Genomic DNA, 72,089 nt, shown 5'->3' with positions numbered 1-72,089 from the left:
ACACCTACCTTAAATGTAAATACGCCATCATACGTTCCCCGACACACTCAGCCAGCTAGCACACCAAATCCAATAGAGACTCTAGCACAGTATTTGGTACGACGAGACCTTGTTAACTCAGGTCTGTACCAGTTTGACGATAAACCAGAAAATTATTGCGCATGGTACTCATCATTCATCAGCGCAACCAGTGAAGCTAGCCTGACAGCAATACAAGAGTTGGATCTCATAACCAGATGGCTCGGAAAGGAATCTGGAGAACAGGTGAAACGCATAAGGTCAGTACATGTTAACAACCCCAGTCTCGCTTTAAGCAAAGCATGGGAGAGACTACGTGAGTGCTATGCAGCCCCCGAAATCATAGAGAAGTCCTTATTCCAGAGACTAGACGGCTTCCCCAGGATTTCATCCAAAGACCCCATAAAGCTACGCCAACTTGGGGACCTGCTTCAGGAGATCCAAGGAGCGAAGGAAGATGGATATCTCACCGGCCTTACTTATCTAGATACTTCCCGCGGAATTGGACCAATCGTGGAAAAGCTTCCATACCAGCTACAGGAGAAATGGTTGACATCGGGTACGCGGTACAAAGAGCAAAACGACGGCCGCTTCCCCCCCTTTCACTATTTCTGCAACTTTGTGAGCCAAGAAGCCAGAAGGCGAAACGACCCAAGCTTCATATACCAAAGCTGTTCCACCACCCAGACAAAACAAGACAGATACAACGGGAAGAGCGGCAACAAACCCATCCACGTGAACAAGACGGATGTCTCATCTCAAGTTGACCCCAACAAGAACTGTCCATTGCATGGCAATAGACCTCACCCTCTCAAGAAGTGCAAAACCTTCAGGAACAAATCCCTCGATGATCGAAAGGCTTTTCTCAAGGAGAAAGGAATATGCTTCAAATGCTGCTCTACAACTTCCCATCTTGCCAAAGACTGCGAGAGCGACGTAAAATGCTCGGAGTGCGACAGCACTAGACACGATGCGGCCATGCACCCCGGCCCATCGCCTCAAACAAACAACAAGGCTCCTCCACCGTCACAAGAGAACGGTGGGGAGGAAGAAGTGGATGAAGCTGAGGTCAGCGACACTGAAGTCAGCGACATAGAGGTCAACACAAGCTGCACAGAAATATGCGGTCCAGGACAGTGTGTTCATGCTCAAAGATTTGCTTAGCAAGGATCTATCCCAAAGGATCAAAGGATAAAGCTATAAAAGCTTATGTAATGATGGACGACCAGAGCAACCGCTCTTTAGCCAGACCAGAGCTCTTCAAACTTTTCGGCATGGAGAGTGAAACCTTCCCATTCCGTCTCAGAACATGCTCTGGCATCATAGAAACATCAGGAAAGAAGGCAGAAGGACTTCAGATGGAGTCACTGGATGGAAAAGTCCACATCTCTCTCCCAACACTCACTGAGTGTCCTGACATTCCAAACAATCGGAGTGAGATTCCGACCCCAAACGCAGTTCAGCACCAGCCTCATCTCCGTCATCTTACTCAACAAATTCCAGAACCGGACCCCAAAGCGGAGATACTCATCTTACTCGGCAGAGATGTTCTTCGTGTTCACAAGGTCAGGCAGCAAGTGAACGGACCACATGACTCTCCCTTTGCCCAACGTCTAGACTTAGGGTGGGTGGTAATCGGAGAGGTCTGCCTAGGGAGCACGCATAAACCTACAGTCAATGCATACAAGACACATGTGCTCGACAGCGGACGGCCTTCAATCTTCGAGCCCTGCCCAAGCTTCATGCACATTAAGGACACACATCAAGGCTTCAATAAGCCTGACAAAACTCCTGAGAGGATGCTGGGACAGAGAGTGTTCAACCGAACTGAGCACGACAACAAGCCTGCTCCTTCAGTGGAAGACACCATCTTCTTAGAAATCATGGACAGACACGTCTTCAGAGACAACGAGAACAGTTGGGTCGCCCCACTGCCGTTCAGAGAACCACGCCAGCCTCTGCCAAACAACAAAGAGCAAGTTGTCAAGCGGTTCTCATCCCTGCAACGGACCCTGAAGAAAAGGCCTGAAATGCAGGATCAATATGTGAAATTCATGGGGAAAATATTTGCCAATGGACACGCCGAGGTAGCACCGCCTTTGAAACCAGATCAAGAGTGCTGGTATCTTCCTACATTTGGCGTCTACCACCCACAGAAACCCAATCAAATCAGGGTGGTCTTCTATTCCAGTGCCCAGTACTTTGGTGTTTCCCTTAACAATGTGCTCCTCAATGGGCCTGACCTCAATAATACCCTCCTCGGGGTCCTGCTACGTTTCCGGAAAGAGAAGGTCGCAATCCTGGCAGACATCCAGCAGATGTTCCATTGCTTCCCGGTGAATGAAGATCATCGCAACTACCTGCGTTTTTTGTGGTACAAGGACAACGATATCAACAAGGAACTTATTGAGTATCGGATGAAGGTCCACGTTTTTGGCAACGGGCCTTCCCCTGCTATAGCCATCTACGGTCTGCGACGTGCCATCAGAGAAGGTGCTCGCAAGTATGGAGCTGACACCGTCAAATTTGTGGAGAACCACTTCTACGTGGACGATGGACTGATATCCTTACCTACTGAGGCTGAGGCTATCAACCTTCTACAGCGAACTCAGTCCTCACTCGCTGAATCAAACCTTCGAACCGGAAGACAGTCATGGAGTCATTCTCACCAGAAGCTCAGCTCACTGTGCTCAGGTGATCAAAGATTTGGATCTCAGTGGAGAAAACTCACCTACACAACGGAGCCTAGGGCTGCTCTGGGAGATCTCATCTGACACATTCACCTTCTCTGCATCAACTATGGACAAACCTTTCACCCGACGTGGAGTGCTCTCTGCTGTCAACAGTGTCTTCGACCCCCTGGGCCTGCTGGCTCCCGTCACGATCCAGGGAAGAGCCATCCTCAGAGAACTCACTTCTGAACAAGCAGACTGGGACTTAGATGTGAATGAGACAATTTTGTGGAACTTTTAGTTTTGCACGTATGTTGCATCTATTTAATATGGGATTAGGCTCAGATAGGGGTTTCACGCCGCCAAAGAACCGTTACGGTTCACGTTCGCGAACCAAGTGTGGAACCGGCCGGCGTGTTCAGACCGAAAATAAATTGGTTTGGAGCCTGAAAAGTTTGTTCGCAGCGGGAACCAGAAAATAGTGGTTCTCAAGTGGGAACCAAAACGTAGAACAGTGACGTCATCAGTGGGTGTGTCATATTCTAGACTAGCAAGAAAGAAGGAGACAAAATGTAATCTAATCTAAATCTAATCATTAGTGATTAAAACATTTATCAAAAGTTTCATCATTCTCTTTCTTCCTCACATGCTCAGCAAACACACGCATACGCACAAACGTGAACTTCGTAAGCCATTTCTATTCTAGTATCAGTAAGAGAAAGTGTTTAGAAAGTGTCTTTTTTTTCATAGAAAATAGTGTTTATTTCAGATACTGTAGTGGAAGATATTATCCTCATTTCCAGTGAAGTAGCAGCCATCTTGTTGTGACATTTTTGTTTATCCCGCCCCTTCGTCACCCAGCGTTGATGGTTCCGGTTACATTGGTATGAACGCGGGCTGGTTCGCCAGACAGCACCATGGTTCGGAGAATCCAGAATGCTAACGCGTACCGGAACAGTTCCTTGGCGGTGTGAAAGCCCTAAGAGAGAGTCAGGTTGGGATACAAGTCATGTGACTCACAAGAGTGGAGAGAACAGAAGAGAAGTGACTTAATGCTTTCAAGTATTACACAATCAATTGTTTCAGTAGCTGATTTTGTCTTACTTGAACAGGCGCTTACCAAATTGAGATGCTTCGTAAGTATGAGTAAGAGCCTGGAGTGTATGACTCTTGATGTTGAAACTTGAAGCGTAATTGGCATTCATAGAGAAGAGGGCACTTTCCTGGTGTTTTTCTTTAAAGTAAAGTGGACAATGCAATCATAATGGAGATAAAATACAAATAATAATCAAGAGACATTGTGGATGAAAAAATAACCTACTTTTAACCTACTTCACCAATCCTGTACAGATCCTATGAGTGTTTTTCTATTGTCAACCATTATAAATATGTATCTTAGTAACGTATTACGCAAACAGTATGTGTCAACATTCGATTATGCGTACTGTAGGTGGCTGTAGGTGTGAATAGAAAGAAGACTCAAGCGCGCTGAGTTTGCAAAACTCCACCATAAAAGTAACCAGAATCAAATAGTCAACAGACCTTTGTCAGGCTTCTATTTGAATTCTTATCACATCCAGCTTTTCTTCTATTACTTACACAGATACAGTTAAACCCCAGTCAATGCACTAACAATACAATGCTGAACACTCATGTGGGAAGGTGAATGCTGTCTGTGAGATTCACCACAAAGTGACAAGGTTTTTAATGCCCAGAGGATCAGAATTAATAAAACATTCTGAGTAAACCTGAACCAGAAACCTTCATAGCATCCATTGTTGCAGGCGAGAGGTTGCCTCCGCAGCAGGAGTCATGTTCAGCTCTCTCTGTTATAATGCCACATACTTGTCCTTCCTCCTAACTCTCCACAGAAATCAGCTTACCCAGAACGCCAAACACTATCTCTGAGGGATATACAAGTATTATTTTGTAAGCCAGAGAATGGTCTACAGTAATCTTCACTTACAGATTTAAGCATAAGCTGGCATCTTTGTATCTTTCCTTTTTCTCAATTTGTAAGATACAGTTTTACTTTGATATGCTTGAGTCCGTTTAACGTTGCTGTTTGTGTGTGTGTGTGTGTGTGTGTGTGTGTGTGTGTGTGTGTGTGTGTTTGTGTGTGTGTGTGTGGGGGGGGGGGGTATTAGGGTGTGTGTGTGTGTGTGTGTGTGTGTGTGTGTGTGTTTGTGTTTATTGGCTAATTTTCTAAAAGCAGTGCCAGACATACAAAGATGACGTCATAGCCAATTGAAGGTTCAATTTGACTTAATTGTGTGGTGACCTGGACATATACCCATACCAATTAGCTGATGAGTTTTTCCATGCTGTGGGTTAGTATTATAGAGTTGTAATCAGCATGATCACTTTGAGGCTTTTGAGAAGAGGGTCTAGTGAGCTATTTGGGAGTCTTTGCTGCGGTACTTTTGATTAATTACACTACAATAATTAAATGGCTTTGATGAAGGAGAGGCAAACACCAAACATCTGACTAGATTTGCAATTAGCACACATTACAATTAAGGATACAATTCTGCATCCCGAAATATCTTCATGAATTTTACATAGATTTTGCTAATTTGGACATTAGAAAATGATAATTCCAACACTTCTATGATTTTTCTCTCAAGTCTTTCCACTGTAACATACATTTTGGGGTTTCTTGGAGCTGAATGGTGAACCAAGGTTTTTGGCACTGAGAATGTTGACCCTCAGACTGTCACCATGTGTCCCAAACCTCCAAACCATGAGCCCATGAGGCTCTTTTGTTTTCCTCCTCAAGAATTATCCCATTCATTCTGCTCCCAGATGCCTCGCCTGTAGAGATGGAAAGAGAGAGAGAGAGAGAGAGAGAGAGAGAGAGAGAGAGAGAGAGAGAGAGAGAGAGAGAGAGAGGAGGAGGGGGGGGAGGGGTGTGTATGTGTGTGAGAGAGAGTGCGTGTCTGTGAGTGAGTGAACGCCAGTGAAACAACAAACAGGCCTGCTCCCCACAGGCCATACCCATCATTATCTACAGGAGAGATTAGGTGTTTGTAATGGAGTTGACCAGCTTTATTCAAATTTAGTGAGTTGCGCGCTACAAAGCCAGTGATAACGGATTGCAGCTTTCCTCCGTGTGGTGTTGGACACTGAAGCAAGCTGTCCCTGAGCAGTACTAGATCAGTCACTCTTTGAGGGTAGGCTTAGTGGGGAGCAACCAAGTCTCCTCAGTACAGTGTTGTGGTGTTTGTCAGCAAGTGAAAGAGTCATTAAAGTGTTACCATGGAAAAGCTCCAGTGCCACATTCCTTTAATGAGGGTGTATGTTGTTGCACGCTCCTTTATAGCTCGGGAAAAGCATCGGCTCGGCTCGGCATGACCACGTGATCAGAGATTTCTGGCAGGCTGGCATAGTTTGTCCTTGGAATTACAATATAGAATTTAGAAAGATGTAGACTGTGGCCCCTTGCATGTGTTATTACGTGAGTCAATGCTAACGAAGTTGCTCCTCGCTGCGCTATGTTACTTCAACTGTGAAGCGTCAGAACAGCTACACAACATAGTTGCAGTAGGATCTAATTCATGTTTAGCAACACGCACACGGAAGGATGAAGCAATGTCGTACACCCACTGATACCACCTGAGTTGTGATATTCCTTTAAGACGGCAATTATCAGAAGATTAACAAGTTCAAGCTGCTACGAGTGAATGCTGTGAGAATGGATTTCGGTTCCAAGAGTTCTTGGCCCCGTGCCATCTCTGAAGGTGACAGAAATCTTGCCGATCTTGCACGACAGGAATGGGGGGGATGGACAAAACAGGCGGGGAGAGTAGGGAGGAGCCTGTAGATCTGAAAGTCAATGCTGTTTAGGGCTTCCACCACCACACTGCCCTTACTGGCCTAGTCTAACAGATCAGCTTTACTCAGCAGATTCCTCTCCCTGTGGGAAACGGAAAAGGAGGAGAGGAGAGGAGGGAGAGAGAGGCGGGGGGGGGGGGGGGGGGGAATACTTTAACATAGCTTGGTCAAAGCCCACACTGTCCTGGCGCTAATTATTGATCAGATGATTAAGGCAGATGAAGAGATGTTTTCTCTCTGTGCACGGAGAGAGAGAGAGAGAGCTGCCCATGAGAGATCAATACTCTCAATCACACTGGAGAGCGCCTCTGTCAGTCACGCTGAGTGAGGTGATTAGAATTGAGTCTTAAGACAATGAAGAACTTGGTGGGGCTTCCACCGGCGCTCGCAGCCTCCTCGCGGGGAGACTAATGGACTCAGATCCACTAAGTGGGCTGCCCCAACGCACCGCCAGAGAGAGATCGGGCCCTGCCGCCCTGCTGTGTGCTACCTACCTCTCACCTGCACACGCACACGCACATGCACGCACGCACACACACACACACACACACACACACACACACACACACACACACACACACACACACACACACACACACACCTAGAGACACAGACCAGAAGCAGCAGAGCTGTAACCTTTCATTATACAACACAGAGAGATTAATAACCATCAGCAGGGATTCCCATTGGAAACTCACAGCCCTTTCAGGTAGTGTTTTCTCTAGTATAAGGAGTTTGGGAAAAGAAAGCTATATGTTAGAGGGAGGTTGAATGGGCAGTGTCACAGCAGGGTGGACTGAAAGGTGTTCTCTCCTTTCTTTCCCTGCATTCATTTCAGAATCCCTATAATAATAAGCAGTGAAGCAGATGTGTTAAATGTTTTCAAACTCGCATTGTGGCAGCTATGTCAGGGTTACAGAGGTTTATGCTTTTGAATCTGGTAGAATAGTTTCTGCTTTTGTCTACCTCTCAAAATGTGCCTTTTAAAAATATTGAATATGTTAATTAAAATGTTGGATTCCTGAGAAAAAAAAAACTACTAATACCATTTATGTTGGTGAGATTGACAGAGAGATTACAGAAGCCTCTGTTGCTGTCTCTTTGTGTGGTGCCTGCCTGTCAGAGAGAGAGAGAGAGAGAGGGGGGGGTAGTGTGTCCTTGTCAAATGCAGAAAGTACTCTTTCCCAAAACTCCCATTGTGAGCACACAGATTTTTAAAGCAGACACTACAAAACACGACTAGCGTACAATGAGTGAGTCCCCTAAGCCCAAACTAAAGGCATCCAGGACCTCGGCCAAGCGATTATGCAGGATAAAGCTCTCCCACAAGTGTGGAGAAGGAAGGGATCTGATGGTTTCCTTCCCTCAACCCTTCCTGTAACATGCTGCTATGTCTTTAACAGGCAGCATGCATCAACGTCGGTCCATGCAGCCTTCTGTGGCTGACACCAGCCTTTCAGGGAGCGAGTGACTTGTTAGTACTCTAAGCAACAACGGGAACAGATGTGTCCCTGACAGGGGATGGATGGTCAGGGTCCATCTGGTCAGTGCAGCCCTGGACAGGAATGATGAATACAGCTTCATCAGTGAATGGCTGTCATCAATCGCACACCGTGGCTATCGGCAGTGACAGCCACACGCCAGCCCCAGGCCCCAGGTGTGGTGAGTGGGAGAGAGGGGGGGCTGGCTCCAGGATGCAGGTCAATCAGCCCAAGCCAAAGCCAATATTATATCTCCCAATGTATATAACCTGTACGTATTACTGCAGCACAGATGAAGTCCATGCTAAGCCAGACTGGGGAGAATCAGCTGGGCTTTGATTTAGACACAGACTTTGGGGCGTAGATTTATTTGCGTACCAGGGCTGTTACTGTGCCGTCGCTCTGAGGGCGAGTGTCAGGTGTCTAGACAAGTCATGGCTCTACATTGTCTTCTCTGGCAGTCCCAAATGAAATGCGCCGCATCCTTGCCTGCCTCGGTGCATAGACGTGCAGAGGGATTGGAACACTGACCTTGCTGCGGACCATTTTGAATATGTTATGGGTCCGTGTTCCCTTGAACTGTCACAACTTCAAATCGAGCACTTGTAATGCTTTTATACAGTGTGTGGGTGATGACAGATACTACAGCTCTGCGGCTGCATTTAGAGAGGGCATTTCATCTGGTTTTTAATGTGCCTTTGAAGCGTACATTGGAGTATCTTTTTTAAAAACAGTGTATCTCAAGAATCGTCTCCAATTTACTTGTTGTCGTCGAGTAAACAATTGGAGCGAAGCCTGCTAGTCCTAATGACCAGGCAAGCCAGGGGAGGGTGTGTTCTAGGACCTTGATGTCGATGAAACGAGGACACTTGAGTCCGTAAAGAGGTGGTTCAATAAACGCACACATTTCTAAATGGCAATTGCAGAAGCAATGGTAAAAGCAAATGACAAGCAGAGACCCTGAACCAAACACACCAGAGCACCATGTATCTCCAATATGACTGAGGAACAACGTCACAGAACTGTTTCTAGACCTTTCTAAAATGGGCTACCACATACAAGTTATGTGTTGATTTTAGGGCTGTACAGATTAATTGATTAATCAAACAGATTTAACTAATGCTTTAGAAAAGCAAGTCAAGTAAAGAAAGTAAAGCTTTGAAAAAATTATCTGATTTCTATATATCAGACCAACGTCAAGAAATTAAATCTAGAATGAGTGACATGTGACAGGTGTAGTGTAAAAGTGATGCACCAAGGACGCTTGATTCAAGCAGTCTTTTGTTGTCATCTATGGGATTGGGAATAGCAATTCACATCTTTGATTTGGAAGCCATAATTTGTGACAGGGTCTGGTAAAAAAAAGTCCCCAAGTAGGGCAAGGTCATATTTTTTTTTTTTTACAGATTATGAAAATGCAGATTGTAAACTTTCAAACGATACATGAAAATAGTTGAAGAAGATATGCTTATTTGAATGTTGGTACACCTCTAACCAAATACCGGAGAAAATCACTCTGAATCAAGACAGATCAAATCAAAACATCATGTTGGTAGCTAGCTAGCAGCTAAGAAAGAACATCACTATGAATATCTCACTGCATGTTTAGCACATCACAACATGCTGATAGAACTGATATCAACATGCTAAAAACACAAGCCATGTATCACTAACACAGTAGCACCCAGTATCAACAAGCCATGTCTCACTAACCCAGTAGCCATGAAGCAAGACGATACAGTGAATCCAATTAACACATTCTAAGTATTTAGTGAACCTAAAACTGTTGTTTGTTATAATGAGTGGGCTCTTCAACACTTACATTTTTGTAATATGAAGAAGAAAAAAAAAACGGACATTGGTCATTTGTGCGACTTTAAAATTGCTGGGATGCGGACCTTTTCACCAGAATGTGTAACATTTTATTGCTACAGTAAATTGTAACCATATTAGTACCTTATTACTCTCCCATTGATTGTTTAGGCACCACTTTGTCCTCTTGTTTAGGAATGTTGCAAGATGAATAATAATGTGAAATTAATTAATCATTATATTAATCAACTAACAGGAACATTTTAATCAACAAAAATCTAGGTTCATTTTGATCTTTATAAGAAAAGCTACCTGACAATAAAAAAAAAACGTTATGTCACTTCTGTCAAGCTGTGTGCAAACCCTTCCTGAACGTTACACTGAATGGATGGTTCTATCAATTACAGATTCATCCTCATCTTTAAACAGCTGTTGCTGATGTCACCAAGGCTTCAGTGTCAGCTATAAATAGCCCGGCCATATATAGTAAGCTGTCAAGGAGAGGGCCTAAAAACAAGTTCCCATATGACCTATTAGAGAGCTGGATATTAAAGTCTAATACATATTTATTGGCACGGTTCACCTCCAGTCCTGCTGACAGCAAACCTGAGCTTTAAATGGCAGTTTCAAGTCCGCAAGAATGTTAAGCCTCACTTGAGGCTGGGATATTCAATAACACCATACACTCTATATACTTCTACATGTAGAGAGTGTAGAGTATTGTAGCCTCACAACCATAAGATGCTGTAGTCATTTGTTCTGACAGGAGTTGATTTTAATGACGTAATGCAAATTTCTGTGCAAATTTTTTTCTCTTATCTTATCTACTCCCTCTCTCAGCTCGTTCTGAGCATTTGTATCTCACTCATAACTGATCTTGTCCACTTGATTGTAATCATAACAACTGAAGAGCTGGATAGGAATGTAAAAAAAGAGAACAATCCTGAACTAAAACAAGGATAATGATGTTTGCTTCAATTTTGAAAGTGGATTGGCGTTGGTCCAGAAAAGGAAACAATTCTCTCATGATAATAAATTAAAAACAAACACATTTGAGCCGTGTAGAAATCATTCAAGAGTATCTGCTTCCAAAATTCTTATTCTTATAATGTATTAGGAGTATTGGTATATGGAATTATTAGTCTATATAAGTATTTATGTGTGTGCTACCACATTAGAACGTATAGTATGTATAATGTATTATGTACATGGGCTTCATTGAAAGTGTTATCCTAATTTTTTCTATCAATGCATTAAACATGCTTTATAATGCATATATTTTATTTTATTTAAAAAGCTAACTAAAGGAAAGAGGTGAACACAGTGACAAATGAAGGCTCTTGTAATATATACTCATTGTTTTGTCATATTATGACTCAAAATGAGGATATAGGAGTAAAAATCGATCTTCAAATGTCACTTTTTTCACCTTTTGTTCAGCTCAGACATTCTCTCTTAAAGAAAAGAAAGGTAGTGCCAAGAGGAGAAAGGAGCTGGTTTTGTACATTTTTGCTGCCCTGTCGTTTTCTCAGCGGGATGTCTCTTGGGAAAAATCAGGAGGAGGAAGGGAAACCATAGGGGGAGGGTCTGGCAGAAAACACACACAGCCACACACATCTACAAAACACCTCGAGATGCAGGGTGTCTAATGCTGCTTACATGTGATTAAGCTCTGGCTTCTAAAGAGACTGTGTTGACTGCAGTGTTTGATGACCCTGGTGGTAGGCGTGTGTCCCTGAGCGTGTACAGTGCCAGCCCAGCACTCCTCAGGCTCCTCAGATGCCCAAGGCAGGCTCGGGCGGGCGGGTGTGAGTGCCTTGAGAAGAAACAGCACCCGTGTTCAGCACTCCGCTCTGCTTTGTGAAGCCTCCCCAAAACTGACAGTAATCCGTTTTTTTCTTCTGTAGACTGACAAGAGCAGGGAATGGAGGTGTCACACTGCAGACAGTGGTGGGGGGGCAGTGAGTCTCCGTGCTACGGCAATGCTGCTGCCTGCACCAGTCAGAGCACTGCAAATTGGAAATCCAGAGGAGATCATCTGTGAAGAGCAAGTCCACTGGTTGAGAAATAAGCACACTGAGAGAGAGAGAGAGAGAGAGAGAGAGAGAGAGAGAGAGAGAGAGAGACAGAGAGAGAGAGAGAGAGAGAGAGAGAGAGACAGAGAGAGACAGAGAGAGACAGAGAGAGAGGGAGAGAGAGAGAGACAAACAGGCTAGCAGTAAAACAAGATAGAGAATTCCAATAAATCTACCTGCAAAATGTACCAGTGCAGTTTTGAGGTCAGACACAATACTACTATACAGTATATAAGAAAGGAGGTCTCTCTGTAAACAGATTCCCACAGAGACACATATTTGTCAGGGAATGTGCAATGTGCACTGTGGAACAGGTAATGTGTTGTGTCATGTTTAAATACATGTAACCTCCAGCCTGTTGTCAGTAACGTGTGGTTCCCATCCAGAGAGCCTTCAAACAGAAACCCTCAATCCATGTGACATCTGCTTAGATGTTGAGTTTGACCAGAATCCCTGTGTATTTATTGGAACATATGGGGCAAATTGCATTACCTCAAGGAATTTGACCAGGTCAGATTGTCAGGGAACAAAGATAAACAACTAGTATAAAGTTCAAAAACAGCTTACCTCCTCTTCCACTGCAGTGTATTCACATTTAACCTAAATAGGAACCTACTTAAGTAGCTTTTGATCAGATCTATTATTTCCTCTGACTGTACTGTACAGTATGTTGAGTCAATATACATCAATGCTTAAAATTCTATTCTATTCAATTCTACTATTCAAACATATCAGGGTTTGTAGCACTGCATAAAGGGTCACTTGCACTTTTGCAAAATAGAGATTTGACTGCATCATGAGAAATCATACAAAATAGCTATATTTTATCCAACAAGTGGTTTGGCACACCAGTGGCTGCAGGAACAGCCATGCCTCTACCCCTGTGATCTAGGTTGAAAAAATCTCTCCAGTTGGAGAGACGCAGTGAAGTCATTTGGATGCCATCCTTATCTAATGGTGTGGTGATGGCAGAAGCCCTTCACCCTGCATTAAAGTACACATGATCCTGAGAGGGAGTGGCCCGGGAGAGAGCCACAAACTAACAATGGCAGCTCCAGTTTTTTATATTTATAGCGCCCAGCAGGTGTCAGCCGCTGCGGTCTCGCTGCCCCCTCCGACACCCTGTGGATGCCTTGCTCTGTGCTATGAAAGAGGGGCGCGGGGGAGGGGGGCAGCTGCCGACTGGGATTAGGTACCTGAATCCAATCTTGAGGAGCAGTGGGCTCCAGTGGCGTTAAAGTGTTTTCTGGAGAATTTCTCATGTTCCCTGCTAGCTGATTACTTCCAGATTTTAGTTCTGCCTCAGCGGAGATGAGCTGCACACAGTTTTGTCGGCTGTGGTTAAGATGTAGTTTGACACACTGGGCGCCCTGAGATGAGCTGTATAATCACATTTGGAGAGCAGAGAACCATACGCTAATCATCAATCCAATAATGCACATTAACATTAAATGTTCCAAAAAAGAGAAATTGCATGGGTTAGGGTTGAGACAAATCGGTTGTTACAGAAAAGCTGGAATTGTAGGGGTCTTTTGGAAGGCCAATTAATTTGGTTTGCAAATTTAATTAGATTTCTAGGGAGAAAAACATATTGTCTTTCATAGGGTAAAGCTTGACTCCCTGTAGTTAGTTCATGTAGTATATGTCATGATTCTAGTTGCGTAGTAATATATACAATTTGATAAGTGATGTAGGCATAAACATAACATCAGATTTTTAAAAATATATATAATTCTACATTACACAATACATTAACTATAAAACTAAGTTTCCGTAGGACTACACAGTTGTTTCTGATGAGTGTGTAACTTTTCTACGTGTGCATCGATATAACCCAATCTCTTATCTCTGTTTCAGCCATCTAAAACCAAAGGCAGTCCCTTTTCACCTCTCTTTGTGTTCTTTATTTTACCAATGTCAGCACTGCTCTTTCTACTCTCTCTACTCCCCCTCATTAACCTTGCTCATTCTTCCACTTCATAGCCTTCCTAATACACCCCCTCCTACACTTAGAAGATTCCAAATCCCCCTGAATGACTAAAGAGCTTGTGGAAGACAGTTAAGCTACACACAAGCTTTGCGCTGGACTCCAGTAACAAACTCTTTCCAAAATGTTTCTTGGGCCAACGCATGTTATAGGACAACCCTAACCCTAAGTTATTTTCTAAACACAGTATATACTCTATTTTCTATTATTATCCTATTTCCATTTTTCTAATAATAAAAACTGCTCGACTTAATCACTATGTCATTACATGGCAAACTAGTGGTAGAGTAATTACAGGGTTAGTACACATGTAAAGATAAACTTGAACAATGGAAAGTGTCACAGATCTATCAATTTATCATCCTCTGCAATTTATCCCCAAATATAACTTTTTTTTCTGATTCCATCATGAGTTATAAATCTGTGTCTGACACATAATAGCTCACGGGTTGCAATGTAACCCATGCAACAAGATAATACTGTTTTGTAACAATTAGCTGCTATCAGATCAACATTGTAACATCATAGTTTAACAAGATACTTCATCATAATCATAGGAATCAAGTTAGACAGTTATTTCCATTTATTATAAGCAGTCTCTATCTCCTCTTTACACATTCTTTTATATTCAATCTTCATTTGTATCCATAGGCACATCCCTTTTTGTTGGTGTGCAGTAGAGTACATTCTGACAAGTTCTCCATAAGGATTTCCAGCATCGACAAAAATGTGTTTTAGTCTCTGGATGTCAATCTGTGTGCGTGATTAACTCATCAGTGTGTTACTATAGTAACTCTATATAGCTACACTTGGGTGCTGTCATTATAATTAACCTCTTCCAGATTGTCTTTTCTCATTTAATCTAGCTTAGTCTATGTAACTATCATGGAAAAAACCTCTCACCTCACGGCTCTGTGATTTTTTTAGATCAATGAATTCGCATGATTAATGGATTCACTTGTCCTGAGTTGATAAGAGATCGGCTGGTACTTGAGATACCATAATTTTGACAGAACTCCTAGATCTCTATGAAACAGATGAAAGCATTGTGCTGAAGACATGTTTCCCACAGCAAACAGGCAAACAGGGGAATGACAGTATCATGATTCTCAACACAGCTTGATAATCTATTGTAAATTGTACAATGGTGTTGGAACACAAGGTTATGTCTGATTGAATTTACCATAAGTCATAATTGTTGATCGTCATAATTGGATGTTTATTAATTTACACTGTGCTCTTAAACAAGTACAAGATTTAACGTTACTAAGGAAAATGTCATATTGCAATACATCACAATTAGTGTGACACAGGAATATATATGGATTCACTTGATTTTCTTTGCATGGTCATACAGTAAAATGTATCCTTGTGAGCAGGTGCAGGTGGGTTGTATCTGTTCACTGTGCATGTACGCCACATAAACCAGACTCCCCCTGCCTGAGACCAATAATGTTCAGACACTATTCGGTCTAAATAAACTCAACCTGACAGGACGCCACTGCAGGTACATTTACTCTCTCGACGCCCTCAAGAAAGTCTCTGCAACACATGTCTGACTGATGTCAATATCAGTTCATAAAAGTTCTCTGTCTCATTCCCCTTTTATATCAAACTATCAAAAGTTGCTTTGAGTGGGCAATAAGTACACTTAATCTAATTCACTTCTTAAGTATAGATTTGAGTGACAGAGTGGAAAAAAAGAACATGACAAAGGTACCATATTACTATGGTCGCGTTCGTAAATATGCTCTGGAAATCTGATCTGGTTTCAGAGTGCTCTGGTTTCGACGTCACAGAGCTCTCCGAAACCAGTTAATTTTACGAACGCGGCCTGTGTCAGAGATTGGAATCCCCGGGATCAAGACAGTCAGCCATTGCCATGGTTAAAGCCAGAGTGAAGAGTCAGAGCTCTTTGATGTCACAGTTGAATGTAAAATGATGGCACTTTCACGACGTGCCGAAACCTCAATGTATTCGCTAATGATGACAGAGGAGGCCAATATGGCACATAGATTCAGGGGAATTCGACAAAACGCTCATTAATAGGTCTAATAATTAAAATATTGATTAATTAGTCCAACATTGATTTACAGTCACACTTCATCAAGTCGAGAGGCTCTAATTACTGTGCCATTATGCCACAGGCTGACCTGCTCATTTTAGTCGCTTGTAATGAAAAAGAACATTTCTTTAACTGCCTTTTAAATTTTTGACCTGTAAAATTTTAATAGGGAGTACAGTGGGTGTCGGATGTGGATTGGCAGTAAAGTCATGGGTGGCTAATGTCTGTGAATCTGGTTAAGTGGCTGTACACCGAGAGCTGCAACGCCTCTCTGGAGGGATTGGTCAGGGCTGCTCTGTTTTAACGACAGGCTCAAACTGATCCAACAGAAGCCAAGCTTAAGAGTCAAGCACTACCACAGCATAAATTACGCAATATTTGAAAATATGCATACCCAAAATCCCCCAAAATGTGATTGAGATCTAAGGGATTATACAATTATCACTATACTTTGATACAAGTACTTTTTTGTGGGGGGTATTCAGCGGTTAGTTAATGAAAAAGGTGTTGAACAGGAATTGAATCCTATTTTCCACTCCATAGAGTCAGAAAACGGTGCTTCAGACACTTGTGAGTGTAGTCAGGAATCCCAATTTGCCTGCTGAAATTGGAAATGTGGGGACATTGAGGTGTGATGCCAATAAAGTCAGCTGGTTCCAGCAAGGCTGTGGCTGTGGCTGACCAGCAAGAGGATGGGCTGTTAGACACTACAGTTCACTGATAAGCTACAAACTAACGTTGGTCATGATGATGAAACCACCCTCCTGTCCTTGGCCAAACCATGACCAACACACATATCCAACAGGAGGAAAATTGAAGTTTCTGGTTGTTAATGTTTTCCCCATGTCATAGTTGTTGTTGGTTGTTTTAGCTCAGCATCATAATATTATTCTATTATATCACAAATAATGTGTCACTTGTTTTCTAACTCTTTCGAAAGGTAATAACACTTACAGAACACTTAGATAACAAAAACGATTTAACACTGTAACTAGGGTTACTACAGTATGGGTATATGAGAAACTTGATGTAAAGACATACAGCCTTATCTTTAGAGCATGCGATTAAGAGATAAGTTGTAGTGTTGCCACGACATGTACTGTATCTTTTTGCGGAGACATGGTTATAATCGTTTTATGAACACACAATGATGCTCGATGTAGGCGTGACAGAAATTTACTGAAATAATGTCAAACCTGAAAGCAGAATTTAGAAACTAATTGCAATATATCCATTAATGAGGGGCTGGAGGAACATAGCTGCTGTCTTTCACATTTTAATGAGATATATAACCAGTATCACACCTCTGTGATTCTGCTGCATCAGAACCTACATCCACCCCACCTTTGTTTGCACTCGCTATTTGCATTTCAAAGAGAGCCCATGGGAACCTGCTTTGCATATTTACATCTGATTAACAACTTTAAATGAACATGTCAAAATCTGTAAAATGTTCATCACTGGCGGTGAGAAGACCACACTGATTCAACACAGAGCTTGATGATAGAAAAACGCCAAACAAAGCCTTTGATTAATGTTACATGGCATGAAACTACGTACACAGAGAAATGTTGAATTAAGCTATTTGCATGTCCCACTTCTTTGAGATTGAAATATGCAACTTTTGAAGATTACAGTGACTAAATAGATAAAGAGGCAACATACTAATTAATTAATATATTTTACAACACAAAGTCTACAGTATGAGAAAACAGCATGACAGAAATGAACATTGAGCAGCCTTAGTGGAATGACACCAAGGATGACTTGTGTTTTGCTGTGTATTCCTCCACAAAGATCGGATCAAATTGTAGGACTATCCCTTCGTGGTCCCATCATTATGTATTTTTCACACAATCTCTCTCTAGAATAAAAAGGAGGAGGGGAAGAATGGCCTACCTATACCCCATCGTTAAATATACCCACTATTCAGGCATACAGAGTAGAGGAAAACACCAAAAGTTCAAAATGTTACGGTAAAGCTCAGGCATGATGAGGAAAAACACACTCCATAAATTTCTGATGCAAACTTTGTTCCATTGAGCATGGTGCAAGGTATGAAATATGAACTAACTATGTGATTATTAATTGGGCCCATTTTAATTTGAGGATTCTGGGCTGCATATTGTTGGCAGCTCTCCACGGGGTCTGGCTGTGCAGGAGCGTGTCGGGGGGGGTACCAGCCTGGATGCCTCAGCCATTTAGAGAGCAGCTTGCCACTCGCACATCGGCATACCAATGAGCGGGGTTAAAAAGGCACGGCTCCTCTCGGAGACGGCTCTCCTTCTCCAGCTCGGCTCCAGAGGGTCTCCACGGACTAATTTCCAAAACCACCTCTTAATGTGGGCTTGTGTCAATCACCCGAACAGACAGCTTCATCCCCTGATATGGAATAGTCATACATTAGAACCAAGCCGAGCAACTGGCTCTACAATAGCGCCTGAGCATTCACATATAGAAAAGGAATAAAAGGTTCTTTAATGCCAGTTGGGTCTGAAATCATACTTTATTCATTTTTGTTCACATTCACATTACAATGACAAAGAGTGGAATCAAAATGTGTCATAGAGTCATAACGATAAAGGCAAAAGATGGATTCTCTTTTTCATTAAAGCTTTTGAAAACCAAACAAAGAATTAAGTGCAAAAAGTGAGAATTTCCCGAGACCTTGGAAGTTTATTTTTCTTTTTCATAAATGACCAGCGTGTAAATGTTTATCTTTTCATGCTGCACATTTACTTTAAAACTTCATCTTATGGCATGGTGCAGTATGAATATGAACTTCAAAAGAATCTCTGGCAGATAAAAAATATTATTCTGTGGGACTTCATTTTACCCTGAAAGCTGTCTGTTGTAGTCATTACATTCTAGACTTTATCATCCACTTTCTCAAAGCCTGAGGGTTTAAGAGAAGACTAGACCAGAGGGACAGACACGGTACTATCTTACAGACACACATATATATTATGTTACACTATTTCTCGTAATGTTAGCCCATATAAGGAATAACAATATTGGGTTGTTACTTTATTAAAGCCATCCATAAATTACCAAATGATTAGGACAATGCTAAATAGAAATGTGATTCTCTGTCTCAAATCTCAAAGATAGAAATCTCATTAGTTTCTGTCAGACATATGTCTCTAGATACCAAACATGGTTACCTTTTTAAATTATTGTATTCCCGTTTTGGTTTTGGAAGGACTTCGAAAGGCTTTAAATTAGTTGGAAAGGGATGAAAGACGAATTCTCATCAGTGTGTGTATAGGAAAATGCAATAATAGACATGGAAATGTCCATTGAAAAACACTTTATACAGATTATGAAAAGAATGTTTCAAGGACACAGACATGTAGAATTCAGTTGACTTTTTTACCATTCACTTGAGAATGAATGAAAATGGCATTTGTTTGCAGAAAAATGCAGCATGTAAAAGTACACTGTTCTTGTGTGTGAACTATTGAATACACAAATGTAAATTCAATTAACATCATGTTCAATAGCAGGTCAACATTTCCCTTTCTGGAGGCACCACTTTGAACTCACTTAACCATAGCTTTAACGAAAACCCAAACAGTCACGTACATAAATAAACCGTAGGTTAAATTCGAAATGCTTAATATTGCTTGACAGGTTTTATATTGTTCAATTGGAAGCTTCCCTGAAGATTAAAGGGTAATAGGAAAGAGGTAACAACCTGTTTGAACGTTGAAGTGTAGAGATGTGAGAGGGGTTAATACGATATGGAATTTGACTGGTGAACTATAGAACTCTTTGGAGTGTCAGCACTAAGTGTAACTATTGATTACAATACGATAATGCTGAGTGTGTTCTGGTCCCCACAGTCCAATCTGCCGATCAGCACATTCTGAATGAAGAAACGGGACACAACAAATGTGGCCACTCATTGGCAGAGATACATGGGAAATCTCAATGACTTTGTGTAGAGAGATGCAGTACATTCACAGTCCATCTCTGTATAATTTTTCACAGGATTTCCCCAATGCTAATAGTGGGAAACCAGGAGAGTACACACAGTAAGTGCACCCCACTTAACGCCTCAAACACAACTTATCCGTTCTTCTAGTGAATCAAAAGTCCTTTCACGCTGTATCTTTTCTTAACATTGAACGGCCCAGAAACCATCCCACATACTGAGTTTTGCTTTTCGTGTTACGATCCAAGATGACATACGACACTAGAAATGATGAGAAAGCTGTGGGGAGGCTTCCAGTAGATTGATTCTCCCATAGCCTCATTCTTTTCTAGTTAGTCTTTTATTGACTACAAAGGTAGTGGAGGCGAAGCAGAGAGAAGGAAAGAAAAGCGGCCTGCCCTGTTTAATCCTGAGGGCATTGGACGAAGGTGATCACTTCTTAAGAACGCAAAGGCCTACAAGGAAATCAGTGCCGCGTATGAGACCCTTAAGCTGATTTAAACAAGAGATGGCTCCAGTCGAGCCTCAGGGCTGTTCAGGGGAATAAGGCCATCCCGTCCTGCAGAATAACTCTGGAAAGCTTTAAAAAAAAAAACAGGCAATGGTCTGGTGAAAAGGTCCGCATTTCGGCAATTCTCAAGCACAATTGTCCCGCAAAAGCTTCTTTAAAAGAAAGAAAAGTGTTTGTGTTTGTAGCATGTTGATGTTCTACCAGAATGTTGTGATGTGCTAAACATGCAGTTAGATATTCATAATGATGCTCCTTCTTAGCTGCTAGCTACTAGCAGCTGTTTTGTGTGTGTTTTGATTCAGATCGATTCATGACATGTATGACACATCATTTGAAATCTTATAATCTCCACTTTCATAATCTGGAAAAAAAACTTAAAATTACCTTGCCCTACTTGAGGACTTCACCAGACCCTGTCATATATGGTCAGACAAGAAGCTGTTAGTCTGGATGCTAACCTGGAGTAGAAATGTCATTGTGGATTACATTACTCTCATAAATGTTTTAGCTGCCACTGCAAATAGTATAATATACACGCTTATGAGTAGGCTACCTAACACCCCAAACAGATAGCACTACTAGCTAAATAAACCCCTGAACCAATACAGCTGTAGAGTTTTTTTTTAACAAGCTATAAAGCTGATATTACATAGTTTCATCTGATTTCTTTTCATTAATCACTGGTATTGTCAACATTACTTTAGCTATCAGTTTTTTGCTAGCATGAGCAATCAGGATAGCTACGGTATTCATTGTTTTTTTTAAATATGTGAGCATAAATGATACAATTACAAACTAACCAAACAATATTTTATATAATATAAGTTGGAAACCATGTATATATTACTTTATATACAGCACCAACTACATAGGTATTTCAAAGGATCCATTATCTGCTACTTGGACTTCAGTAGTCTGTAGAAAAGTTTGCTTTTGACAGAGCGGCCCTTTATTATGTCACCGCAAAACATCCAGTTTTCTTTCTGCGTCATATCTAAACATAATTATGTATTTCAATGCAAAACTTGGTTGTTGTTTGATATCAGTGATTAACCTTCTGCCTTTGTCAACTTTTAATTCAAATACAGTATCTCCCGTTGGTCATGTCACGCACCTCCGATTACATCAAAGCAGTCTGATAGGAGGGGAGGAAATCCTATAAACTCTGGCTATACAGCTAATACTCTATTCCACTTCCAGGCGGATCAAGTCGATATTTATTCAACACCAAACAAAAATGTGTTTCCAATTGTAATGTAGTCATCAAGCCAGAACTGTAGAACTAGAAGTAAGAACAGGAAAACCTATATCTGTGGAGAAGGGGAAATAGGCTTATTTCTCTGGATGTCAAATGTACAATTACCAGCTTTAAAGGGATTACATAACAGTTTTCAGTATCAACACAGCATACTCCTTGTATTTTGTATGTCAACACACAATATTACTCTGGATAATCAATATGAGTTAAATCGTCTGTTTTCTTTATGTTTGCTGTAAGCTAGCTATCTTTAACAGACTTTCAATTATGATTCCAGTATCGCAGCTATACAATATATTGAGCTTATAGCTTGTGTCTACGAGTGTTGTTCAGTGTCTACATTGTTCAGTTTGTAAGAGCCCTACAAGAAGATACAACATCCCTAATAAGATATTTGTGTCTTTTTCTTATCTCTAGTTGTAGGGAAAGTAATGGTTATTTGATCAGCTGTGTTACATATCTCCGTCACAGTGAAACATACATATTTATTCCTTTATAGAGTTATGTTAATAACTGATATGTTAACTTGAATGGATGTCATATCCCATTTCCACTAACTTTGATAATAGTCAGAAGAACAAGATATCAAGAGAAAACTAAACCTTCTTTCAAAAGGTATACAATTACAAGTAAAACATTCCAATTGAGTCCAATACCACCTATTTTTGGCAAGGCTGGTGTTGAACCATTTTGGACCGAAGAGACTAGGGATACCATTGTGCATTTCCAAGTCCAAGAGAGTGACTGTAAAATTAATGAAGGGGGAACTCTGACTTTTAGTCAATGTAAAAATGTCATTAATGTTATTATTCAGTCATCGGGATGGTCCTGAATTTATATCACTGAAGCTTCACGCTTAGAATTTTTATGTCTAGTACTCTCAACATCAGGGGATCAGCCGAGTTGTCCACCAGGGAGGAGACATCGTGAGATGGGTATGATGATGTGATGTCTGTGTAGAGGAGAGGTCCTGGCTACACTTTTGTGTGGTGACTCGTTTGTGAATCATTTGCACCATTCATTATCTTCATTCACAAGTTATTACGCTTATTTTATGTACAGTTAAGCTTCTGTAAAATAATCACACATGCGGTTGTGTTAAAAAAGAGAGAAGGAAAGAGAAACAGAGAGTACTCTTCAGAGGCCCCTGAATCTCTTCAGAGTTTCTGTATTACATTTGAGTCTCAGTTATTACTGGGTTTTCCCCCTCAATTTCTCTTTGAGTGCTGGGACTTGATGAAGAATCTTTAAACAAATCAACAAAGCAAAAAGCCGCTGAAGAGTCATGAATCAATTCTCCACAGAGTTTAGGACACTGGTGACGGATGAAGTGCATGCTTGCACTTGGGGAGTAAATGGTTTTCTGTCAATTGTGTTGAAATGCGATCCTTGTCTCAAGTACTGCTTCACATCTCAGAGGAGTGGCCTATTCCGTGGAATTGATATCAATGTTTTGTAATTTCATTTCCAATAACAGGGCTCTTCAGTCGGTGGAAAACCATGTGCTCTTGATAAAGTGTTTCGTAGGACTACTTAAGGGAGGAGGCAAGCCCTACACTGTACATTTGTGGAAAGTCTGAAACAAGGTCATTAAACATATACTAGTTTGGTTGTGAAAATAGGGAAAATAAGTAATTTAAGTACAGTACAAACTTAGTTAGAGCTTGCATAAGGGCACTTGGTTTCACAATCTGATTGCCAGGTTACTATGGCAGGTTAATGTGTAATTCTGAAAGCAAGTCACTGAAGCACCGACACCTTGGGCCACACTGGCTACCTTTACCTCAGCAGTGCATGTGTGTCGCGGAGCTGACGCGGAGCTGATGCGGCTCAACCCTAACTTTCTACATTGAGTTGGCCTTTCCGAAAAGTTAAGCGGTTGTAAGAGCCAGAGAAAAAGAGAGAGAGAGATAGATCACTGGAAAAATACTGCTCTTCACCCGATGTTCTTTTAACTTATTAACATAATAGCCAATTATAATTATAGGCTATGTGGGGTCTCTGCTATGACTACCATAGTCAGTATAGTATAATATGTAGTATAGTTTGATAGTGCCTATACAGCTTTTAATTTGAAACAGATAGTGGAAGTGTTGAGTTAATTTAAAAATATATATATTTACAGATATCGACAAACTATAGTGTATGTTGCTGGTATGTCAATATGACTATTAACAGAGCCTTTTCATGCGCTCATCACACGGAAAAAATAGGCGAGACTCCAAATCTCTAGATGACGTGCCGCTGCAGCTGTGTATTTATCACACTATAGTTTCAATGTCTATATCTGTAAATATGTCAGAGTGTCTTGTGTGGCTGCTCTAACCTGTTAACATGGGCACCGAAAATGAAAAACAAGAGGTTCTGCGACACACACGCAGTGCTCACGCAGGATGTGTCCCCCAGACATGCAATTTAGATAAACAAACACGCACACACACGCACACACACGCACACACACACTCACACACACAAACACACACACACACACACACACACACACACACACACACACTCACACACACACATGCACTCACACATGCACACATGCACACACACTTTACTAGGAATATGAGCAAATGCACTTTAATATTATTGTCCTTCTATCTGGAGGTACTTCTCAGAGTGTGATAGTTGTCAAAGCAACAGTCTATTGACCCTGAGGGTTCTTCATTCTCGCACTAACACACTGTTGTCTTTAATCTTCTGGATCAAAGTTTGATCAATAAAAATCATCTTAGCATCGGATGTGGAAGAGGTGAAGCGGATTTGGTTTAGCACTAATTGGGACAGACAATATATGTATCCTAGAGAGTAAGCCCTTTTAAATCTTAATCAGTTTGTTGATAAATGTTGGTTTGTATACAGTACACTCACGGTAGCAATTGTATACCTTGTAATGTGTATTTTGAGGAATATCTACAGTACAATGTAATGCAGTAATGATTCTGTACAAATAGTGTATACGCCTATAAGCATAGTGTATATGTTAATACTTAACAATAGCTGTAGACCTTTGATAAACAAACTGTTGTCAGAACAACAGTACCACAGTACAAGCTACTATGACCACATTCTAGACATCAGTTATGTAAGCTGCCCTCTAATTGCACTTACAATAGATATGGTCGAGTGCATACTTTCATTCCGCTATCTCTAATATGTCATCAGTAATGGATAAAGAATAAAGCAATATTAACTAGCCCACTTCCAATGTCTACTGGTGAATGATCTTCGAATTGAATGATTCCACTTCAAGCCAAAGGTTGCCTGTGTGGAAATAGTCCATGTACCAGTGTCTTCATGAAAGTACATTTTGATGAAGTCAAACTATGTGTGAGGCACTTTAACAAAACTCTTTATCCGCACCACAGTGTGTTATGTGTAGTACCTACAGCATAACCTTTTGGCTTGGTGGCTATGGATTATTCCCCTGGCTGAATTCACATCAGCGGGCCTGAAGCTTAGAGATCGAGTCAGTTCAACGACCATAAAGAAAGTAATAGTGATGAATATCATTTAGCATGTTGTGTTTGACAGAATTAGAATTGAGGTTAGATTAGATTAGATTAGATTAAACTATTGTCATGATATAAATAAAACATGACAATGATAGTGATAGGTAAGTGTGCAATATACAGTATGTGCAGAGGTAGTATTGTAAACATCAGTTTAGTTTAGAGGTATATTCAGTTATGAGCTATGTACAGTTAAGGTTAAACCTCACCTTGATGTTATGATCATACAACATTCTACCTGAACTTGAAATTACTGTACTACAGTGTACTTTGAACAATTATCAACATTATATACATACAGACAAATATAAACATTATATACATACAGACAATTATAAACATTATATACATACAGACATCACATTGTTTACAAATATTAATAATAAAATAAAAAATTAAAATAAATACAACAATCAGCGAACAAGATAAATCGTCTACTGTTCGTTCGTAGAGTTAATTGTATTAAGTGCTCTTTTATTGTTTTCTTAAAAGTGCCTCTAGAGTTTTAATAACATGCTTAGGTAGAGAGTTCCATCCTGTAATGGCTCTGTAAGCTTTGAGATTTGTCCTAGGTCTAGGTGTTAAGAGATATCCTGAACTGGCCTGTCTGGTCAGATAGTTATTTTCCCTTCTGATGTACACTACTTGTTCAGAAAAATACTGTGGTTTCTTGTCTTTTATGACATCTGTTTTCACAGGAAGCCATGAGAGATTTCTGTGCATTTCCAAAACATTTGTGCGCATTGAACAATGGAGAGCTAATCTAGCAGCTTTGTTTTGAGTGAGTTTTCTTAGATATTTCTTAGCTGCAGATGACCAAATGACTGGACAGTACTCAAGGTGTAACATAACTAAAGCTTGGATCACTTGGTTCAGAGTGTTTGACCTAGAGCATTTACGGCAATGCTCTTACCCATTTTAGTTGCGATATTATCAATATGTTCAGTCCATGTACGTTTAACATCCAACACAATGCCAAGTAGCTTGGTCTTTCTTGTTCTACTGGCTTTCCACCAAGTGATAAGCTCAATTGAGGATTACTAACTAGCATATTATGTCCCAAACAACATACATTTTGTTTTAGAAATATTCAGCACTCATTTGTTCTTACTAATCCACCCAGCCACTGTTCTGAGCTCAGTGCTCAGTACATCAGTTAGCTCTTGATATGTTAATGCTGCACTGTACATAGGCGCATCATCAGCATATATAACCACTCTTGTAAATATAGAATATAGGAGAGGTCCTAAGCAACTGCCCTGAGGAACCCCACATTGTAACTCTTTGCTATTAGAAAAGCTACCTTTGAAGAACACTCTCTGCCTTCTCCTGAACAGGTAACTCTCCAATTGAACATCTTTGTGTAATTACAGAAGGAAATATCTGTCACTCCTCACAAATTAATGGTATTGGTCTCACAATGTAAAAAGATCAATCGGTATGTCACACTTTTGCTTTGTACAGACACACACACACCCACACCCACACACACACACCCCCCCCACACACACACACACACACACACACACACACACACACACACACACACACACACACACACACACACACCCACACACACACACACACACACACACACACACACACACACACACACACACACACACACACACACACACACACACACTACAACAAACCAATTCAACTGCACTGCACCTATCTTTTGTTGTGAGGAATGTGACTGCAATTACTGCCATGTGAGTTTACAGTAGCACCTCTGCAAGACAGCGTGAACTAATCTGTGAGGAACTGTGTTCAATACTGTTATGGGCCAAGACACGTTCCATTCCTCCTAAAACGCAGTGGATACCGCGGTCATGGCCATTCTTCCCATTCCCCCATTAGCAGATCAATGTTTGTATATCTGTATCACACCATGTTTAGAGCGCGCATTGTGGCTAACATTGAGGGCCCACTCCTAGCTGTATCAAAAGATTGTTGATATGTGGTTCAAAGTGGAATCTTTTGAGAAGAGGATAGAAGATAATACAAGCCCCGTGGTAGAAATGAAAGGAATTTACAAAGCCAAATATACCAATCTCTCAAATGAATGACCAGAGAAAAGTGATCCTTAATGGGAATGGGTGTTAACATTGCTACACCTGCGCCATCACTTTTGTGCCTGTGTACAGCAGAGCATCTGGAATGATGCGTTGGACTCAGATTCAATTAACTTGTCTTATAATAAGGGGCAACATGAGTGAGCTAGCTATACAAGACTAAGGTCCAAAAGTATGATTGATGTTAGCCTCTATTCAACCCCGGCATGAAAGGAAACACCTACTGTAAGTAAACAAATAGCATTCCCTCTATGTTGTCTAAAAGTCCCAGACACTTTCTCAAGGAATGAACCACATATTTTCTGGTATCACAGAATATATGTCCAAAGACAACTATGATGAAGTAACTGTCTAGAGGATCAGAGCTGAGATGGGCATGTATTGTGCTTGCCTGATGAATTGAACAAGTCAGTGAGCTATGCCATAAATCTCCAGGATGAAGGACATACCTTAGCTTGCATTGCAGGGCCTGCTGCCTGATGGAGGAGAAAATGCAAGAGGAAATGTTTAAAGAGAGTAAGGCAGAAGGAGCTACTTTACAGTTAAAGTAAAATACAGTGTACTGAACAGTATGGTGTTGTTCAATGTCAACACCAGAGCCTACAACATGCTTATTCTTTTATTTTCTGCACGAACATTAAAACAAAGACTTTCTTTGATGATATTTGGCATAGCCGGACATGTGTTAGGCTACTTGTAACTGCTTGGACAGTAAATAAGTTGCAGGGGGTTTTGGTGACGAATGGGTTTTTATCTGTATGTTGTTGAATGACACAGTGTCAGATGCTGTCTGGAGCCTTTCATGTTTCACTTCACTGCACATTTCACAATCCTTCCCCTTCCCTAGGCAGCGGCAGAATACATTAGTCCTGTTGTTCTGCCACTTGTCATGTTTTGAAGACGTAGAAGTGCTGTAAAATGTAGAGTGATAACAGTTACCAAAATAAAGTAGTTTAGGGTAAGAGTTGTCTTTCATTTTTCTATATACTGACTGACTAGTATACTGTATTTATCATGAAATTATAGGTAACAATTACATTAAGTTGGTCTTACTCTGTACTTGTGTGGTGATGCTGTAATTACTCTAGTGTAATTGGAGAGTAATGGAAAGTCCTTTTTTTAGCAATGGGGTACATGCTTTATCAAGCCTGATTCATGTTATAAAACATACAGTGTTACTTAACACAATATGTAATCACATTCAAAAGGACCCTGCACCAGGACCCCTTTTTTGTTATTTGCAGTTTCTTTGCAATGTGGTACATGTAATATTATTCAAGCATTTAGTTAATCTTACAAAACATACCTGTGTTACCCAACACACTGTCTAACCACCACATTGACAGAGCACCTATCACCAAGAACAGATATTACGCAGCAACAAGCATCACAGCTAGCCAACCCACCAGCCAATGGATGGCTATTGTCCAAGACCGTGTCATTAGAAAGAAAATAATAGCTAATCAATTGGGCTGTGTAATATATGGGTGTACTGCTTTCATTCTGGCCATTTTCCCGTAGCACCTGTGGGACAGTATCCACCCCAGAGGACATTGATCCCTATTGGGGCTGATCAGTCTGCAGCACAATCAGGGCTCTGTCTGGAGTCTTGCATAGCGCCTCGCTCACACTGCATGGCCATACAACACAGGTATGGAGAGACGCTGTGTCTATGCTTAGTAGTGTCAGTTTGTGTTTCCTCTAATAATTCAGTAAAGTAACCCATTTTCTTAGGTTATTTTGATGATTATTGCCATGTTTGGTAGATTTTATTTTTCTCCATGTCAATTTTGACAGAGTATATAAATGAGTGTTAGAAACACAAAACGCTTTTCTCAATCTGACTGTTCCATTTTCATATTCATATATAGATTAATATTCTAATTAATATTTATTCGTTGATTGATTTAATTTCTACTTGTCATTTCCAGAGTTACATACATTCAATGATTGGAATGATGATATAGTATTTAGTACCACCACATTCACCCTTTTAATAGAGTGATTGGGTATTTGTACTGCATACAGCTGTTTGTGCACATGTTATTTGACAACAACATGTGAAATTATACTCTTACCATCCCCTTAAGAACCATTAAATGTTGTGAGCCCATGATCTTGACATCTGTTCCTGTCTAGCAATCTGTTCCAGGGAAAATCTCCAAAACCACCAAGCAAGTTGACAACATGAGGTCATTAACAGTCATTTATGAAATAGTCAATTATCTTGATGTTTCTTATCAAATCATTTATAGAATATGTGTTATATCAGTGTTCTTTTTTTCAAGCCTGACAAGATGCACGTACTGTAAGCACTCTAAATGTAATTTTAACTATATAAATAAAAAAAAATAAAAAAAATAACAATCAGAAAAATATAATAGTATATAATAGTTTCACATAATTTTGTCTTTAGGTATAACAAATGTAAGTAGTTATTGTATTATTATTATTATTATTATTATTATTATTATTATTATTATTATTATTATTATATGGAGTTTGATGTTTTTCTAATCTGACTTGCTTGTTGGACATGTCATGCCCTCTAGTGGTGTTCTCTTCTGGTTAAGTGCAGACAGACAGTAAAGTCTCAATCACAGGAGAGAGGGGGCTGTCAGACTGGCTGTTCTCTAAGGTAGAACTGGTAGAAACATCATTTGCCATGCATCAGAATGAATACACTGATATAATAATAATAGGCTTCTAAGCGTAAAAGTATGTCTTTCAACAAATGTGTCCTTTGTTTGTTAAAGTGTCAGAAATTTCTGTAGGCATCATTTTATAACACACTTCCATAGTTGTTTAATTCCCTCTGTGTTTGATGCACCTTTACGTATCAACATACACAGTCATATCATGAACCTTCCTACAGTTGAGTTTGCATATCCTGACTTCTCACACATACAGGGACCAATATTCTCATTACAGGACTAAACATTTGCATACTCTACCTTTCAAAGATATATTTGTTTACTTTGTAATACTACATTTGGCAAGCCAGTAATTGAGGTTAATTACCTTTAATTCTAACATTCAAAACATACAACAAAAATAATACATACATTTACTCATTTTTCTGGCTTGTTAAATTAGAAACAGTACCTTTCAAAAGAGAGTATGATTGCGTTAGAATCAGTGTACATGGTGCTGTGATTCGCCATGCCTCAGAAACAGGGGAGATGGGGAGACGGAGCGTTCACAAATGCCCAGTGAAAGGTCAGCTCTTTATCGAATTTCTTCGAATATTTTTCAAAATACCTCCTGGCGTTAGAAACATTTTTGACTACTGCCGGGTACTTTGGGGAAGGATGACCCCCCACACCCCCACCATCACCACCACCCTACAATGCTGAGCACTGTTCTGCCAATCCGGCCAGAAAAACACTGCTTTGGGTTATTCATCGATTGACTATTCAAATCCCAACATATGCTGCTCTGCTTCCACTCGGCAGCGCTCTGAGAAATGGTCTATTTCCTAGCTCTTCCACAAGGCTTCTTGCTAGGCTCAGGAGTCACTCGCACACCATGTAAATGAGAAAAAAAAAGTTGGTAGAAATGTAAATAGATCCAATGTGGTGTATGTGTGGGCTGCTCTACTGCTCTACTGTTTATAAACCTCAAGTCTGTGTGTGTGTGTGTGTGTGTGTGTGTGTGTGTGTGTGTGTGTGTGTGTGTGTGTGTGTGTGTGTGTGTGCGCGCACGTGTTATGTACAGTATATTATGACCTTTTTTCAGTGATACTATATAGATGCTTTAGTTATGAATGCATGTTGTCTCTTGAGGTATCAAAGTAATTATCTTGAAGTGCTTGTTACATAATATCCTATGTCATAGTATTCTACTAACCGGTTTTGTTGTTGATTACTCTTTTGTTGTTTGATTACTCACACCTCACACAATACCATAAGTAAATAACCATTGATTAGGGATTCAACTCAATTAGTTTTTGCAACATTCCTCCTAATCTATGGTCTCATAATCTATGGCATATCATTATGCCGTATTCTAACTTTGATCACAAGAAAAGCAGTTGGCTATGTTTACAGTTGAATACTACACTGCAAAAAGTTAGCTCTCAAAAACAAGAAAAAAATGCATAAGTATAAAATAAGTACATGTATATCTTAAAACTAGTTCAGTCAGACAAAAAACAAGATTATATATTGCCTTGATTTATGATATTTCATCTTACTTAGATTTACCTTTTTGCAGTGTAGCGATGGTGTGCATGGTGAGATACTGTACAGTCATACTCAGTATCCGGCTGTCAAAAATCTAAACTTTGTTTTGCCTTTTAAGTTTTATCCTGTAAAATACCTGTAGAAATCCAAATGTTTCTCTTCAAGACCCCCTCCTGTGTTTACCCTGTCATTTTCCCTTTCTTATCCATGCTTTTGATCACCTAAAACATCAGTCCATCTCTGCTATAAGCTGTCTGTTATGTCTCCCCGCTGTCCGCAGCTCACTCTAGGCCTCCCAGTGAGTGCACCTCCCCGCTGGGCCACGGCCCGCGCTGCCAAACTCAAGTGTTTGTGGGAGAAGTGAGCAGGTTTTACATGGAGGACTGCCTTAATGTTCCTCTGTCGGTGGGCAGTCACACAGGGAGAAGCACTTCTGGAATCACTGTTAGTCTCTACCTTGTCTTAGGATGGAGCCTATCTCTCTCTCTCTCTCTCTCTCTCTCTCTCCCCCCCCCCCCTTTCACTCTCTCCCTCTCTCCATGACAGAAATAATCTGCCCAGTCCAGACAATAGGTGGAATACTGAGGATAGCTAACTGATAAACCCTGTTTAGGGCATATCATCTATTTGATAATCACTGAATTATTGTGTGATCTAACAGTAACAGTAAGAGCCCTAAATACAAATATTCTCTTCGCTCACGTCAGCTTATATCACACAAACACTTGGCTTGCTGTGATGTTTCTGTCTCCTTTGAGTGGTAAAGGTATGCCTTTTAACTGGGGATTAGGAGAGGGGGAAGTGGCCTCTCGCCGGGCTCCCTCAGTGCAGAGCTACTCTTCCAATGTTAATTTCTCAAGGTCAAAGATGCCCTCTGTAATGTTGCTACTTTTGAAGGTCGACTGAGAAGACAATAACAACTTTCCTGCTGTTTAAGTAAACAACACAATGATTTGATATGAGAAAGCCTATTTGGTACAGTACTTGTTAGCTAAGTCAAAGGAGGCTACTACTAACCACATTTACTCTAATTTTCACTCCCCAAATAAACAATTTTATTTAATATATAATAACTTTGCATTGTATTTATTTGCGTAAAGAGATCTAGCAAACTGCCTATAGCTAAAAGATTAACCCACAAATTAAAGACAACATTTTATTTTATATTCATTCTAAACGACTGCATCGGACAGAGGATCTGCAAGACTCAATTTAAACTAAACCATAATTTTGTTTTTGTCTTCCTGTAAGAACTAGCTCTAATATGGCCATTGTATTCATCACTCACCACCTTAAACAGTATTTCACAACCTGAACCGTCCAGGTCTAATTGAGCTACTTTACATTGTAATAAGGTAAGGAAATGCATAGCATTGAAGCAGAAGCTGCTCCCTTATGTATTTAAAAATAGGGCTTTGGAAAAAGCCACATTACGTATGTCTCGCCTTTTGAGATTTAATGACTCTCTTGTGACTCCACAGAGAATTACTGTCAGTAATTGATTATTAAAACTTGAAATTGCAAACCACATCCATTATTTGACGAGTGAATGTGTTATCCTTGTAATTAACAAAGCTGGGTACTTGGCGTCCACCAGTACCAAGACCCCTGGAAAAATATATCTGGGGTTAGCAGGGAGACCAGAGAGCCAACACTGAATCTGGGCAATTAGCTGAGACACAATATATCAGAAAAAAGCTCTACGAGGTGAAAATCACCTTTATAAAAAAAAAAGAGAGATAATTTAAGCATAAAAGACTTGCAAATGTAGCTGTCCATTAATCTTACCATTACCACTAAACTAGCCCTTTCAAATTAATGAAGAAAATGATCTATATTCAGCTACTCAGCTTTTCTTTTTCTTTTTTTACCTTTGTCTGAAAGTGCAATTTACATTATGTTATATAGAAAGCAATTCATATGGGTAAAGATGTGTCAATTACATTGTCCCCCTTATATTTTTCCTCAAAGTCATACTTTTAACTCAGTCCTGTACTTTGCTGCTTTGGTTGACTATTGCTGTTAGAAGAAGGTGACCTTCTCTCATTACCAATATGTTTTAACTCCTGTGTCTACATGCTGTTGTGTAATGACTGTAATGATGCCTCTTTCATGCAGATTTCTTTGTCGAGCAAACACTATTTGTGCTCCAAATCCCTTTTTCAACTCAATGTCTAATACCAATTAAATCTCTAAATAAATGGACAGGTATTATTGACCCATGACAGAAAAAATCAGCGGCTCAGTCTGTGAGTCAGTATTGCTCATTAATAATGTATCACTTATTTTAAGCTACACTGTGTGTTTCCCAGGGTGGATAGAGAGGTTCAACACAAGTGTCGCACTAAGGAAAATGTCATTAGTACAACGTGGGTGTAAATAATGTGTTGAGTGGATAGAGGTATTTTTTAAGAATTGGCTACGCACCATAATTTAACAGTCTTATTGAGGTTTTAGGATGCGTTGCTGTAGTAATATAATGTCCTGACAAAAGACGCACATGTACTGTACTGCGTCTTTAGCTCATTAGTAGAATTGTCTCTCTCACAGATATTCGCTCTCTCACAGATATGTTATGAAAATATTATTTCTCAAAACAAAATAAAGGGGGAAACTGAGAGGAAAACAGGAATGTGTCTTTCTTCTCATTTGAGTCCATTTCCTCCAATCAACCCTGATGACCTTTGTGCCAGTGCTGCCCCTGCAGGGCTCCAGTGGCATCAGCTGAGAGACAGAGCTGGACACTGCCTATGGGTTTGGCCTTGGTCTGACCTGCTGGGAGAGAGACCCTCCTGCTGAGGCACAATGGAGCCAGTACAGTACAGTAAAGTACAGCACACCCTCCCCCAGTCTACATTGTCTCCTACAGACACTAAGCGTAAGCACAGGCCCGGGCTGCACTCTTTATTATGGTCCGGTATAGTGTAGGAGTAGAGAATAGTAGAGACCAGGGGGGAGGTAGCAGAGACCAGGTGTAGGCAACCGATGTAAAGAACAGCAATAGAGTAGAGTAAAGTAGAGAACAGCAGAGAACAGAACTCCAAAAAAGTAGAGGCGGAGTAGATACCAGTAGAAAACAAGAGTAGAAAACCAGTAGAGACCCGGAGTAGAAAACAGTAAAAGAGCACCAGAGTAGTAGAGGCCATTAGAGATAGCGGAGTAGAAAACAGTAGCTAGGCATGTGGGCCCAGACACAGAGCCCCCTGGCTGGGAATGGAAAGGAGAGAGGTATCCACAGGCTGTTTGGGCTGTGTCTAGCTGGATGAATTCATTAAGGGAAGCACAGTCTCTCCCAGCTGCCATCCCTCTCCCTGCAGCCAGACGTGGATCAATGGCAGGAATACATCCAAGAGAGCGTTTAGCAAGAAGACCTCGGAAGCAGGGGTGCGTTTAAGACTTCAGTGTGCACAGCTCCCCTGGATGTGAGAGTGCAGTTTCAAAGTGAGATATTGAAATAGCCGTGGCCAGGAAGCAGTGAGGCGATTCGTTTATCTGACTACAGAGACATTGTTGTTTTACTGGTGTATTGTGCATGAAACGCCTCAAGAACAAACACTCTGCCGTTTGGGATGTACAGTACAGACCGGTAATCCATTTAGTTATCAAGGTTATTCATAATCTATCCATACATACCGTGATAATGATTCAGTTAACAAAAATATATAGGAAAACAAGTTTGATTGGGTCCAATTCATTAGTTGCTTCCTGTAATATTGATTTTCACATCAATAGTGTATGGATTGGATTTATTTTATTTACAAACATTTACTAATTCCAGTAAAAATGCATGTTATGGCATCATGGATCATTTCTGATCTTTATAAAAACAAATTCTGAAACATTTATGTTAGTTGGATAATTAAAATGAATTAAATGTTTATAGTTGAATAATTCACCCCCTTATCTTGTAGTGATTTGTGTCCATCACCTTCATATTATAGACTTTAAACTGACTCTGTTTATTAATCAAATGTGTTGCCATACGTCCAGGTAAACAATATGAAAGTTAATGACTGATCATTCTGCGTAAACAGAAGTTAAAGACATTTTACTTCAGTGATAAGAGTGATGCAGAGGACGAGCAGGAGCTGGAGAAGCCATCTAGTGCCATCTAATGGAAACAACATGTACAGCAGTGCTTTCACTGTTGAGGCCAATATAATATAGGGATGAGAGATCAAGGAAGCTCAATAGGCCTGTTCCATTTGCTAAATGTGTCTATTACAGTTGTTCTCTATCGCTTTAACACTAACATCGGAACCTCAAACACAATGACAAAAACCTGAAACTTGTGTATTTCATCTCACACCAATTGTTGACAAACACATTTCTTGCTTATCACTCATTTTGCAGCTCTAAACCACAGTTAACAAAACACTAAATACAATTTTCTAGAATTGGCACAATCTTCCTGGATAAAATCTCTTGTGTTCACATGGAAAACTTTACCATTCAGAATGCTAAACTCAAACCACCAATCACACTCCTCATATGGGCAAACACCTGTTGCTTTTCAATTAGCAATCATAGCTTTAGCAATAAAAGGGCCAAATGTGAGCTCTCCTGTGTTGAAATATATCTGAAGTATATCAGGGCTGGATTCGTCATGCCAGGCAATACTATCCTCTCTGCCAGGGAGAACATTGCCTGTGATGTCGACGAGGTCTTGTGGCCTTTGTATAGAATATATGCAGAAGGATTATTTTCTTTTTTCTATTGTTTGTTCTCTATGAAGAACACTTAACAAATCCAACTGTCATTGCTGAGATGTGTACAGTATTTCAGAATTTAATTTGTTTGTGTATTTTATATTTGAGTATGAAAACATTACAAGTGTCTATTCATTTGATGGTTTGTGTGTGTCATTTGACACAATTTAATTTTGAGAAGACATAACATTATTTTGAATGCAGTGTTTGCTTTTGCAAGAGATTGTGAAAATGACCTATGCTTTGTTAAAGCGATAGAAAAAAACTGTAAGAAGTGTAAATAGTTCAAGAATCGATGAACCTACTACTGTATAGCAGACATGTGCGGCAGAGATGCAGATTAAGAAAATATTGGATACATATAACACATTATACTGTAGAAGACATAAAGTATACATAGTAATTTCAAAGAGATACTCTGTCTATAGGTTTGTATAAAATGGGAGCAGAGTTTGTATAACCTGGTGCACTAGGGAACAATGCAAGCATTAAAAAAAACGACACATTGTCTTTAAAAGTCAGTGTAGCTCATTGTTGTTACCAGTGTTTCAACTACAGTGCAATTAACATGATGTCATCTACAACAAATGCAATCTTTTCATGAATGTAATTTGTGTTCACCTTGCAGCTTAATCTAAAAACAATTATACAACTGAAATCATACAGTGCAAATAACCTTTTTTTTCTTTTCTTTATAAAACATTGGAGTGACATTCATTACTGTTCAAATGCACTGGTGTCTCCCTCTATGTTCAAAGAAACACTCACTTATAGAATCACTTATTTCAAAGTACATAACAATTGGTTTCATGATGTCTTACTGGTAAAAGTTGCTGCATGGTTACCTTTTCCAAAAATCACAAAGCAACAAACAGTACATGATGTAAGTCATGGTAGGGATCTTGACATCAATATTCAACCAATCCAGGTGCTGCACAAGGTTTACCTGAATCTTGGAAAAAAAAGACTATAAAACATACATTTCAATATACAATAATTCAGATATGATCAAAGAAATCACAATATATTTCTATCTTACACATTGTGGTTGTTTGAATCTCAAATTAGTCAAAGATATCTTCTGCTGCTCCTCTAACACAGGGAGCAGCCTACAGTACCATTTATCGATTCAAATGCAATCAATACATTTCGGGTGAATGTACAGTGCGGGCTAGTGAAGTCTGTGTGCTGCGCATGTTCTCTCTCTACAGCTTATACAGCATGCACCCACTTAGCATTCTCCTCTGGTGGTCAGCATACATCTCAAATAGAAAACATAACAATCATATTTTATAGAAAATACCTGAATACCTTGAGATGTGGTGAAAACAACAAACAGCTTAGTTTACCCAGGAGATGAAGGACAGAGGTCAGCTGTAAATACTACAGCTCCCAGCATGCCCTAGTCCCCAGCTTGATAGAGATACCCCCTGACTAGCTAACTAACAGGTTTCAGCTTTACTGTGCTAATAACGCTCAATGATTATGGCTATACCACACCAGTCATTCTATTCACATGGTGTGTGAACACAGTCAAATACCAGCTCTCATTCTACAGTTTTAACTGTTCCCTACAGTAGATCTCCGTACCCACAGAGTTCTTGTAACGAGCGAGTGAGCTGATTACACAATGCAAACATATTCACCTCTACATTATATACAGTACATAAACAGAAGTTTGGACTTTATCACACATGACTCTTTGTGATGTTGGTGATTTTGTCTCCACATCTAGGCTAACCTGCAGCTATCTGTAGACCCCAAGTCTACAGTAGATACTCAACTTTATCCAACAACGGCTTTCTGAGCAACTTTCTGATACAGTATCTTAACCTCTAATTTATCTTTTATTGAAAGTAAAAAAAAGTGGTTACAAAGACAGGTTATCACGTTTCCATTAGAATGGACTAAATAGTGGGTGATAACAGTGGTTTCAGTTAGTATCATGGCTGCGTTGTCTGTGTGTCTCCTCTCGTTTTGTCAAGGCACGGGGCGCTGGGGTGGTTCTCCAGTGAAGCCCTGTGGTTAAGGTGCATGTGGGGCCCTGGGCCCCCCGGGGGGGCCCTCTGCTCAGAGGGTGATGCGGACACAGTGGTGTTTGAGCTTGCAGGGCAGCACCCCCCGGTTGAGCTGGTAGAACTCCACCAGCTGGATCAGGTCAGTGAATCGCGTGTGACCGTCGTCAAGGCTGTAGAACAGTTCCCCCTCGTCATCCACCTACATAAACACACACACACACACACACAAACACACACACACACAAACACAGAATCTTGAGAAAGATTAAGTAAGAGATAAGAGAAGGACATACCAAAACAAGGGGTTCTACTCACAGGTAAGATCTGAAAGTGTTTGATTCTCTGTGTGTGGCACAGCGACAGTACAAATGTCTTGGGGTTGCTTTGGCTATCCCTTAGAAGAAAAACTCTGAAAACAAAGAAAGAATCTCTCAGCTTTCCCAGCAACAACTTATAACTTTTATACTGAATATCTACTACTCTCTAACCTCTAGGCTACCGCCGCCCCCTTATAGCCCCATGCACCTTATTATACAGTACATGTCATGTAGCAACCAAACACTGAACTGGTGCATACTGCATACCCATCAATAAGACCCTGTTGAGTGATGAGACGGTGAGCCTCGTCTCGAGACAGTTTGCTGTGGAACCATGGCTGGGCCATATGGATGGCTGAAATACAGGATGACACATCAGATGGAGTGGACACTGGATGAGTTAACAAGTTAACTGTATCCTGTCGTGGCAGTTCAGTCCTGATTCAATGATGCAACTTCTACTCACCGTAGTCACCGATAGGACTCTGAGAGGTGGAGGGGCTTCCGTGAGAGCTCAGACGATGGCAGCTTTTCCTCTGAAGGAGACATCAGTTCAAGAGTCACATGCTTTGACTACTTCCACATACCCATAACCTAATGTTTGACATTGATAAGGTATCTGTAGTCAAGTGTTAAGTCACAGTAAAAGAATAATCTGTGTGTTATTGCAGGACTAGTGCTGATGATGCCCTAGAGCAGTGTTTCTCAACCCTCTCCTCGGGGCGCCCCAGCCGCTACACATATTTGATCTGAATCAGGTGAGCTGGTGGTGGAACATATCAAACATGTGGTGCGGCTGGGGCGCCCCGAGGAGAGGGTTGAGAAACACTGCCCGAGAGAGGTGCATTATAGGAGAAAAGCTGGCGTACCCTCCATGACAGCCCTTCCTCCACGGCTACAGACAGTGCCTCTGATGGGTTCTCTATCACCCTGCTCTTCTGGCCTGAGAAGTCCATCGCCACCAGTGAGTTCTCTGAGATGCTCCTCTGCAAAACGACAGTCGTTGGGAACTTATTATGGAACTTAGGAATTTAAGTTTAACAATAACAATGGCTATTAAAATGCCCATAAGCATATCTAGTGGTGCCACAATTACTCTAGAGTAACATTTTTGTTACCACACCAGTTTGGTATTTTTTCTTTCAATTCACAAATATACAGCACACTGAATAGTTAAAGAAGCGTGTATCTACTCTGCTTTATGTGTGCAGTGATGTGCTGCCCTCTACTGTCTTAGAAATGTGGCTCCATAGAATTTCTAGATGATTCCAAGCAGCAGAATGTGCTTCATTCAATGGGGATTAGAGAGCATTTGAATAGAATGACACATGGGCACATAGCATTGATTGTAGTCGTATAAGCTGTCATAGTCAGTGGCTCTAAATAATCACACACTAAAGACAATGCGTCTTATGAGGATTACTGAGAAGCCTTTAAATCGCCAGTTGCCCCTCTATCACCCTTAAGCCCAGGATCCTTAAGGGCAGTTGTAACAAAGTGGCCAGTGTTTACTTTAAGGATAGAAACATTCCAATCCGTCTTAGACTCTCTGCCCTGATTCAGAGGATGTAAAGATAGCTCTGGACCTGCACTGGCCAGACATCATTACACAAACAAACCTAGTACTCCTTGACATGTTGAATTTTTCCTTTCACTTGGGGTTTTCGATTTGATTCTTGGTTGGGCGGCCTATGGTAGCAGAGTGCTGAGCTAAAGGCTGTACTAACACTATGTCAGCAGACAGTAGAGATTCAGCCCCACCCCCCCTGACCCTACTCTACAGATCCTGTACCCTAACTTCATATCCATCATACCCAAGCCTGTTCCCAGAGACGGACTAGCCCTCCTCTGTACCCTTGCAGGGTTCAGGATCCCGGTCGGACCCCGCTCGCCCCGGCTTGTCTCGGACACTCTTTGCGTTCCTCTGACAGCCAACCAGAGGTGATGAGTTGTTAAGTCTGAGAGCAGCTGATCGGAGGCTATTTTTAGAATGCTGAGGCTCCTCGAACATGTTCCAGTGCCATAAATAGATCATGTGTTTACTCATTCAGAATAGCTGCATTTGAGGACGAAATTGTGGATATTCTAGGACATTGTATGTCTTGTATGAGACACTGTATCAATATGGACCAGGGTTGCTTTGTCATGTCATTTTCCAGTGTATCAGTATGTTGGTTCAGTATTTACAAATCAGTATTTGCAGTTACAAATCATAGTATTGACCATAAAAGTATCTTTTTCAGAAGAACTGAGGTATCAACTACGTGTTGGACCACGGGATAGTCTGTATCTTAACTGCAAAAGGAAGAAGACGATAAACATACCATGAGTGAAGCTTTCTGTTTCTGGTGTGGCTGGATGAAGTTTTGGTACAGCTGCATCCCGTACTGCAACGCAGAAAACAAACATGTTTCAGGCCGCAGATTAACTTTATACACATGATGCTAAAATGACAACACATGTTGTGTCTAGATCAAACATGATGGAGTCACTTTTAATAATTGGCTAAATGAAGTTAGGAGGGACAGTAGTAATTTTGCGTAGAGAGAGGGATGATGTGATAACCTTGAACAGGCGCATGGCAGTGACCCAGCAGGTCCTGGTTTGCTCGTCATCTGCACACAGCAGCTTCAGGTCCCGGGGAGAACCACACTTACTAGACTGGCCAAACACCAGGATGGACAAGAGAGACATGAGTTTAGAGAAAAGGCAACATTTCCAAACATGCCAAATCTACTAATGGCATGATATTCAATGTTGTACAGTATTTGAGATATATACTACAGTATATATACAGTATATATTTTTTTATCTCTCTCAAAGACATCGATCTCAATACATGACGTGACGTTGTTTGGTAATACTATGATACAATATGCATGACATTTGGAAGCAACTATAGCCTAGTGTAGTGTAGCCTATAGAGGTTTAAACGTTTACTGAAAGAAAAAGCAATAATACCTTGACACAGAAGCCATAGTCTGTAGGTGCTCCATGTATTTTTCTTGCTGATAACAAAGTGTATACGTCACTGTCACTGAACTCTGCGATGAATTGGAGATGTCGTGGTTCCTTTGAATGAAACAGAAAAACTGCTTACGGTCTGCACATATTTTTGTATTCGTTATCCTTTGCCCTTCATGTCACAAGCTGCCCACTACTGCAACGAGGGGTTAGGTTCTCCACATTCCTGTGCAGAGTAGACTTGAGTTCCATTACAAATCCAACTATGTGAGGGATGGAGGATAACATGTGAACCATGCAGGGCTGCCCTGTGCACAGACAGATGCTAAGTAAATAAAGACTGTAATATAATATGGCCACCACCATCACCATACTGTACAATCTGTGTGTGAGTCAGTTTGTCTGTGTTTGGAGAACAGGGCAGCTGAGGCATGGGGTATGCTGGTCAACAGGTTGGTCACTCTGAACGCAGAGGAACCAGCTTTGACTTTCTCATGTTCAACCTGGTCTTTTTTTTGCAGTCAAAGAGTAAACACGCTGGACGCTTTAGCCATCTCTATGGAGTTGGGGGTATTGTTGGCAGGCTTCGACATAGTCGCGCAAAGCACATCTTATCCAAATAATATTGGCCTATCAGTTACACCTCAGGTGTGGCTAGTATGTAAATGCAGTGTAAGAGATAGGACCAAGTATGTGACCCAGTGATAAGGGCTTTATTTAGACATTATGCACACTGTCAAAGAGCCAGGGCCAAATAGATTTCCCAAGCAGAGGAGCACAAAGGCAGCCACTGTTTAAGCCACTTTGCGAGACGACATTCTTACTTCCTTATTGCCGAGTGTAAACCACACGACAGGTACAGTAGTCAGAGTACTGTATATGTGTTGACTGACTGACAGGCTGACTGGCTGTCTGCGTATGTGTCTGACAAATGTGGACGAGCAGCTGTCTAAACTGGAGTCTGACTTCTCTTAACTAATTGAATAGCCTATATTGGAGATGGCAAAGCAAGGGGCTTTCTTTTGCTATGTACAAAAGCTCTTCTGTTGTTGAGAATGAAAAAAAAAAACAGAGAGGGAGAAGTGGTTGGCAGTGTTGGCACAGCACTATGCAGGTATAAGCTTCACCTGTCAGCAGTGTTGAGGGCTCAGTCCCTTTACTCCCTTGGCTTGGCATGCCAGCTGACCTTAGGGAAATCTAGCACAACCAGTTCTACCATGCAAGGGGACAATAGCGAGAGACTCCCCACCAAACCACATTGGCACATTCAGGCCTCAATATATTACCAACAAGCATATGAGATGCAACAAAACATGTAGCACCACCTTTTAAACTTTGTTTTTTTACCACAAACAAACTAAATGTAGATGGTTAAGCTATGTATCAATGCATCTTTACTGACCTTTGAAGTCCCCTTGTTGGAGAAGTAGAGACCAGACCTCCTCAAGACAAAATAGAACTTCTTCCAGGACTTCCTGCCTTGCTCCTTGGCATGGAGGTGTCCATGGATCTCCGGACAAGTGCTTGAGTTGAGAAAAGTCTGTAGGACCATGGAACAGACCATAAAAAACGCAATCAACAGTAATTATATGCCTTTACTATAAAAAGATGTGTATAGTTGCTCAAAGTGTATACCTGTATAAGCTGAGAATGATTCATCATCCCATTGGTTTCACTGGATATGGACACCATATGATCTGGGAAAAAATCCTACCAATATGAAAACAACATCAGTCATAACAACACTCAAGGTCTTTTACTTCTGCTATCACGTCCTGGTCCAGCAGAGTGTGCAAAGAGAAGATGATGCCACGGAATACATAGAACAAAAAAAGCAGGAAGACAGTGTACTATGGGTACAAACAATGTATATAAAAAAGAACAACTCAAAAACAGCCTAAATCAACATTGCACAATCTACTAACCAGGGGTTTGTTGAAGAATTCATATTTGGCAAAGTTCTTCCGGAAATATAGCCGACTGTCCGTGTCCATGCCCCAGCCAGACAGCACCTCCATAACAGATTCATGGTCTTCTATGGTTCTCTCTGAACATAAAGGAAAAGACAGTCATTACAGGTGTCTGCCGTGAACCAGGTATTTACAGTACATGTACATGAAGGTTACATGGTGTAGACCTACTAATGACATATTAATGACACTTGTACATGTACATAGAGGTTACATGGTATAGACCTGATAATGACATATTAACGATACTTTGGTTTCTTTCACACAAATTATTTCACACAAGCACTGTGTACCATTTGGAAACAGCTTGCTACCCAATTGTGAGAAGTAAGAGGGCCTAATGACCACATGAGTAGAGTATAACTGAGGAGGAGATAGAAGTGAGAGAGAGGTGAGAAGAGAGGTGAGAAGAGAGGTGAAACAAAACTATCGCACCAGGTTCCTTCCACAGTACCACATCATAGAAATACATGAATGAATGAATGAATGAATGAATGGACTTTATTGTCATTGCTACAGTACAGGTACCATACAACGACATTTAGGAGGGGTGGCTCCCCTGGTGTTAGGAAAGGGAAAAAAAAAACAAAAAACACTTTTAAAAAAATCACAAGAAGGGAAGGAGCTGGTTTACATAAATAAAGGCTATGTACACAATCCACTGTACTATACTGTACAGATAATCGACTAGGGTTGTCATATTGCACAATAGTATTGTTTCACGTTATTTAAAGTGTCACAGTTTGCACATGATCAAGGTTTAAAATAAGGTTATCAGTAGATCAATATGACGATAAAGGAAGAGAGCATACACATTATAAACCTACAGTATAATTGCTTTTCATTATAGATATTACAGTAGCTACAGTGGTTCATGACAACAACATTATAAACTAGTGCCCACACACTACTGTACAATCAGAGTAGAGCCATGTGTCATACAGCCATGTGCCATTATGTCATACAGATTAATTATTACAATTATTTTTAGATTGGGTTGTTAATAAGTAACATGTAGAAGGTGTAACGACTGCTGGGTCCATGGCCATTATTATTGAGTTATTGAGTTATTACTCAGTTCCTTGAAACCCAAAATTAATATTTCTTGCATCAGTGGAATCCAGTCATCTGGAACAGTGCAAACTGATTTCATACTACAACCACATCCAAGCCAAGCTGGTCACCAAACCACAACCCTTAGGGTATATTACAGCCAATAACACAACAACTGTATTTTAACAGTCTCAGTCTCTGTTTATACACATGCGTTCACCATGGCTATCATCTCATATCGTCTAAAAAAAGCATCCGATCACCAGATGGGAATCACACAAGCACTACATTTAGCCATGAGAGGGGCAGAATGAATGAATAATACAAGAATTCAGAACTCAAGTTGAGCATAGCACTTCATTAGAAAGCAGATACACAAAGTGACTCTACAGTACTGTATATCAACAACAGGGGAACAAGCAGTTGATTCCATCCAGATAATGAGGGAATCAGGCTAGTGATGGTTAGTTTGACTGTGAGCAGAAGTTCAAAGGGATAATAGAAAGGCAGTCACCCAAGTGTAACATAATTGAGCCCACAGATATCATAATACAATCCTATGTTCTTAAAATTCTGTGATTGTTCCATGGCAAAACTTTTGTGAAATTAATATTTTGTGATTTCATTAATTTAATTCATAATTTGAACACAGTAGCAGCTGCATTCATTTCATTTTCTGAAACAAGTTTAATTTGAAGCACTTTGCTTTTCCTTTTATCTACTCAACATTCATCATGGATAATGATGACATATGATAAGGAATGTAGGCCTAATTACGGTATTAATTTAAAAATTACACTGTAATTCATCTTGTAATTGTTCATAATTGATACTGCCATTTCATTCAAGTCATGCCATTTGAAGATATAAAAAAGGACAGAATTAGAGGAGCACTGCAAACATACATTGTAAGGTACTGTCTGAATGAGAGCAGCGCATATTTCTCTAAAAGACACTGACAGATTGAATGAAATTAGGGAGAGCACAGATGGGTGAATTACGCAATGTATGCAAGTGTGAAGAATATTCTGCTGAGAAATCTTCCTCTGTGACTGGAGTCTCTGCTCCTGAACATTAACCCTTCACTGCTCACTGTAGACCAACCTGTGGTGCCATTTAGAGGAGCGTAAGTGCACTGCAGTAGTGATGAGACTACTGTGTTTTTAACAGGTTTCACTAGAGGACTAATACTGTGTTGATACAGTGATCCCATTGGTGATTCATGTTTAGAATATGTCCGATGCATAATGTTATGGACATACTACACGTAATAGCATCAGTGTAGAAAAACTTGACTCCATGTAGAAAAAACCCGACAGGCAACAAATCTGAATTATTTTCTTCAAACACTTAGTCTAAAGTGTGCAAGTGTTGGCCTAGTGCATAATTACTACACAGCATACAACATGACAAACTGTAAACAGACTCTTACCTATGCCTAGATGGGAGAGATGCTCAAAAAGTGTCCAACTATGGTCATCAATGCAATGGTTCTTCAGGACAAACAGCTGACATATGTCCCGGGCCGTGATGTCAGTGGGGACCTCTACTGCTCTGCTTGTGTTGTCTTCACTGTACACTTTGATTACCTGCAAAAGAAAATAGAATGAAATAGTCAGGAAGAGTTAACCAAAATATTTGGGATATTGAAATGTTTCTTAAGCCTCATAGGATATCATATGAGGCATCTATTTTCACATCATAACACATGTCCTGACATCTCAACCTCCATAATTATTCAGCCCACAGTATGTACAGCACACAGCACCAAATTCACACAAAATACCCCAAAGTACTGAGTAGTATAGCTCAAATGATCTTTGTTTTTATGTTATAGGTATGTGGCTCACAGAGAAACAAGACCGTTTTGCAATAGCACAATAAAACACACAAAAAAGGATATACAAATAAATCCATCTAACATTCCAACTTACCCCTCTGTTTTGTGCCAAGCAGACCTGTGAATCTGGGCTAGCTCTGCAGCCTATATAGGGCTGAGTGCACAGCATTGTAAAAGAGGCTTTTTGAGAGGAACATAGAAACATGCATCAGACAATGCAGCGAGTGTCAGCTTGGAAGCGACAAGCCCTCTCTCGCTCTCTCTCTCTCTCTCTCTCTCTCTCTCTCTCTCTCTCTCTCTCTCCTCTCTCTCTCTCTCTCTCTCTCTCTCTCTCTCTCCCTCACTCTACTGCAGTGGAGCTAAAATGAGGTAATTAGACAGCACTGCCTCTTCGCACAGCACTTTCCTGACTCCACAGATATATGTCACCAGGGCTCTGCCCAATCACCTGCCACCTTTTTCCCCAACTAAAAGAGGCCAGGATCAGTCTGCTCCACAGGAGGATAAAAAAAGGAGAGTCACAAGGCTGGCTCCCCCTCCCTATTCACATTCACACACCCATGGCAAGTAGAGCTCCCAGCAGAAAGCCCTGCGTGAGCTCACAGAGCAATTACAAAGGTGCTGGTTAAATGTAATGCTAGTTGGGTCAACTCTGTCTAAAGTTGACAGAGGTGGGCGGGGAGAAAGGGAGGGAGAGAGACACAGTTAAGATAAACTGGCTGCCTGGGCTCTTTCTCTGTGAGCCTGGATCTTGGTTTTAAGGCGGATCGGCGGGGCAGGACAAGCCAGCCCTCTATTGTGGAGAGAAAGGAGGTCAGAGCGCTCCAGCAGGGCTGAGGTTAGTACCCTTAAGGAGCCAGCAGCGAATGAGAGCCTCCAGCTATGACATCACCCCTCAATGAAGTAAACCATCTAGTGTTTAATCAGTCAGTGAGGAGATTTACAAGACAAAAACCCCCTGAAGGATCTCCCTTTGCAGGCACATAACAAAAGCCAAGGGACTGCATTACCCAGATTACTTCTATCTGCCAATGTCCCTGAGTTGTCTGTCTCTGTATAGTACTCTTACTAATAAAACATGGTTATAATCTCATATGTTGCACAACACATAATATGTGGTACATATATGGTACAAATTGGATTAGAGAAATGAAAAATCTAAAGTGAAAATAACTTTCACACACGGTGTAACAGATGCATTTCAGATGTGTAAATGGTAGCAGAAAAGGGGTGGAAGGAAGCACGAATAACCCTCTAAATCAGGCTGTGGAAAACGCAGCTCGGCAGGACTCCAGTTGTGTCCCTGTGTGGAAGTCACTTCCTGAACATTTGCCAAATCAAATCTCTGAAGGATCGTGTTTCATGAGGAACAGGGCAGGGTTTGTGAGAAGGTGAAGAAGGCTTTTAGTGCATTAGTCTTGCAGATGTGGGTTGATGTTACTCAGCACAATTTAACTGAAAATAATGCTCTTTTACACTCACTGTTTCATTTGCCAGTAGGATGTCAGAAGAAATTCAATAAAGCATTACAAACCATGAAGCATATAGACATTTGAATGAATTGTTAGATTAACAGAAACCTGCATCCAGTCATATTGCATGCAGTCTACCTCTGTATCTAATAAGTTATGCTTTCATATCCCCATTAGCCAAGTTGGATATAGAGTGAGTATCTCTGCATTCATATACATATGTCTATCACCTTCTTCTGAGGTCTTTCAACAAATATTTGATGAGGTACTGTACTTAAAAATACATTTAACACTGAGCAATCATAAAATGATGTGGCTCTCTCCCTTTTTGGTATCTTACTTTAGTACTCTTCTCTTTTTCGAGATATAAGCTTGCAAGATACAGCAAAAGAGGTTCAAAAGAGCTAATTTAATTTGAATGAATCCCTCTTTACTATCTGGTGTCCTTAGGTGAACAACACTGACTACAATCATCTCTGGAATTACAAGCTTGCCGGTACTGTAAAAGATATTGCACAAAAGTAGTAAAGTACATTGTTCATTCATCTCTCATTCTACCCGGCATTATTTTACTGGGGCTCTATTTGAACATTCTGCTTATCAGTTGGATGTTTTAACAAGGGGTGAAATGACTGCTCGGATTATGCCATGATGATAAATCATTGAAACAGAGAGTGTAATGAACAGACAGGCCAGGTAAAATGTTGAACCACTCCTGTCTGTATCAGTGAGTACAAAGAGCAGCATTCATTAGAGAGACCTTCTCCATGTGCAGACTTGCACTTGCTTTTATTTCAACAGTCCAACTACGTCTGCCAAAACAAGATATATGTATCCTGCATATACTGTGCAGTTATAGACGTTTTGGAACTTTTTAAGGTTTTAAGACACACTTAAGACACCTAAGGCACAAATTAACAAACCTTTAATTATACAATACACTAAAACTAAAGTATGTCCCTTAAAAATATCCTGAAGAAAAGTGCATACGTACATTCTTTTTAATGTCTCCATTTAAGTAAAAAGCAGTGCAGGTGTAATGGGCAGGGTTCAAACCTGGGGCTCCCACGTGGGAGAGCAAAGCATCTACCATTAGGCCAAGAGGGAATCCTCATGGTCTGAGGGCGACATTTGAGTCTAAATGTCTCAGATAGGGCCTCATCATGAGAGCGTGATTCCTAACCACCTCCACAACACAGGCAGCCCAGCCTGTGCAACTAAATACCAGAGTGCATTTCAGTCCAAAGTAAATGTGAAGTGTGCCTGTGATTAACTTGAGATAATCACAGAGGTTCTGTAACTGTGGGGACTTAAAACAATGACACAGTGTGCAGGGGCTGACAGAGGAGAGGGCTGAGGGAAATTAGATAGGAGTTGGGCAACAGTGATAATGGCGATGACAGAACCAGGCAATGCTAGGAGCTAGGATTCAGGACTAACTACTGCAGCCCAGTGTCCTTACGTACCTACAGTGCTTCCCTTTTACTGGCCCTGTTGTTGAACGTACTGTACAAGCTGTACCTCATTCAGAGCGTAATGGAACACGATGTGCCCGGATTTCAACATTCTCTCTCAATAAACTACAAAATAAAGACAGGATGGGAGACAGTAAGGGAGGGGGAAATCCAGACATGTTATATATACTGGCCTAAATATAGCTTATAAACTTGTTCTATAAGTCTCCTTATCTCAAGGACAGGATTGCAGAGACCAGTTCACCAATTAGTGTGTTGTGGTTTTACCTTGAACTCCGCTCCCACAGCTGTGGCTCTATCTGTGAGTGGCACAACAGTGGCCTCAGGCCTCCCGTGTCTGTGGAGCCAACCAGCACACATCTACAGTGCCCTTCACTACAACACATCTCTGGATAAGCCCAGAGTCAGAGTCACACTTCCAGATGGACACTGTTTTTTCTATGGACATAGAAGTACACCTGGGCCTGTGCATGCTGCTATTGGCCATCTGTTCTATAAATATGGCCCAAAATGACTCATATTCTATTTCATAGATGCTTAACTTTACTTTTAAGTAGTAAAGCTAATTATGAAACCAAACCAAGAGTAGCCTGTTTCAGAGTCACCATAGCTAGGTCGAAACGTCAATATATATATATATTTTTAATTAATGTTAAATGTAAAGGTTTTACTATTGTAACTCTTCAGGGGTGGTTTAACAACCAACAGCCTAACATATAACCTTGAAATGGTTCACATTGAAGTGTCAGTTTCGTCACACAGGTTTACAGACCATTATAGACACATTATCTAAACTTGTCAGATGGTTTGCATTCCAAATAACCTCTACAGTGACTTCATTGTTAGCGTGATATCAGCGTAGCATAAACTATGCCCTGTCTTGGGTTCACAGAGAGTTTCTTTTGGTGGAGGTTTGAGAGTAGAGAAAAAAGAACCCTGGCAGCATCAAAGGGGAGCATATCCTTGAATGCCTAGCTACAGTATCATTGAGTACCAGTCAAAGCTAAAAGTCTTCAAGTCAACTTGTCCAACTGGCAACTATTCGAATTAGTGCTCAGAGCTTGAGCCAAGGTGAAATTTAAATCATTATTCTGCTACCTCCACACATAACACACAATCCACAATACCCTAACCTTAGGCCCTGGCCACACTAGTCTGTCAGAACCCGGACAAAAGTGTATACGTTTGAAGTCACTATCTGATTCCATCCGTGGAATTCGAGAACTGAACACTCTGTCCATGGAAAGAAAACGACCAACGGACATGTACTGTACTGACCCTTGTCATCTCTGTTGTCCATCAACGGATGACTCCCATAGAGAAAACCATTGGTTCAATCCGTAATTAAGGGATACAGTGGGCCAGTGTGACCGGGGCTTTAGACACCATGCAGATTTCGCCATTATGAAACGCTTAAGATTCTTGACAAAAGTCCCCTCTGTCCCTTTTGAGCACAACATGTTCCTAGTGTCATGTTTAATCTTTGTTTGAGATGTTTTTTCACATGGTCTTAAGATTTTGGTTGGTTCTAATTGTGCGCCTTGTTAAAGTACAGTACAGTTTATACATTCATATTAGTAGTTCATAGTGTTGGATCAAAAATAACAGAATTCAGCGGATGCTGTCAAAGGCCTAAATTGGCACCAAATGGTCTTTGACAGCTTTCACACGCAAGACTCTCAACAGGTAGTAAGCCTCTAGGGAAACACCAGAATTTCTACCCGTCATTTTGGAATTCTTAGTCTCAGTAATTCCATTTAGTTGTACTATTCAGAGATGGAAACAATGACAGACAAGTTATTGATAAGTTATCTTATCAAGGCCCCTGCTCCTAGCATAGATTTTTTTTTTCTTATGATGACTGATGGATAGATGATTCACTTACACACAGACAAATGTATTGTCTCACAGACAAATGTATTTTTTGTAAGTCGCTTTGGTTAAAGGCGTCTGCTAAACGGCAGAAATGTAAATGTAAATAAGTAAAATGAAGAAAAAGAACAGCAATGCACATTTCCTACCCGCTTCTGAAGAATAAGTGGAGTAATGGCAGGCAAGGTGACTCTTCTTGCATGGAAATTCATGCTCCTCTCTTCAGTACCCAACTAAGATGAAAAAAAAATCCATATAATTGAATTGCAAGTAATTGCAAGTATTCTATGAAATATGTCTTTACAAGAATCAAATAGCAATCACACTGTAAACATTCAGACCCAAACTCTGACACTACAACATCTACTGAGTGATTCTTATTCTGTACACTGTACTGCAGAATACACCTTATCGTACAGTTTGTGCTGAACACTGGAAGTGTGAGACACAGACACAGAAAAGTCCTGTCCTAGAACTCAAACTCCTCCTTTGTCCTTGGAAATGTAAAGTTTGTTTCTCTCTCTCCTTACAGAAACACATTTCTGACAAACAAGACTTGATAAAAATAGTTGTGTGGGGGAATAGAGTAAAGGTCGGAGCAAGCTAAACTTACTTTGGATAAATTGTACCCAAAAGTGAATAGGCATGATCTGCTCACTTCTACAAGCTCAGAGAAAACTTGGAGCGTTAATAAGTTCATTCTTATTGCTAAGAGAGGAAAACTACAATGTTAATTAAATGTCCAGACAATTAGACATACATTAATTACACATTAGGGAAAAGTTGAGCTTCACACTGAACAATATGTATACATTAACAGATTTTTAACAACAATATTTAAATCAAACATTGCGTATAGTATCATCTAATTTTCCAACGGCTTGTAAGTTAAAAGCACATGGATGATCTTACACATGTATAATAAAAACAGGACAAGATGTGCTTGAAGCAGCCTAGACTGGGAGCTACTTGGTCTGACTACTAGGCAGGCAGAGGATGGGGGAAGGGTAGGGGTTGGGTGGGAGGCTGCGTGTGTGAATTGGGGGGTTCAAAATAGCTCTGCACCAAGTTGTTCCCAGAGCCACAATTGCCACAATTCATTATCCCCATCTGTTTTACTGTAAAGATGAACAAAGAGAGCTTTATGAGAGGAGAGTGCTGTTTGCATTAGAGTTAATGATGTAGCGACCAAAGTCAATATCCATGGTCTGATAAAGATAAATAATTGCAGATCAAATCAAGAAATTTCAAAAGTGCGTTGTGTGTAAAGTAATGATTTGGCTGAGTCAAAAATCTAATGAAGTCCTACAGTAGACAATATTGGGCTCAATAATCATATAAAATATCTCTAGAACATTCTATCCAATTCACTGTTGATGGACATCACTTTTCACTCTGATGGCGATGGCGATGGAAGACAAGTTCACAGAGGAGGTAAGAAGGAATTTAGTAATAGTAATAATTATAGCTATAATTCTGTTCAGGTTTAGATTTGACTAACATAATGATCTATTAAAGCGCATCAGAAATGCAGCTGTCAAAGCAGCAGTCCCGACACTCACCAGTCAGCAGGATCACACACACACACACGCACGCACGCACGCACACACAGACACACACTCAAACACACACACACACACACACATACATACACATATACACACACACACACACACACACACACACACACACACACGCGTACACACAAACACTGGGGCTGGTGGAGGAACTGTATCTGATCCCAGATGATTGAATGCCTTCAAACTCAAATGGAGGCAACGCATGAACGTCTTGAGGCATTTCAATTGTAACCCATATCACACAACTCATCTCAACATACAATGCCTTCAGTAAGTATTCACCCCCCTGGACTTTCGAGATTATTTGACACTGATCTACACAAAATATCTAGAATAAAACTGCTCAGGAATGCTATCCTGATGCCTGGGAAGACTTATACAAATATACAAAGTTGAATGGCTGACAGGCAAAAATAAATAAAAAGTTTGCAGAGGAGGTAAGAAGGAATTTCATAATAATAATTATAGCTATAATTCTGTTGGAAGGTTCGGCTTGTCTAACATAATGATCTATTAAAGCGCAGCAGAAACGCGTCCTTGAACACAAGACTAGAAACATCCCGGAGTGATGGATCTCTTTTCATAAAACCCACTAATGCATGTAGAAGCAACAAATGGTCACAGCCCACGAGGAACCAGAAATGCATTGTCTGATACAGACCACACATACACAGCCCAGTTTGTCCGGGGGACATATTACTGGCTCTCCAAGTGCAAAACATCCACAACTCATGTCAACAAGTAGAGGCACATATGATTATGAAGATCATACAGGATTAACCTTATAACCCAAGTGACTAACCGATAGCCTACACATTTCTGTGTTCAACAAGGAGAATCAACATGTGATGCACAGTGTGTGTATTAAAAACAGTTAGGTCCCACCCCCACCCCCCACACACACACACACCTCTCAGTCTAATTGTCCTGCATGTCCATTCATAAGAACACAGAATGAGTCTGAATCCCACAGACTCTGAGTTTATAGAGTTGCAGCACAGACAAGCAGACGCTGGTAGTTATCACAGTGGAAAAATGAATTGGAGTTAATGGAGCCAAATTGATAACGGAGTCTCCGCAACTCTCATAACAAAGCTTGCTCCAGACACGATGTCCTTCACCAACACGGTATCATTGCAAAACATCCTTATACTCCCTATGTCCATCTATTTAATCAACATAGAAGACGTCTAGAGAATCTCCTTTTTCATCAAAATAGAAGATACATTTTAAAAGATACGTTAGCAACAAGGAAATTAAAAAGTGCTTGAACGTCAATATTTGCATGTGCAGGTAAGATAAAGGGCTGCCATGACCAGAGCTGTATTCAAACAAGACCCTCACCAGTCGGCAGGATGACACACACACACACACACACACACACACACACACACACACACACACACAGACGCTGGGGCTGGGGCTGGTGGAGGAACTGTATCTGACCGCAGATGATTGAATGCCTTCAAACTCAAATGGAGAAAATGCATAAATGTCTTGAGGCATTTCAATTGTAACCAACACAACTCATCTAAGCATAGTGTTTTCAATAGGTATCCACAGCCTGGACTTTTGAGATTATTTGACACTGATCTACACAAAATACTCCAGGAAAACATGTGACAAACTGATTTTGAAGTGAACTGTCCCTTTAAAATCACATCATATAGTCATCCTTTTTTTCTTTTTACAGTTACTTGAAAATAGTGCCCCATTCCAGTCTCATGGCTGTGACTGGCGATTGACTTGAATATGTTGGCTGAACCATCATCATAAGGCCATCAATCATCTACCTAGACATGTGTACACAAGGTATAAGTTCCTTCTGATATGACACTGATAGCTTTAGACTGGTGCAGACATTCCCTGTGAGTCATATGGGTGAACTGAACACCGACACTGTCTGGAAGCAGTCGGGTCTGTCTGATGGCTGTCTGGTCAGAGGCCAGGCATGACTGTCCCTCCACTCTCCTAGTCTGGTGCACCTCAAACGTTCAGCAGACGTGTGGTGTGAACATCTACTCATTTCTCTGGTGTCCACTGTCCATATCACAGTTACTCTCATTGACATGGATAGAAGAATTCATGATAAAGATTTTACATTTATAAACTTGCAACTTGCATTTATAAACAATGGATACCAAATGACTACGCAGAAAAGTAAATATATGTTATAATACAGAATTACCATCAGTATGACTATCAAGCCTATAAGTACTGTAGGAGTATCAAATCTCTCTACATCAAGATTTTACATTCTTCAACATCTGGTTGACCACATGATACGGAACATTCCATACCACAACATACCATAGCATCTACCTAGCGTAGCATGCTAATGCTAATGCCAAGTATGGTTGGATGGATTGAGGGGCTTTAGTATTGCCGAGGGCCCTTGGTGCTGCATAGACATGGTACGAGGCTAGTTGCTATGTCCCTGGCATTGCCAGTGCTACTCACTTGAGGTCATGCTCCAAAGTGCAAAAGGATTCTTTTTCACAAGGCAGTCACATAAGTGCCTGTGATATGGCTGAGAGAGCAGGGGTAGTATAGGACACATACTGATTCACTTTGCTCCATATCAACACAGCTTCCCTCACAATTATTCTCTGCCATTATACCACTTAGTGACTGTGGTTTTTACATGTCAGGTTTTGATATACTCAGACTACAGAAAAAAAACTGTCAAACACCATCACTACCAGCATGAAACATAAAAAGTAATAATCAGTAAATCAATAGATACTGATTATTAGATTGCAATAATCAGTGAGGACACTGAAAAAAGTGGTTATAGTAATAGAATATTCATAACATTTCCTGAAGCAACTAGGCTATAGAATACGGACAGAATTACTATATTGTATTACTATATTATATGGAATCATTATAGAATATTGAAAGGGTCTTGACAAACGTAACTAAATTGCTTGTCTTAGAAGACTAGATCACATTCCTCTCCATTTTGAAAACAGATATGATCTATAGAACACTCACACAGAAAGCTATGTAGCTAGACTGAGTCTCCAATAAGATAATATATTATACAGTACATCACATAGAACTGAGAATGATATTGTGCCCAATAGAAACTGATAACAAATGAACCCATCCATGTGTAAGAGAGAGAACAGAACCATGGTGTATTTCTCTGAGAGGTAGTGACGCTGATGTGATGACAGCAAATCTAGAGTCTATTTACCCACAGAGGTTCGTGGCAGTCATGTCTTGGGGGCTTTGTTATGTAAATGCACCATGACACTGCAAACGCATGCAGGGCTGACAGGGTCTCAGGCAAACTGCTTCTCACGACTGGGATAGCTTTTAAAGCCCACGTAAAACAAAGCCATGTCAAGCAAAGGGGCCTCGCAACAATTCAGAGGACCCATTCAGTTCAACCCCAGTAAACTAAAAACCCCAGTAAACAAGTCAGTCAGGCACACAGGCTGCTGATATTGCCACGGCAACTAGCACTAAAGCGCCAGCCACACCAAACTATCAGAGAACTGATAAAAACGTATACGTAGGTATGAAATCACTATTTGATCTGTGGGATTCAGAAACAACCTACCAACAGATAAATGCAACCAAGCAACTCGATATACGAAACCTCATTTCTAATTGGCAAAACGGACGAACGGACTATGGAAAGTTCAACTGCTTCCAACTTTTTTTTGTCTGTAAAAAACTGCCAAAACGTATGAAACGGAGATGGAGAGGCTCCCACAGAGAAACAATTGACTCAATCCGTAACTAACAGATAGTATAGTTTAGTGTGGCCTATTAAGAAAATGTTCCACTATTGTTGCCTTTTGGTTGCTTTTTTGAGAGTATCTGTGTGTCAAAATAGGGATGTTTAGCACAGTTTGTAATCCATGGCTTTGCTGATGATATTGGGTTTATACTGTATGTGGCTTTCATTTTGAGAGTGAAGACATTTTGCCACGAGAAAGACTACCTTTTTAAACAAAACAATTCGATCTTGCAGCCCCCATTTAAAGGCTAGGGGGGCGAGGGCAGTGATGTCATTGGTTTCTCAAGTGCTGCTGAGGATGGGTCGCGACCCTGCGACTCTGGGATTGTGACAAATAATCAGCTGTTCAGTCTGACATATTCCCTTTGTCTTCCTCAATAGTGCAGCTCAAAAGGCTGAGTGAAAGGCTGTCAACCCCGTCAGGTGCAAGAGCAGCGCTCGCCCGCAGGGTTATGTAAGGATCACATTGAGACGAGCTAACAAGGAGCCTCACTGTTCAGGCCTGAGGTCACTGAAGGTGTCATTCTACTCCTTCGCTGAGAAACCTAAGGATTTCACTCTCACTCATCCAAAGAGAATGCCAAATCCATGATAATCCCTGGACTGTTTCAACAATAGAGCGAGGAGGGCATTAGAGAATTGCAATCACTCTCTAATTTTCCAATGTGAATCCCGGGTCAAGTAGGGAGGGAATCGGGTAGCGGGGGCTCATTTGAGACTGCCATATCGAGTGAAGACATTACACTGGGGAAGGATAATCAAACGTTACAGCCATCTGATCAGACTATATGCAGGAGAACAAGCAACAATCTGATTAGCCTCCCTTTACAAATCATGCAGTATTCTGAAGCGCACAATGACGGGTTCCAGAGTAGACCGGCTGAGAGAGTGATAAATACATGCTGAGAGCAACTCATTAAAAGCTGAGCGAGGTCTAATGCTGCTGATATTCTTTGGTTAGCGCTGAGCACTGTAATTTCAGGCTTTACCATGAGTCAGAGGTCTGCGCTGCACCCCCTCTCTCCCCTGAGGACTGAGCTGTACCCCCTTGCTCCCTTTACACAAACACACACAAACACACACACACATATACACACACCCTCTCCCCCAGATCCCCAAAGATACTGAGTAACTGTAATCAACACCTGCTGTAAGAAAGCCACCACCAGGGACTGGCTGGTGCGGTCAACCAGCCACAGACTGCGCTTGTTGGGGGAAACACACAGAAGACTACAGCAAAGTTTCAGTCTTGAAATTCATTTATTTCTAAAGCATAGCCATAATTGTTAGCTTTTCGACATAATGAATGTGCTCCCGTTTTAGTATATGGCACAGAGCATGAGTTCTGTGAACTGGACTCTCCGTACCAAAAAGTAGGCCCGGAGATGAAACCTTGGCAAGAATATAATCTAATCTGCACCGTAGAAGGAATGATATCACTCCTGACTTGGAGAAAAAAAAGAAAGAATCTAAATGAGTTTCTGTTTAATTCCACCCAGATTACAGAACGTTTGTGGTAGATTTTCTCACACACACACACACACACACACACATAAACCTGTGTATAGAACCTGTGTAGATATCTGTCTTATTGCACACACATTCATAGACCTGTATAGTTCTGTAAGGATTCTACTAACAAGGGGGGTTTTATGAATTAGCATTCCTTTGTCCTATACGTCACATGGTCATTTCTTCGTCCTAGCACATGTTCAAGATGGCCTCCCTTCCTGTGACCTGCCTCTTGCCCTTTGACCTGAATGATACTGTCTGTAACCTAACCCCCTTTCACACCTTGATCATTGGGGGTATACATGTGTGAACGAAAGGCAAATTCTCTCTCTTTCGGCTGACTAGAGCTCTCTATTTACATCAGAGAGGAATGCTGTAACCTGCAATGTAACTTTGATTGAATAAATAGTCTATAACTTAGAAGTTTTACTAGTGATCTATTTCAACCGAATTCTTAAAAAAAAGTAAATATCTTACAATTAAGAGGTGAGCCTGGCCAGGAGAACATTGTAATAACCAGAGTTTGTCTGGACCCCAAGAGCTGCCGTTCATCTGAGTCGGACTTAAGGTGAGTGACTCGTGCAGAGCGCATACCCCTTGTGGAGTTTGCCAGGCCAGCAACAGAAGCACGCGTGCACAGTAACTTGTGGTTTTCAGATATTCTTTGATTATGTTCAAAAGAACCTCCTGGAATAAATGGTTGTTATAGTAATGTGTAAGACTGTGAGTTTCATAAACCTATTGTGATACAGTAAGATGGTGTGGTTAAAGAGCCGGATTATGAAATCCATATGTAAATAGATTGATAGTGTGTAATATCGTGTGTATTTTGTGTACTGTGTGGTGCGGCAAATATTGAGATTTGATCACAGTGTCTGCATTTAAGTGTGGGCTGCCAGGGTAAGACTTGTGAAAGAAGTTTTTCGGGTTGACTGGTAATTATTAATTGTGTCGTCAGCCAGAGAGTCTGAGGTCATGTTCTCACATGAAAGTCCGAATCGAGACCCGGAGCAAGTGGATGAGTTCGCAACATTGTTGCATAAATGATTTCTCTGATTTGCGTTCTCACAGCCCTTCATGTAAACGAAGTAACATACGCAATCGAAGCAACAGACGTGGTAGTTGATTGGTCAGAAAAATTGCCCGTTGTCCCTCTCTTATCCAGATCAACACGCGTGCACTGTTGTTTTCCTATGGACTGCCTCGAGCAGCGTTCTCACCAAAAGCGAAGCGAAGCAAAGTGATGGATGCGTCGTTTGTAACCGAAGCGAAACCACCCTTTTCAAGCGGAGCATCCGACGGCTATTTGCTCCGGGAGTTACTTCGAATCCGCGTTCTCACAGCTCCAAACGACGCAGAGCAAAGCAAACTTTATCCTAAACTCTGAAGCAAATGTTCTAGTGAGAACACCCCCTGATAGTAGTGAGAGTGTCTCATAAGAGAGAAGCGCTATTGAGTGTATATCAGCCAGAGTCTGATGATTGTAATTAGTGTTACGAAATCCTACTGTAAATAAGTGTATTATTTGTTGGGCGAGTGGATTAGGGAATCCATCCTCCACAAAGCATATTTGATTGGTCGTATTCTGCCTTACAATGTGTAGTTGCATCTATTGTGTAAAACTATGTTCCCCTTGCGGCGCGCAGTGGGCGCGCACATATAGAGAGAGACCAGTGAGAGTTTGTTTAAAGTAACTATGTGTTACTTGTGATGTGATTTTGATAACATTTTGCTGAGGTTTGATTTGATGTGTGACTAGTAATAACTTCGGACGACCCATCCATCCGAAAGACGCATTACACGTTCGCTTAACATTGTAAAGCTGTGTCGTGGGGTAACCGTTTTTTTCTACGATAACAATATAGATCCCTGGGCGTCGGCTTCTTCAAAGATAAAGACAATGGATTTCTAAATTACCCCCCTTCTCACCCCCCTTCTTCTCATTCTTTCGCACACCTACACCCACACACGCACACACACACATCCAGGCTGCACTCTGTAGAAGAGGGAGCCGCGAAGATTTTCTCCCTCACTTCACATCTCACACAGACACAAACACAGAGGGGTATATTGTAGGGGTGTAACGGATCAGTACGGATCGCCCCCCACGGTTCGGCACGCATGTGTACCGCGGATCAATTGCAACATTTTAACAAGTAATAATATTACTTAATATATTACTTAATATCTATTGTAAATCACAATGTAGAGTTGCCATGAAAAGATAGACGTGTAGAGTTGCGTGCTTTGTTTTACTCTAAAGCGCAATGGTAGGTTGATAATGCGGAAAAAAAGAATCTGTTGTTTGCTCACTACACGTGAAACTGGGAATCCACAACAACAAGGCTGCGTTCGTAAATTCGCTCTGGAATCTGATCAGCATTCAAGGAACGCCTCTTGTCCAATCAAATTACTTGGTCGACAACTAGGTAGCTCGACAACTTCTGATAATGAAGGCATTTTTTTCATACTGTAATGTCCCGACTTGGACAGTGGTTGAAATAATGACAGATAGCTTCTCTCATGTAATCTGTGCGTTTAATTGTAAACTATCTTACACAACTTTCTTAGTTAACCGGAGGCCCGTTCCACTAAGCGAGATTATCTTCTAAGCCTCGATAAAGTTCTAATCGGCGATAATGTTAGCTTGCGTTCGGTTCCATCAATGTGGCTCAAATAATTCGCTGCTTGGTTGAGCTCCTTCTGAGTCAGATATAATTAGCCTGGTCGCGAGCAGGCTAAAAGACTGGCTAAAGTAATACGTGCGTCAAAAAAGGCTCACAGGCGGAAACTACATCCCGAACGACAGTTCCTCACGTGTCTTTTAGGAAATATTAGTTCCCACTTCACACGAGATAGATAGATAGATTGGTTGACTGTGTGATAGATAATTTGATATTTTGAAAGTGTGATCGATCGATAGATAGTTTGATTGTGTGATAGATAACTTGATATTTTGAAAGTGTGATAGATAGATCGATAGATCAATAAAGAAAAGAGTGTAAAAAAAAAAGTTATTGTTTCAACTTGCATTGCTGTCATCACAGCGGTCTGGCTGGCGCAGTGGTTAAGGCAGCCAGCTAGAGTTCCAAAGGTTGCGTGTTCGAGACTTGAATACGTTTTTTTTTATTTTTTTTTACATTTAACCGAAGATTTCATGCAAAGGCTTCAAACACCATTGTAATCGTGTCAGTTCTTGTAAATTAGCCTGCACCATCATTTTATAGCCTACATACTTTTTTAGATGAGATTTTAGATTAGATTCAGACAACGAAATGCAGTAAAAAGTGTGTCTGAAGAAGGATTTGAACCACCGATATAAAATGACGAATAGATACTATAGCAGCGGTCGATACCACTAGGCCATTGTGACGATATGACGGCTGGTAGCCTGCTGCGTATATCACCACAGTAGTAAATATTCATTTATTAAAATATGAACATATAACAATAACTGGGGCTAGTATGACCTACGCATTTAATCGGTCAGCAATTTCTTGCCAAACCATTTCCCTCGCCTTGTTAATTGCGGCAGTATTGCACTATTTTACATCTTGTTTTTCCGTCTTCATAAAGATCAATAATTCGGAATGCTGCGCAAATGTAGAACCCCTGCAGAGTGGAGTATCTTCATTTCGACAGATCGACTCTTCGGGGCTCTTTATGTCTGCGATATCTGCCCATATCGAAGATTTGTAAGCCGGTCTTCTGTGAACACTGATGACACAAGCCTGATCCTCGTTCGAGGAATCACCTGAGGCTTGAATTCCAATCCCGAGTTGCCTGATCGCCTGATTTATTTCAATCGCCGATATACTGATCCACCTTTAGTGGAACGGCCCCCGGAGCTCTCTCTCCCAACCGTCTCAACCACACACACAGCACCCGCCCCCTCCCGTGACCTCCACCAATCACAGGGGTGCATTGGCACACAACACAGTAACAGTGCGAACATGAACATGAACTCAAGCATTAATGAACATTAATGAACAGGGTAGCTACAATACCATGTTCAAAATATGGGTTCACTTTATTATTTAGTTAAAAGTGGCATAAAACATGTTTATTCGTCTGCTTTAAAGAGCCCAGTGATTCACTGCTGCAACCAGGCGCCTCCCTCTTTCATATTGCACTACTTATAATTTAAGTTGAATGTGTATTTCAGTATAATATGTAATGTTTGTGTTGATCCGAAAAATGATCCGATCCGTGACTCAAAAACCGTGACCCGATCCGATCCGTGAGTTAGGTGATCCGTTACACCCCTAGTATATTGAAATATTTCTAAATATACATATAAAGTGGGTTGATCATCTGTTTTTTTTTGAGTGCTTAAGGTTACTGTTTAACACTCGTTGACTAGAATAAGACGCGCGCATGCGCATTGTAATTTCCACGCACCAAGAGCGCACTTCATTCACACATGTACATGAACACTTTTCACACTTTCTTTTCAACACCTCCATGCGGCACAAAACTGTGTGTGTATGCCTGGTAACTGGATTGATTGAATGTTATTGTGTTATTCATCTAAAGCATAGGACAGCTTATTAATCTGTCCGTTTGGATTTTTGCTCGGTTTGACAAAAGGCATTAGGCTGTGTGCCTCACCACCACGTGAGGCAGCGAGGACACTGCTTGGGGCAATAAACGATTGAATTCTTTGTGGCTATGCTTGTTAAATACTGTTGGTTCATTATTACCTGTTTTTGATCAATTGATGTCTGTGAATGATTGTTGAATACTGTTAATGAATTATTACCTGTTTGATTACTGTTTGGTTTATTCAATAACTTTAATTAATTGATGTCTGTGAATGCCTGTTGAATACTGTTGATTAATCATTACCTGTTTTGATTAATGGTTGGTTTATTTCACTTTGATTATTGTAGAGTTAATAGATAGGCGAAGTAGAATTGTATTCAGGTAACAATAGCATAGTCTGTTTAGCAGACAGATGGTTCACAGTAATTATCTATTGACCAGTAAAGGGTTTTGTTCATCAGCAATATTTGAGAAGTGACCTTGCTTCTAATCTAGCCCAAGTAACTGTGACAGTTATAAGTGTAAACTGTGTTAGTACTAAGTGGTCAGTTCACATTTAACATTAGGCAGGGGAGTAGGCACCCCGAACCTAGTGTTAAACGGCGGTAGAATTGCATAATTCTGAGGGCACGTTAAAGACTGTGTATAGTGCTGGGGAGAGGACTGAAGGCCCCCGTGTCTGATGAAGTGTGAATGAACATACTACCTTGGTACCGTCTAGTCGGCACAGCTGTCACATGTAAGTGTGTGGGCAGTGCGTGGTACGTGGGCGACAGCCCACACCTAGCGGGATGTGAGGGGAAGCCACACCCGTGAACAGACAAGGCTGGTGAAAACAGTCAAGTTTTTAGACCCATAGCGAAGTGGTCTAGGGATCAGACCGTCGGTTCCCAACTGGGCGGCTAGTTACCGCTAGTTACCGCTACGGGGCTTGGTGTTTAGACACTGGCTGGGGATCGCTATCGACTGGGTCACTGGCCGGTTGGGTCGCACAAGGCATTAAGTCCACAAGAGATGGCAGCTGCGCTCAGCTCTATGTATAGTCAGGCCACCATAATCTGAAAACAACGTACAGCTAGTAGGCGAGTGGTGCTTTCTGTGATCAGGGCTCTGAAAAGAGACGCCTGGGAAGCAGAGGGGATGAGATGGGAGTCCTTATGAAGGGAACTCGTGGAAAGGGATCCAGCCTGAGACTGTGCCCCAGGAAGAGGTAGGTCTGAAGGATCAAAGTGTACAATCATTCTCTAATACATAGACGTGAAGCGTAAGAAGCGTATAGAAGCGTAACTTAGAAACAGCAGTTTTAGGTTTATTTAGGAAAGAAGGGCAGAAAGTGGCACAAGCTTGGAAAGAGAAAGCAGCCGATCAGGGACTGGAGGCTAAGGCACTGGAGGAAAAACTCAATACTCCGTTCTCACACATGTCTCCTGTTACCTGTCTCCCACCATACGAGAAGAAAGATGCACCTCTTCGGCTGTACCCACAAGCCCCAGTCCTGTATACGACCGGAAAGTACTCTGTACATGACGATGACCATGGCCTGCGTGAGACTGGAAAGGCTGAGGAGCTACAATCAGAGGTCAGATCCAGGAGCCAGGGCCAGAAGAAGAGCCTTGTTGAGAGGGAGTCAAAGAGGGGGAAGCGTGCAGAGGGGGGCAGGAAAGCGGACAGGCAAGATTCAAGTTATGAAGGCAGAGGACACGGGGGAAACAGCTCTCGAATCAGGAAGATGCTAGCCAGAGCTGAAAAGAAAGGTGGAAGAAGATACCAGAGGGGTGAGACAGAGGACAGCAGCACTAGTGAGGAGGAGGAAGAGACAAGCTCCGATGAGAGACGGTACAGAGACCGCGTTGAACAAGAGAGAGAGAAGACGAGAGACGCTACAGAGATCGAGTTGACCGGGAGAGAGAGGAAGAGAGACACTACAGGAGCCAGTATGACAGAGAGAGAGAAGAGAAGAGAACCCACAGTGGCCATTATGACTGGGAACTAGAGCTACACTGAAGAGATAGGTGCCACCCCAAGGAACCCACGAGACAGGAGACGACAGAGCCGCATTGAAGAGAGAGAGACCAACCCAAGGGGCCCATATGACAGCAGCTCGTATGAGCTACAATCAAAAGAGCCCAAGCCAACTGCCCAGTGCTGCCCAGGGGTAACAAGTTGGAGTACCGACCATGGACCCACTCTGGCATTTCTGAGGTCAGTGAGAAACTAACCCGTGTTTGAGGAAGGTGGCCACCCATGGACGTCGAAGGTGGATGAGACCCTTATCGGGACACAGCCAGTGATGGGAGACCTGAAACACCTTTTCCTAACACCAGGGGAGCCACCCCTCCTAAATTTCGTTGTTTGGTACCTGTACTGTAGCAATGACAAATAAAGTCCATTCCATTCCATTCCATTCCATTCCATTCCATTCCAAAAGGCTTTTAGCTTCTACATATTATAGGCGTGGCTGCGATGCAGGAGATACTGATGAAGCCTGAAGACGCAACACACCTTCCTATGTTAGGAATATATGTAAGGACAATCGTATTTGAGGGAATAAAACAGCTGATACCAACCACTGAGCCTGTAGACCTCGAGTACAAGGGACAGAGCGCTACTCTGACTGTTCCTGTGTCAAAACACACACCCATTGGGCTTCTTGGAAGAGACGCCCTATGTCAACTGAACTGTACAGTGAAATGCATGCCTGACGGCAGTCAGGTGACAGTGCCTTTGGAATATCGCCAACTATCTGTCATGGCAGACACCGACACATCCATGGTGTACTGGTTAGGAGACCTTAGTCCAGACCTCATGGAACCAACAAGAATGTGGGAAAACTACATCTTGGCGAACATGCCTGGGGCCAGCCAGCCTACAGATCCACTACATTATTGTACACTCCAGTACTTCAGAAATGCCACCGACTCAAACCCAGATGAGTGGCTAAAGCATCAACCAGACCAGATACAGCTTAGTGCAAGTTGCATAATCCTGGGTCCTCAGGGTACGGCTATGAAGATAAACAGAGATAGTTATCTGGATCAGGAGCATAGAATTGAGGATAGCATTCCACATGTGACACTGATGGTCACTGAACATTACAGCCAGAAGCATTTAGGGGCAATGATGGCAGACTCAGAAAATACCAATTGAAGCAAGAAGCAATTGATGGGATTGAGCCACAGGTTAAAGGACTGCTGGAGGCAGGAGTCTTGAAGAAAACCCAAAACCCTCAAAGCAATACGAAGAGTTAGGGAAATGATGATGTTCCTGGGCATTACAGGGTATAGTTCAGCATGGGTAGAGGATTACACTAGACTGGTAGCACCCCTGAGGGAGATGAAGGAAACAGGTAGTGGTAACCTCCATTGTAATATCACCTGGACAAAGGAACGTCATTTGGGTCACGCTCAAAGATTTGTTGATGTTACAGGATGGGGCAACCGTGTTAGAGAAGAACTTGTGGCCTGACAAGTCAGGATGACACAGGCCTGTGGAGGAATCATGAGGGGTTAGTTGTAGCGCCACCAGATTTATTGGGCCTATTGATACAGGAAGCTTATGGGCTAGGACATGTGGCTAGGGGGGAAGTAAGAAGGAAGATCACAAAGGAATATGGGTTTTGGGCTCCATATTTACTGGAACAGATTGACCATGTCATAGGTTGATGCGTGGTCTGTTTGGGGAACAACATCCGGGTACTAAGTCAGGAGTGGGAATACCAGTGAAGTCTGGGCATATCCCTACCCCAAATGGGCCACGGGAGCTGGAAGAGAGGGTGGACGCACAGGAGAGGGGGGGACGCGGTGCAGCCAGATAACAAGATACCCAGAGAGCCGGATGAGGAGGAGCTACAACAGGATGCAGAGGCAGTACCAGAAGCCAATGAGACAGGGAGTTTGGACGTCCGTGCTAATGAGGATACTGCCTGCATTATACTTCCGATGGCGCTAGGAGCCACTCCCCAGACCATGCCCAGCACGAGAGTCTACAAGACAACGGAGAACAGGAAGACCCCAGTAGCTGTGACGCCCCTCTCGGGGACTCTGCAAAGCCAGATGACGCCCCTCTCAGGGACTGTGCAAATCCAGGCGACGCCCCTCTCCGCACTCCTATCAAGCCAGACAACGCCCCTCACAGAGATATCACAAGACCAGATGACTGCCCGGACCCAGGTCACATTGAAAGACTAAGACCAGTCAGAAAGAGACTCAAGAATAAGCTTAGGGAATTGAGGCAGGAGGTCAAGGAGAATGCCGGGTACGGACACCAAATGACTGCCTGGCTGGAGTTGGCCTTATGCGCATGGGCAGCTTATTTTGCTAAGATAGGGTCAGCTATTATGGCCGGCCTGATTCTTGACTTTTTTAGAAGGCAAGTCCTCATTAACTTTTTTAATAGGCAAGTCCTCATCTGAGGTGAAAACCCATACATTCACACAATCCCCTGCATACACACACACTCACATGCCCATGCACACACCATTCCCCACACCACTGACATTCTATCATCTCTGTCTATCTCTCACTTCTATACCCTCTATCTGATTGAGACAGTGGTAAAGGTCTCCAACGGGGGGTCTCCAACGGGGGTCAAGTGCTAGTAACCTCTGACCCTGAAGAAGCAAGAACCAAGAAGATTACATTAGGTTCCTTTTTTAGCTTGTTATGTGATTATGCTGGAATGTTTTGGTTTGCTTTGTTGGGATTATTGTGTTGTGTAATAGTTTTTATATTAGCTGTAGTGTATGCATGTGTTTTTTGTCATTTCGTCACTGCGTGATGAGGGATTTAGATTTTTGCTGTTATTGTGGGTTTTTTGGTAGTATTATTTGCGATTATAAATATGTTATATTATATTATGAATATGCCCTTTGATGTGTAGTTACTGCTCTTTACAAAACTCCCTCTGGGTTAGGGAATATGTGGTATATTTTCACACACACACATAAACCTGTGTATAGAACCTGTGTAGATATCTGTCTTATTGCACACACATTCATAGACCTGTATAGTTCTGTAAGGATTCTACTAACAAGGGGGGTTTTATGAATTAGCATTCCTTTGTCCTAGAAGTCACATGGTAATTTCTTTGTCCTAGCACATGTTCAAGATGGCCTCCCTTCCTGTGACCTGCCCCCTGCCCTTTGACCTGAATGACACTGTCTGTAACTTAACCCCCTTTCACACCTTGATCATTGGGGGTATAAATGTGTGAACGAAAGGCAAATTCTCTCTCTTTCCACCGGCTGACCAGAGCTCTCTATTTACATCAGAGAGGAATGCTGTAACCTGCAATGTAACTTTGATTGAATAAATAGTCTATAACTCTGAAGTTTTACTCGTGATCTCTTTCAAACCGAATTCTTAAAAGTAAATATCCTACACGTTAAACCAGAAACAGTCCTAGGCATACATTATGCATGATGCATACAACTGACGTTTGTTCAAGTAGCCCATACTGTACTGTATGGAAACTGCAAGGCGTACTGTATGTCCGTGGTGAGGTAAATAAACAAATGTAGGCTTGGTCTGTGATCTCCTCTCTGTTTCAGGTGGGAGATAGCTGTGCAGTACAGTATCTGCTCTTACACAAGCATGCGCTGAGGAGTTATTGGCTTGAGGACAGGAATTCCATGTCGAGTGATCAAGCAGAACAGACCCAGAAAGCCTGGGTCCAGTGAGGAGTGAAAGCTGATCCAGTGCCAGCAGCACTCCTTCACATTCATGTCCTTTCTAGTCACCACTCTCCATGGCAGGGTAAGTAACAGCATGGGTGGGAGTGAGACCGTACTGTATGTACATAAATACTACGCAACCGCAACCACCGTTGACATACTTCATGACCTACATCATAATAACTCGAATGTATAAAGCGCTTTGCAGAAAGAGTCTCTTGAAAGTATAACAAAAATAAAGATCGAAAATAAATCAATCAAAACAACAAAGTACTAGGGAAACCGGTACAGGTGTGTCTTTAATCCTGCTTTGAAAAAACTCCAACCGACTGGGCAGCCCTAAAAACTACATCAGCCTGTCTGAGGCTATTCAGACACGACCAGGTGTGCTGTTGATGGTGTGTCCGGGTACTAAGTCAGGATCTCATAATCACATGGTCTGCGCATTCTGTAGAGAGCATGCTGATATGGCATTTTCATCCCCTCATTTCATGTAATTTGCATACTCACACAACCAGTTTCCACGTCTCATGCCCTGCAGTTTCAGACTGATCAAGCGTCAAACATGACAGAGCTATGCCTAAAATGGAATTTACACATGTCTTGTGGTTGTTTTTCTGGCATTCGTCTTGTGACTATAACGCCTGAGGTTTTTAACAGTAACATACAACAGAGGCATTATATTATGAGTGTGTGTGTGTGTGTGTGTGTGTGTGAGTGTGTGTGTGTGTGTGTGTGTGTGGTGTGATGTGGTGTGATGTGATGTGGTGTGACGTGTGTGAGTGCGTGCGTGCGTGCGTGTGTGTGTGTGCGTGCGTGTGTGTGCGCGTGTGCGTCATGGACCAGGGCATAAGTAAAATAAGTGCCTCACCTGAGTTGCACTGCTTTTGGTCCAGGGTAACAGACACTCAGACACAAAGGACGAGACGGTGGAGGGAATGAGCTCGGGGAAAGGATTTGGAACGGGGGCAGCCTGCAACTCCTCTCCCTCTTTACTGTTACTGGAGGGCATAAAAAGTACATAAAACATTTACTGACAACTGTGCTTCATTCCTTTTAACACAAACAATATGCCATCGGTCTCCCCATCCGGCATGTGAAAGACAGCCGTGGTAATGTCATTTTGATGATATATTAGATGACTGGAGGGGCTGTCTGTTTGTCTGTCTGTCTGTCTGTCTGTCTGCAGCTGCCAGGGCCTACAGCCAGTCATGGGATCTTAGCGTCTATACCTGAGACATCAGATTTCACATCTTATGGCCCTGACTGTAGCTTGAGAACGAGGCCAGCATGTGCTGTATACTGCTTAGCTATTGTTAAGGCCTTTGTTGTGGAGAATGTGTGTTTTCTGTACGTTAGAAGGGAGCAGAATGCCTGGACAGTTGATACTCTCAGAGACAACATGGGCGTGGGGAACTGTGACGCTGGCTGTCTCGGCACGGAACCCCCCCCCCCCCCCCCCCCCCCGCTCCCAGCCCTCTCAGGCAGACGACACGCCCAGGCAGCACACAGACAAACAGACATTTGATAAGACGATAGATAACAATGCATAGAGAGCTGCCTTCTAACTCTGCACTGAGCAGCTTAGAGATAGGGCTTGGAAGTCTTTCTCACCCCATAGGTTACCTTTCAGCCACCTTAACCTTATGAGTGAACTAATGAACTTGCTTCATTAATTTCTATACAATCTCTTATAATATTAATATATATATATATATATATATATATATATATATACTATATATCCATGTCTCCCTAATTAATGGCAAATCAACACCTGAAATACAGTGTTTATAATTCTTCTGTGTATCTGCAGCGTGTTTGTGATATTAGGGAGCGGCCATATTGGCTGTTATGTTGTTTACATCTCAAATGCACCAAGCATGTCCGTTTAATCCGTTCACATCAAATGTAAGCAGAAAAAGCTGCCCTGTGTGGGAATGGTCAGGCTGACAAGCATCGACATAGACATTTTCCAGTATCATGAGGAGATTATGAAATCAAGATGTAACACAGGTTTAGATATGAAGGCCTTGAGCTCTAATAGGTGGCTCACATTGACATGCCTTGACTGCTCTGTAAACACAGCAGTTACTAAGTTACTAATTACCACCAGCAAAGTAACAGGTGCTTGATTTGAGTCCAGTACTTTTCAGTGTACTATCAAAAATGTGGTACAGCTATTCACTGATAGTTGTGTGTTCACCACGAGTGTTTACAGGTACAAAGTCTACAGTTATTTCTCAAATGGACCTCCATGCCCTGGGAATACAAAGGGTGTACTATTCGTCTGTGGAGGAGCACATTGCATGAGCTCACAAATCACATATGTTAAAGATTAACTTTAAAGTAGTAAGTTACAGTATAAACCAAGATAGATACACTGATGGCCATGGTGGAGAGGCTGGGATGTGTGCTACTAACACATTCAGTACATTTATAATGTGTGTGTTTTACATTTCAAAACATTCATCAAAAGATTGCTTGAAAAAAATATGTTTTTCAATCAAGATCATTCACACCATCATTCATCACCACCTTTCCAAGTGAGAAATTAACCATACCTATTCCCCTTGCAGACAGCTGTCCTGTTATTCTGGGCATTTGGTGGTAGTAAAGGACCACGCAGCGGGATGAGGGCTGGGCTGGAAAAGCCACTCACATTACCCTTCCCACTCCGAAAAATCTCTGCTTTCTCTCCGAGGCTTCCAGAGGTGTGTATATCTTCCAGTGCGTTATTCATATCACTCGCGGGGGCCGGCTATATCCAAGGCATCATCTGGAGCAGAGAGAAGAGACGAGCTGTTGGTACTGGAGAGTGTGTGCAGAGCAGAGGCACAGTGTGAGAGCTGGCTGGGCTACCCTCTGCTCACAGCTCAGGCAGCACATCACACAGACAAGCCTCTCCAACTCATCTGCTGCCCATGAGGCTGGCCCAGTGGGGCAAAACGATCCCTCCTACCAAAACATGATCCACCACAGTAAAGTTATTTTTAAAGCAATGACTCCCAAATGAGCCAGCCAGGCTGTGACACAGTGGCGTATTAAAATCCACAAATGTGTTTCTGTCCCTGTGGTCTTGGCGCCTCAAGCCTGTGTTTTTTGTTTTGTTCTCGCTGTTAATTTTTATCTTTTTTTTCCTTCTTTGTTTTGTTGGTTTTTTTGGTTCTGGTTTTTGACTTCTACTACCTGGAAAGTAGCAGACCTGCACACAAAAAGCACACTTACACAGGTTCTTCGTTGTTGGTATGCAACTTAGCTCTGTAATGAGTCCTGGAGGGCAGCCAGTACTATAAAACCGACTGTTCCTTTGTCACAGACTTCACACTGAGGTCCCGATTGCACTTTAAACTCAGCACTGTGCTGTAGCCCCACGCATGTGGACGGACGTAGAGAGTATCTCAGCCAGACAGACGGCTTGAGCTGTGGTGTGGGCTGTGTCATTCTGTGACAGGCTCTACTATGTGGGGGGATGGTTTACATGATAACATCTATCTGAAAGGTAATGTGTAACAGAGCCTGAGTTGGAGCAGAGAGGCTACTGTAGATAGTGATTGACTCATTGCAAGTGGTTAAGGGAACATCTGGCTTCATTACAACTGTAGTTTACTTTCTCTGCTAAAATATAAATGACGTGACATTGGTGAACACTTTAAAAAAGTGACTGACTCTTGGTATTAAAAGGAAAGCAATAGCACAACTTATACAGTATTAGTGAGAATAAAAAGGCAATACCAATATCACTTGTTTGGAGTGAATCCACAAAGTAAAACAAATAATAAATAAGAATAATTATAGTCAAATTGTGATTTCTTACAAATGGCTTAATTGGACTGAAAAGTGAATGTAAGGTTCATTAATCTATTAGTTAATTCATCAATTAAACTAGTAGTGTGTCCCTTGAACA

General features: G+C 41.4%; 1 protein-coding gene across 1 annotated transcript; it reads right to left on the bottom strand.

The window, feature by feature from the left end:
- Positions 1-36,181: 36,181 nt before the first annotated feature.
- grb14 (growth factor receptor-bound protein 14) lies at positions 36,182-71,527 on the bottom strand. Its single transcript, XM_080535535.1, has 15 exons — positions 71,411-71,527; positions 70,747-70,961; positions 69,054-69,183; positions 45,894-46,050; positions 43,364-43,485; positions 43,074-43,148; positions 42,841-42,978; positions 41,436-41,546; positions 41,040-41,135; positions 40,799-40,861; positions 39,344-39,460; positions 38,941-39,010; positions 38,742-38,829; positions 38,473-38,566; positions 36,182-38,356 (listed from the first exon to the last, which is right to left on the bottom strand). The coding sequence occupies exons 2-15, from the start codon at positions 70,923-70,925 to the stop codon at positions 38,210-38,212; spliced, it is 1,587 nt and encodes a 528-aa protein (XP_080391661.1). The 5' UTR covers positions 70,926-70,961; positions 71,411-71,527; the 3' UTR covers positions 36,182-38,209.
- Positions 71,528-72,089: the final 562 nt, after the last annotated feature.

Source organism: Nansenia antarctica (genome assembly GCF_963989245.1).
Source record: "Nansenia antarctica genome assembly, chromosome: 7".
In the NCBI taxonomy this organism is placed as follows: Eukaryota; Metazoa; Chordata; class Actinopteri; order Argentiniformes; family Microstomatidae; genus Nansenia; species Nansenia antarctica.
The sequence above is the reverse complement of the archived record's forward strand: the minus strand, read 5'-3'. Positions and strand labels throughout refer to the sequence as shown.

Coding starts and splice junctions, on each gene's coding strand:
- grb14 (XM_080535535.1), bottom strand. CDS start 70,925: ATGAATAACGCACTGGAAGATATACACACCTCTGGAAGCCTCGGAGAG. Junction 41,547..42,840: donor CCAACAAGGGGACTTCAAAG/GTCAGTAAAGAT, acceptor TTTCATTCAAAG/GAACCACGACATCTCCAATT. Junction 39,461..40,798: donor AACAGAAAGCTTCACTCATG/GTATGTTTATCG, acceptor GTCGTTTTGCAG/AGGAGCATCTCAGAGAACTC.